Below are 72,089 nucleotides of genomic sequence, written 5' to 3'. Positions count from 1 at the left end.
TTGCTCACCAGGTGACAGGGGAATCGCAGGAGCGTGCTGGTTGTAGTCCCTTTCTTGTTTTTGCCTAGCCTGGGCGAGACTTCTTTCCACGCACTCCTGTACTTTGCGGTACCTTCGCTGCCTTTCTGCATCCCAATCTGCATCCGGCGAGGTATCTTCGGGGACTAGGACCCCCATGTCCAGATCAACGGGTAACTGGCTAGGCCTTCCCCTCATTAGGTACGCTGGAGTACAGTTGGTGGAATTTACTGGGATGTGATTGTAGATATCCACCAAGTCAGGCAACTTTGTCGGCCACAGGTTCCGTTCCTCTATGGGTAAGGTCTTCAATATGTCGATCACCACCTGGTTCATCTTTTCGCACATCCCATTGGTTTGAGGATGGTACGGCGTGGTTCAGATCTTCTTACACCCATACAGTTGGCAGAACTCTTGGAACACTTCTGCTTCGAATGCTGGTCCCTGATCAGTCAGTACCTTCTCCGGGTAGCCATGGGGCCTACAAAAGTACTGCTGGAAGGCCTTGGCGGCAGTCCTGGCCGTTAGATCCTTGACAGGTACAACCACCAGAAATCTGGAGTAGTGATCTACGATGGTAAGAGCGTAGATATAGCCGGACCGGCTAGGTGTCAACTTCACATGATCCAGCGCGACCAGTTCGAGCGGCCGTTTGGTGATGATAGGCTGCAGGGGAGCCCGTTGGCTGCCACGGTCCTTCCTGCGCAGGCTACATGGACCGCACTCCTGACACCACTTCTCAATGGCTCTCTTCATACCAATCCAATAGAACCTCCCTCGGAGTAGCCTCTCTAGCTTCCTCCATCCGAAGTGTCCGGCTCCATCGTGGTAGGCTCCCAGAACCATGGGCGCATCTCGCCTTGGCACCACTATCTGCCACACCAATTCATGAGTACGTGGGTCGATGCTCCTCCTGCACAGCTTGCCATCATGGATAAACAGTTTGCTTCTCCCCTTCCACAGCTGTTGGGTTTCCTGTGGATCATCTGGGCCGGGAAGCAACCCTGCCTGCGTCAAGAGCTCTTTCACCCGACGGACCGCGGGGTCACCATCCTGAGTTTCCGCCCATCCGTGATGGGGCAGGGGATTCAGCGTGGCATCCGGTTGGTTCCTGTGCCTGTTCTTCACATGATGAGAGTTCTGAGTGGCTTTGGGGCGATGGAATGCAGGCAGCTCCACCTCTTCAAGTGCCTCCGGGTCTTCTCCCGCTTCTGGCAAATTGGGCATTCGGGACAAGGCATCGGCATTGGCATTCTTGTGTCCTGCCCGGTACTTGATGGTGAAATCGTAGTTGGACAGCCGGGCCATCCACCGCTGTTCCAAGGCCCCGAGTTTGGCAGTATCCAGATGCGTTAGCGGATTGTTATCCGTGAAGACGGTGAATTTCGCGGAGGCCAGGTAGTGTTTGAACCACTCTGTCACTGCCCAGACGATGGCAAGGAATTCCAGCTTAAAGGAACTGTAGTTATCAGGGTTTCTTTCCGTGGGACGGAGTTTCCTGCTGGCGTAAGCGATCACCCTTTCTTTGCCTTTCTGGACCTGGGACAGCACGGCTCCTAATCCCACATTGCTGGCATCTGTGTACAGCACAAACGGTTGGTCGTATTCGGGGTAAGCCAGTACCTCTTCTCCCGTCAGTGCCGACTTCAAACAAGTGAAGGATCCCTCCAGCTCCTCGTTCCAATCAAAGGGGGTGCTCCTCCCCTTGGTCCTCTTTGGTTGGCCCACCAACAGGTTTTGCAAGGGTGCGGCCTTCTTGGTAAAGTCCTTAATGAACCTCCGGTAATAGCCTACCAGCCCGAGGAACTGCCGGACTTCATGAAGGTCACTGGGCTTTGGCCAGTCCTTGATCACCGTGACCTTGTCGGGGTCTGGGGCCACTCCTTCAGCGCTCACCACATGGCCCAGGTACTGCACTTTAGGTTTCAGCAGATGACACTTGGACGGTTTCACCTTTAAGCCAAAGTTGGACAGGGCTTCAAACACCTCGGCCAGATGCTTCAGATGGTCTTCGTAGGTCTTAGAGAAGACAATGACATCATCCAAATACAGCAGCATGGTTTCGAAGTTCATGTGTCCCAGGCAGCACTCCATCATCCTCTGGAACGTCCCGGGAGCATTGCACAATCCGAAGGGCATGTAATTGAATTCGCAGAGACCCATTGGTGTCGTGAAGGCCGTCTTCTCTTTGTCCGCCTCCGCTACAGGAACCTGCCAGTACCCACTGGTGAGATCTAAGGTAGAGAAGTAGTTAGCAGATTTTAAGGCAGCCAGAGACTCCTCTATCCTGGGCAGTGGGTATGCGTCCTTATGTGTAATGCGATTCAACTGCCTGTAATCAACACACATTCTCATTGTACCATCTTTCTTTTTAACAAGGACTAATGGAGCTGCCCAGGGGCCACAGCTGTCTCTCACCACCCCAGCCTCCTTCATTTCCCGCAACATGTCCTTGGCACACTGGTAATGAGCTGGGGTACAGGGCGATATCTCTCTTTTATGGGTCGGTGATCTCCCGTGGGGATATGGTGTTGGATCCCTTTCACCTGCCCAAAATCTAAGGGGTGTTTGCTGAATACCTGCTCATACTCGTGTACCACCCTGTAGGCCCCCTGCTTTTGATGGGATGGGGTAGAGTCAGTGCCCACATGCAATTCCCGACACCAGTCTTTCGAGTGCTCTGCAGAACCGTTGTCCTCCGCCACGTTTGACGGGACCAAGGGTTCAGGTGTCTGTATCACACTATTATTAACGGTGAACAATTTGGCAAGCGTGGCATACTTGGTGAGGTGAACCTCTTCCTCCCCACAATTGAGGACACGTACGGGCACTCTCTCCTGGCAAACGTCGACCACCCCCCCGGGCTGTCAGAATAGTAGGCCTATTGTCTGAATATACGGGTTCTACCAAGGCCTGGTAGTCCTTTCCCCTGAGGCCTATGGCTGCCCGACACCATATTAACATTTCACTCCTGGGGGGTATCGCGATGGGGTTTGAATCACTCACAGTGACACGACCAATCTCACCACCAGTCAGCTCTACCTGCTGTCTCTGCATCAGAGCTCTGATTTCCTTCTGCAAGGCACGTTGCTCACTGTGGCCAGAGGTTTCTGCCACCTGTTGCAATAAAACAATAACTTCTGCAAGACAATTTTCTATAACATTAGTACCAAGAGTCATCATGGGATTACATTCTCGACGGTCAATATCAACAATCACAATCCCTTGGGCTTTCAATTCCACCCACCCCACCTTGATGGTGACCTCCTTATACCCCACTTGTGGCAACGGCTGACCATTACTGGCTATTATGGTGAAATCATCGTCAGGGCCACGAGTAATATCGGTGTCCTCCCAATACCGTCTATAAAGCACGTAAGGTATAGTCGTCACCTGAGAACCGGTGTCCAGCAAAGCGTTCAAGGGGATTCCATCAACCACTACAGGGAGAACTGGTCGTCCTCCAATGTACTTGGTTCTCCAATGCTGTGGGCCTGACCGTCCTACTCCTGGGGGTTGGCCCTTTGCCCCAGGGGTTGCTCGTTTAAAGGACAGTACCTTGCAAGGTGGCCCACCTGGTGACAGCGGCGGCAGATGGGTCATCCGTCCTGGTGGAAGCGATCGTCGTTCCGGCCTCTGGTCGGCGGAGTCCTCCTCTGTCGCATCCAAGGGACATCCTCTGGTCTGGAGGCCAACTGGATCTTCTCCTTGGGGGCCTCCTGTAGGGTCTGCACCGTCCGGGCCAGGGCAGCAACGCTCTTGGTTAGCTCCTGCATCTGGAGGCGAAGTCCTGCAGGGGAGTCGTCCTCTAGGCTCTGGGCATCGGTCTCGGCGCGACTGGGGCATCCGACACCACCCCCTGGTGGTATGTGAGAGCGGGGCGTCGGGGAGGTGCTGCATGGCTGGGTTGTCGCTCCTGAAATGCCTGGATAGCTTTATCTTTGAATTGCGCAAAAGTCAAGTCTGGATTTTGCATGGCCAGGAAGTGCAATTGGCCCCGCTGGTGACTGCACAGGAGCCCCTCAATGAACCGCTCCTTCAGGAGTTTATCCTCATCCTGCATGCTGCCGGGGTCACTCTGCTTAATGGCCCGCATCGCCTCCTGGAGATTAAGGGCATAGTCCCGTAAGCTATCCTGCGGTCCCTGTTTGCATCCATAGAAAGTCAGTTTGATTTCTGTAGCAGTGCGAGTATCGAAGGTGGCTTTAAGCTTTGCAAAAATCTGCTGTGCAGTTCCCTTATCCTCGGCGGGCCAGGACTTCAATTCTCTCAGAGCCGCCCCAAAGAGTTGGCCGGTTATCATATGAACCTTCTGAGGCTCTGTCAGGGGATAGAACTCGAGCAGGCTGCAGAGCCCTTCCTTAAAGTCAGTGAATGTATGCGACTCCCCGGAGTATCGCGGGAGCCAGGCCGCTCCGGGCAGGTACGGCATAGAGAAGGGCATTATGGCTTTTGTGGTAGCGGCAGTGCCCGACTGACTGCTGGGGGCAGCGGGTTCTGCGGCAACCGGTGGTGGTATTAGGGCCGCGACTTCGCCCGCTGCGGGGCCCGGAGGTGCCCCTGCGTCCCCGGTTGCGGCCTCCTCCTCCGCTCCTCCCGGCTCGGACATGGCTGGCCCTTCCTCCACTAACCTGCTGGAGATCGGGGTTCCTCTTCCGGGATCGGCACGTTACCGCGCTTTCTCGTTCTGCGCTTCTTTTGGCCGGTTCCGCCCACGAAGCTGTGGCTCCTCCCTCCGCACACTGCGATGGCGAATCGTGGCGGCAATTGTCGACGCACAGTCTTTGCAATAAGTTACAGTCCAAGCACAATAAATCACAGTTCCAAGGCACACATGACCTCAGGCTTAAGTAGATCCTGTTTGTGACGCCAAGTTGTAGCGCCCCCACTGCCGCAGGGCCGAGGGGTACCCGGTACCGGGCCTTCTGAGTCTTTGCTCTGGGGTTGTCACGGTGGCTAGGCCCGGTCCGTGACCCTGCTGAGGGGCGTACAATAATAGATGTGGATGGTGGTGGAGGTGCGGTGCAGTAAATAACGAGGACACCAGGTTGCAGTCTCTTTACCTCTTTACTGAAGGTTTTAGAGTCTTCAGTCCAGAGCGCTGTCAACAGGGCTGTCAGAGACCGGCCGGTCCAAAGGCACATCAGGAGTTCCCTTTACAGGTGGGAATCAGTGTCTACCTTCTAGCGCTGGGTGTTGTAGTTCTTCCCTGCTGAGCACCCTGGGATAGTCCTCACAACTGCTGTGTCTGTCTCTGATGTTCGTTCTCTCCATCCCCCAGGTGATATGGTAGGACGCACCCGTATGTCGGGGTAGGCCTGGAGTTCTTCCGGGACCCTAGAGTCCCCCCTCTCCCACAGCTGCCTCCGTTGTCTGCTTAGGTGATTTGTGTGAGACAGCCAACCTATAATTGGCTGTCCTGCCGTGGTTTGCAGTAGTACTTAAAGTCTCTTACTTGCTCGGCGTTCCGGCCACCGACTGTTTGCGCCTCAGAAGGATGTTGCCTCGGTCTAACAGCACGACTCCTTCTGGTCCTAATTCCTCTTTACTGTATTCCCGTTGTTCACTGGTTAGTTCTGCTCTTAGGAGTCTGCCAGGATCCCATCCCTGACAGGTCCTCTCACTAGCTCTTCCCAGTTACTTCTCTCTCTTCCTGTCCAACCCCCAGTTTTACCAGAGTGTGAGGAGTGGCCTACTAGATAGAACCACCCCCCCTGGTGGCCGGAGTGTGAAGTGTAGTGTGAGTGTTACCTGGTCAGAGAAACTCCTTTAGTGTAATCAGACGTAACATCACTCCCCTTAGTGGCAGAGCGACATTACTGCAAGGACCAGGACTCTGGGGCGCTGCACAAGCACCCGAGCATTTTAGTGCTCGCTCATCACTATTTACGATCTATTACTTAATAGAGATGGGTGAACCCATAAAGTGAGCACATTGCTACTTACCTCTGCATACAAATTCATGACTATAGCACACATCCCTGCTGCTGGCAGTCTCTGAGCTCTACCTCAGCAGTGTCCCTATGCTCAGTGACTGGTTGGAGCAGTGATGTGAGCAGTAGTCATTCCTTACATCTGCAGTCAATATAGAGTGACGGAAGTAGCAGTGGGGAGTCGTCCCTGGACTTGGTAATTGTGAGCACTATCTGATTTTATTAATTTAACAAAAAGCTGTACGAGACAAGAAACTGAAAAGTGAAAAGCTCCTTTAAGAATATAATGTCTCTGATGGTCATATGCAAAATATTAATAAGGGGTTCAACTAAAATAGGCAAGAATGGTCAATAATCTGCTGGTACATATCTCATGTGTTTGGCCAGTTTAACAGTGCCATCATTTCAGTAGTGCTATTGCCATCTCCTTGTTATCTATGCTGAGTTGCAAATGTAATTAACATTATTGTCCTTGCTTTTTGCAGTTATCAGGACTTGATTAAAAGGATGTGAAACCTGATGACAATAACACCATTCTGGAAGATGTAGATAACCAGTCCTATTTCTCAGCCACTTTTGCTATCTGTGCTTAGTGTTTTTTCCCTCCTTAATCTAAACCGAGATCGGCACATTTCCCATTTCTTTGCCTTTAGCGTCCACAGCACACGGCTTCTCACTTTCCTATCATAGTGACAGCATACTGTGAGAACCTCTCAGTTATTTTCTGAGTACACACAGCTGTTATGACATTTATAAAATATAGTATGCTTGCCCTTCTGTAAAACATATCAAAATATCAACATTTTCCAGAAATGTTTTAAAGAACTTTAAGCTTACTCTTGGTTATAACTAAAATACAATATTAGATGTATTCAGAAACAAGACAGCGGGCCAACCTTCTACCCTCGCTTTACCGTCACGGAAATCTCTCATGCAAATATTATCTGCTATTTTCTGGGCTAGTAAAGAGGGCATATTAAAATTTTATTGAAATGTATTTTCCTGGAAATCTACTTGCGAGTACATAATATCCATGTAAATCCATTCAATTGCTGGCACTTTGGCACTCAATGTATAAAGTGCGAGCAGATTTGCCATCATCCTCTGGTCCACTGCTTTTTGCTTTTATCCTTTGGTGCCCCCATCCAATTTTTATAAGTCAAGTTTATATTTTTTTTAGCTAACACTGAAACTCTTGTGAAACCCAAATCCATGTGCCGATATCTATTAAAATTGGGACAAGACCTATCTGAGATGGGTTCCCGCTCTCTATGGGCCCCAGGAAGGATGCATAGCTTGTCTCTCTTGCTGTCAGATGACACATGACATTAAGTCTCTGGTGTACTGTGAAATTATTTAACTAGTTCTCCTATATGCCAGACTGCCTTATTACCCCTCGCTACTTATCCTTAGCTTTCTTCCTATGTCCCACACCAATTAATAAACTGAATTCGCCAGTAGGATCAAAGCTCATAAGCATTCTATATGGGCATGAAGGTCATTGAAAGCTAAATAAAATGATACCTTGATATCTGTGATCCAATGTCTTATTCCAGAGAAATTAACATGTTTCTTTATATGTAAATGAGCAGTTAAGATCTATGGGCCGGACACAGATCTCCTTGAGAATCTGCCTCCAGAGCTTATTGTAAATGAAAGCAGGCATTACCAGTGGGACATATGTAAATCTGGAGAGCAGACTATCAGTCATTACATAGATAGATCTTAATACGTCTTTAATATGGTGCCATTTGGTGATATCATACAGTGATATATGGAATATCTTTGACCTCTAATACTGAACTTAAAGTGGTATTCCATCTCCAATATGTAGTAAGTGTAATAATAATAATATTAGCAAATACTTCCAATTAGAAATTTACAGTAGTATAGTTTTTCTGATTCTCTATGTTTCTTTCCTCGTGTGCATGCATTGCAGGACCTAAGGTATCCATGGTTATGACGACTGATATCGTAACAGTTAGTTAATAAGTTGCTAGTGGTCATAACCATGGATACCTTAGGTCCAGAAATGCCTGCACATGAGGAAAGAGATGTAGTGAAACAGAAAATCTTTGTTACACTTCTAATTGGAGGTTTTTGTTAATATTATTATTACACTTACTACATATTTGGATAGGATCTTAGAGATGAGACTCTCGCTTTGGGCAACTCCATTGGCCATAATTAAGGCTAAAAAGACAATACATTAGAATAGTTTATTCCAACTGCTGGCAATTAAAAATAATCAATGAAGAACATGGGATAAGAAACTAATTTTGCTCCTAACGGAGAATAATTCTTTGAGGAATTGGTCCAGCACCTAACAAGTATTTTCTAACTATCTATCCTTACACCCTAATCCCTTCTGTAATTTGTTCTATTGCATAGTGTCCTACACTTTTCTTATCTATGAAGCTAATCCCTACATTTGTTTTTTTTAACCTACATACTATAACATTTCAATGGAGAGGAATATCTCAAACAAAATGTGAGTGAAGTGTCAGCTTTCTGATTCTGCCATTGCTTTTGTGAAACAATTTGTTGTCAGAGGCAGTGATATAATAATAATCTTTATTTTTATATAGCGCTAACATATTCCGCAGCGCTTTACAGTTTGCACAAATTATCATCGCTGTCCCTGATGGGACTCACAATCTAAATTCCCTACATTTTTGGAATGTGGGAGGAAACCGGAGAACCCAGAGGAAACCCACGCAAAGACGGGGAGAACATACAAACTCCTTACAGATGTTGTCCTTGGTGGCATTTGATCCCAGGACTCCAGCATTGCAATGCTAACCACTGAGCCACGGTGCTAGCACCTCCATCCCACAGCTTCTAGCACCACCCTCAAATGAGTTAACATCAGGAAGCAGCGCTGGTGTCCCTCACTGCTTCTATGTTTGCCCTTGACGCCTTTCACAGTTAGATTATGCAGCAGTGGCAGAGATAGAAGCAGAGAGATATACTCACATCTTCCATAACATCCATCCTGCTTGCAGCCAGGATATTTTCAGAGGAGGCGGCAATGCAAGAAACTAGTAAGTGACTGCAATGCTGCCCCTGGTGATTTATTTCTCCAGCAGGGGCCATGGTCGCTGCGGGAAGTGAGTGCAACCCCAGCCTCCTGTGACGTCACTCTAAGGCGGCCAGGATTGTAGTCATGGCAACAAGCTGTAGTGTTCCGATACCCTGGCGCCCTACAGATGAAATACAAAGTTCTTTGTGCTGTGTGTGTGATGTGTGCAACCGAGTACTCACTTCCTCTTCTGGAATTCCTTCCATCTCTTTCACTCCAGCTTCTGACTTCCAGGTTTCAGGAAATAACACAGAATCACAGTTCTTTTCCAACAGTTGAACTTTACTAAACAATAAGGCATCCATCACACCAGCAGCACATTTTAACATAGGGTAATGTTTCCTGTATTTCACCTGCCATCCGGGCAAACTCCATTGTATCTATAATTTCTCTTTCTTTGCTCCTGGGAATCCCTGCTGTCTCTCCAGACAATCCGAGTCTAATCCATGTCTCACTTGTACCTGCCATCCGGGTAGCCTCTTTGGACAATACATGTCCCATCTGTTCGTTACACGTCACCAGCTTTCTGTCAGTCCCTCATCTGGTTCCATTAGGTAAAGGTGCTGGGAGCACCATCTCAGCTGCTCCCACCCTGGTCTTAGACCCTTCATCCTTCCTGTGGATGATCCTGTTGAGCTGGTGCCCGTTTACACTGTTCTCCAGCTTGGGGCAGCTTACTGCAATCCGCAGACTTATCTCCACAGCTTTAGTCCTTTGCTCTCTCTACTCACACGTCCTGCCCTTGGGCAGGCTGCCCGGGCATATGACAGAACCAGGAAGGATCTTTCCTATACCCCTTGCTGTGTTCTGCTCTGTTCTAACTCCTCCCCATTGAATAACCCCTTGCTGCCTGTGCCTAACCTACCACTCTTATCTATCCTAATCTTTATATCTAATGTGCCACCTCTATTCTAATCCTCTTAAGGTTCTGCACTACTTCCTAATATATCCCTAAGGGTACTGTCACACAGTGGCACTTTGGTCGCTACGACGGCACGATCCGTGACGTTCCAGCGATATCCATACGATATCGCAGTGTCTGACACGCTACTGCGATCAGGGACCCTGCTGAGAATCGTACGTCGTACCAGATCGTTTTAAAACTTTATTTCGTCGCTGGATCTCCCGCTGTGTGTGACAGCGATCCAGCGATGCGTTCGCTTGTAACCAGGGTAAACATCGGGTTAGTAAGCGCAGGGCCGCGCTTAGTAACCCGATGTTTACCGTGGTTACCAGCGTAAAAGTAAAAAAAACCAAACCGTACATACTCACACTCTGGTGTCCTTCAGGTCCCTTGCAGTCTGCTTCTCACTCTGACTGACTGCCGGCCGGAAAGTAAGAGCAGATCACAGCGGTGACGTCACCACTGTGATCTGCTTTCACTTTACGGCGGCACTCAGTCAGAGCGGGAAGCAGACTGCAAGGGACCTGACGTACACCGGAATGTGAGTATGTACTGTTTGTTTTTTTTTACTTTTACGCTGGTAACCATGGTAAACATCGGGTTACTAAGCGCGGCCCTGCGCTTAGTAACCCGATGTTTACCCTGGTTACCCGGGACCTCGGCATCGTTGGTCGCTGGAGAGCGTTCTGTGTGACAGCTCCCCAGCGACCACACAACGACTTTCCAACGATCACGGCCAGGTCATATCGCTGGTCGTGATCGTTGGAAAGTTGCAGAGTGTGACAGTACCCTAAGACTATGACCAACACATGACAAATACATTTTCATTACAGTGCATCCAATAGTAAAACATTAATAAAACATCAGGGTGCCGCATGTGACACAGGTGAACAGTGTTAAAGAGAGAAAACGTGCCACCTCCTTACATCACATATGAGACTCCTCCTAAACAAAGAGAAACAAAGCACAGTAAAAATATACAACACATTTAGGGATTAGATAGATAAGGAAAAGAGTAGGGCATTGTGCAATAAAGCAAATTACAAAAGTAGTTACGGTGTAAGGATAAATATTTAGAAAATACATTTTAGCTGACGGACCACCCCTTTATTTTGCTGTCATGTAGTGGTTCCATAATGTGATATAACGGACATCAGTGGCTTCACAGTACTGAACTGAAGAGACTCTGTTGGCCACCATAAAGGCTAAAAAGACAACTCTACTGGAAAATGATCTTGAATTGTTGCTGGCAATGAACAAATGAAGAACATAGTTTAGAACCTAATTGTATCATTCATATAATTAGTCTACTTTCTGTGTTTTGGGGTGGAGATCTTGTTTAGGTTTTTTTTTTAAGACATCAGTGGTAAAAGTTATAGGGATAGTACAGCACAAAAAATATGGAGGGAGCATCTGGAGGATTAGACCATGCTCAGAGAAGTTACAGTGCCTACAAGTAGTATTCAACCCCCTGCAGATTTAGCAGGTTTAATAAGATGCAAATAAGTTAGAGCCTTCAAACTTCAAACAAGAGCAGGATTTATTAACAGATGCATAAATCTTACAAACCAAAAAGTTTTGTTGCTCAGTTAAATTTTTATAAATTTTAAACATAAAAGTGTGGGTCAATTATTATTCAACCCCTAGGTTTAATATTTTGTGGAATAACCTTTGTTTGCAATTACAGCTAATAATCGTCTTTACTAAGACCTGATCAGGCAGGCACAGGTCTCTGGAGTTATCTTGGCCCACTCCTCCATGCAGATCTTCTCCAAGTTATCTAGGTTCTTTGGGTGTCTCATGTGGACTTTAATCTTGAGCTCCTTCCACAAGTTTTCAATTGGGTTAAGGTCAGGAGACTGACTAGGCCATTGCAACACCTTGATTTTTTGCCTCTTGAACCAGGCCTTGGTTTTCTTGGCTGTGTGCTTTGGGTCGTTGTCTTGTTGGAAGATGAAATGATGACCCATCTTAAGATCCTTGATGGAGGAGCGGAGGTTCTTGGCCAAAATCTCCAGGTAGGCCGTGCTATCCATTTTCCCATGGATGCGGACCAGATGGCCAGGCCCCTTGGCTGAGAAACAGCCCCACAGCATGATGCTGCCACCACCATGCTTGACTGTAGGGATGGTATTCTTGGGGTCGTATGCAGTGCCATCCAGTCTCCAAACGTCACGTGTGGTTGGCACCAAAGATCTCGATCTTGGTCCCATCAGACCAGAGAACCTTGAACCAGTCAGTCTCAGAGTCCTCCAAGTGATCATGAGCAAACTGTAGACGAGCCTTGACATGACGCTTTGAAAGTAAAGGTACCTTACGGGCTCGTCTGGAACGGAGACCATTGCGGTGGAGTACGTTACTTATGGTATTGACTGAAACCAATGTCCCCACTGCCATGAGATCTTCCCGGAGCTCCTTCCTTGTTGTCCTTGGGTTAGCCTTGACTCTTCGGACAAGCCTGGCCTCGGCACGGGAGGAAACTTTCAAAGGCTGTCCAGGCCGTGGAAGGCTAACAGTAGTTCCATAAGCCTTCCACTTCCGGATGATGCTCCCAACAGTGGAGACAGGTAGGCCCAACTCCTTGGAAAGGGTTTTGTACCCCTTGCCAGCCTTGTGACCCTCCACGATCTTGTCTCTGATGGCCTTGGAATGCTCCTTTGTCTTTCCCATGTTGACCATGTTTGAGTGCTGTTCACAAGTTTGGGGAGGGTCTTAAATAGTCAGAAAAGGCTCTAAAAAGAGATAATTAATCCAAACATGTGAAGCTCATTGTTCTTTGTGCCTGAACTACTTCTTAATACTTTAGGGGAACCAAACAGAATTCTGGTGGGTTGAGGGGTTGAATAATAAATGACCCTCTGAAAAGACTTTTCACAATTTAAAAAAAAAATAAACAAAGAAATAACATTCTTTTTTGCTGCAGTGCATTTCACACTTCCAGGCTGATCTACAGTCCAAATGTCACAATGCCAAGTTAATTCCAAATGTGTAAACCTGCTAAATCTGCAGGGGGTTGAATACTACTTGTAGGCACTGTATAATAGTTGCTTTGCTATAAAGGAAAATGTGGCATTGTCTGCATGACAAGAGGATGAAACACTTAAATAAATCAGTCTTTCTTCTGGCTCTGAGTTGTTGCAAAGTTCAGTTTAACTTTCATGTTGTTTCAAAAAAGAAAGGATATCTGAATCAATAAAACATCTTAGGACCAAAAAAAAAGAAATTTCTCCGATATACACAGATCAATAGAATAAGTAGAAGCTGCTAATAGCTGCCCCAGGCTCCCATACTGCTGCTCTGAGAATCAGGCAAAGGAAGCTAATTAATGAACCTCATTATTCTCTTTTGATTAATATTTTTTTTCCCCTAGAAGTCTCTGAACTGTTTCAAGTCATGTTTCACCAGATTCAGGACTTTTCAGAACGAGCATGTAAATCATTTTAACCCCTTCTACCCTCTAGCCATCAAGAAAAGATGTAGGAGATAAAACTGTGGCTTAGTAGCAATAGAAGATTGATAACTGGAGCATAGATCACTACTATTACCCCTTTACATGTAGCTTCCAGTTATTTTTGTAATAAAATTTCCTGGCGTACAGTATTCACAAGTGATACATAACTATGAAAATAGTAATATTCCCATGCAAAACAATATATATTATCACCTGGAGGGCTAGTAAAATTTACAGTCTCGAGCAAGGCTAGCAAATGTGTTAAGAATTTAGACTGTCTCGGTGTAAAGATTGGTGGAAGTAGAAAGATGAGAAGGAAGAATAAGTAAGGCTAAGAAAGACTAAGCGCAAATAAGAGCACACAGATGTCAAAGTTGGGGCATATATATTGGAGGTGCAGAAGTAACAGTGGCACAGGGGCAGTTGAGTAGGTTCAAAGACCCTTCTGCCATATAATAAGACATTATCGATGTCAATGGCACATGTTAGATGAGGAAAGGAAGTTACAGATTTTGCGATAGAGCGCAGGAGCTACATAGATTGCAGATAATTGCCACACTACCATGCAACACTTCTTGGAGGAACCTGGGTCACTTTCCATCAATGACAGTAGCTGCATGGCACATGACAACTTCTGGTTTATGAACCACCTTAAAATAAAACTGCAGCCTGTGACTTAAATAAAAAGATGGGTGAAACCATAATCTATTTCTATTTTCCATGTACTTTCTTTTAATGGTAAAACTAAACAATAAGTAGATTAGTTAGACTTTTTTTTTTCAAGTGGAATTTAATTCTAGTCAAATTTTAATTTAATTTTGTAATTCGCTGCTTGAGAACTTAGCAAAATTGGGCCAGCCAGCCACCATTTTGCTGAACTGTAGAGGGCCGCAATAAGCTTTTAAAAATGTTAACACTACTGACATCTACAATCACCTTCACTGCTCGCTGTCTCTTGCACCTTCCTAAGCACATTTTCTTACTTCTTTCGAGTGTTATCTTCACTCTAGGCAGCAATTAGGTTCTGGGGGTTTTCATTGTGGCCAGAAGACTTGGGCCTACAATGCGCATCATAATGTTGTAGTGCATATCATGATGTCACGATGTTGCTGCGACCTTACAATGTGCGTGTGCTGAGATGTCTTGGGCTTTGTTGCGTGCTGTATGGCATGACTTCTGCCTGCAACAATGTCTGAGACCTCTCTGTGCATACACATTGTGAGGCCGTGGCAGCATAGTGAAGCGATTATGTGATCCGCAACCAGACATGAACTTTAAACCTGGAATTCTGGCCTCAACTAGTCCCGGACCAAACCCTCCACATGCACAGTGTCATTCTGGGCCTACTCATGGCCTGAAGTCCCAGACTAGCATGAAGGTATAGCACATGGCGGTGGTGAGAAGATGCTCTGAAGACTATACAGGGGAGAATTAGCACTTTTAGAAAACCTAAGATAAAAACAAAGTGAACAAATATCCTGTCATCCCCCATTTCAAGGGCACCAGCAGTTGCAGATAGGCCACATTTATAGTATGTGTATTCTTATATTGAAATTAATGCAATTTATTTTGAAATTTAATTGGCAGAAATGAATTTGTTTATGTGAACATAAGACATAAATCACTCCTTGGCACAGACAGTGAGTAGATGTAGATGCTCCTCCTTGATGGATACCACACTTGCATGGAGAGACATATTTAAGATAAGGATAAAATGGTAGGCACCTTCAGTCACCCTCTCTGACCTTTTGTATAATGTAATTGATATGCTATGAATGATTTTATATTTCCTTTTATTTGTTTTGTATTTATATTTCATTTTTCTGTCTTTTTACTTGTAGCTTTCCACCTTTTTCAACTACATAACCAGTCATTTTTAACCACAGGATCCTTATTTTCAGAAACCTTTATTTCCCATTTTACAATTATTAAAAAAATGAATTAATTCTGATTATCTTTTTACCAGTTCTATCATTTATTTCCTCACAATAGTTGTTATTACAAAGCACATCAACTTTAACCCCTTATAGACATGACCTATATTAGCCTTTATTATTCATTTCTATTTTTTTTGCAGAATGTGTTGACAATTTAATGATACTATTTGACTAGATAAGGCTTTAGACTTCATTTTTGAGTCTCTATGAAGCACAAAGGGTGCCATAGTACTAGTGCAAGCTCGTAGATTTTCTTTCATTTTCCTTATTCCCAAAATGCAAAACCCCAAAATGCTGTTAAATGTAGTCATTTGGGGGTAGTCTACCTCAAGATAGATGTCTACTATGTATAAATAAAAATCTGTAACTTTAACCCCTTTGCCTCCAAACATGGTTTGTACATTTATGACCAGGCCAATTTTTACAATTCTGACCACTGTCACTTTGTGAGGTAATGACCCTGGATCGCTTCAACAGATACCGGTGATTCTGAGACTGTTTTTTGTGACATATTGTACTTCATTATAGTGTTAAAATTTCTTCGGGATGACTTGCCTTTATTTGTGAAAAAAAAAGGAAATTTGGCAAAAATTTAGCAATTTTCAAACTTTGAGTTTTCTTTGACCTTAAATCACAGAGATATGTCACACAAAATAGTTAATAAATAACATTTCCCACATGTCTAATTTACATCAGTATAATTTTGGAAACATTTTTTTTAATATAGGAAATTATAAGGGTTAAAAGTTGATCAGCAGTTTTTTATTTTTCCAACAAAATTTACAAAACCATTTCTTTTAGGGACCACATCACATTTGAAGTTACTTTGAAGGACCTATATGGCAGAAAACAGCCAAAAGTGACACCATTCTAATAACTTCACCCCTCAAGATGCTTAAAAACACATTCAAAAAGTTTATTAACCCTTCAGGTGCTTCACAGTACTTTTTGGAATGTGGAAAAAAAAATGAACATTTAACTTTTTTTCACAAAAAGTTTAATTCAGACCCAATTTTTCTTATTTTGTCAAGGTGACAAGGGTAACAGGAAAAAATGGACCCCAAAATTGTTTGTGTAATTTCTCCTGAGCAAGCCGATACCCCACATAAGGCTGTGTGCACACGTGTCAGATTTTTCGCATTTTTTCGCTATAAAAATGCGATAAAACCACGAAAAAAACGCTCACATTAAGCATCCTATTAATAGAATGCAATCATACAATCCACATTTTGTATGCACATGCTGCATTTTTTTCCTGAGCAGAAACGCATTCCGGAAAAAAAGCAGCATGTTCATTAATTTGCGGAATCGCGGGGATTCCGCACACATAGGAATGCATTGATCCGCTTACTTCCCACATGGGGCTATGCACCATATCACTGTTAAAAAAGAATTAAAATAAAAAATAGTGATATACTCAACTTCTGATGGCCCCCGGAGTCCTCCCGCCTCTCAGCGGTGCATGCGACGGCTTCCATTCCCAGGGATGCTGTGTGCGAAGGACCTGGGATGACGTGACCATGACATCATCCCAGGTCCTTCGCACACAGCATCCCTGGGAACGGAAGCCGCCGCATGCACCACTGAGGAGATCAGGGGCTGTCGGAAGGTGAGAATACCTATTTTTTTGTTTTTTTATTATTTTTAACATTAGATTAATTTTTTACTATTTTTAACAATAGATCTTTTTACTATTGATGCTGCATAGGCAGCATCAATAGTAAAAAGTTGGTCATGCTTGTCAAACATTGTTTGACGAGTGTGACCAACCTGTCAATCAGTTTTCCAAGCGATGCTACAGATCGCTTGGAATACGCTAGCATTCTGCAAGCTAATTACGCTTGCAAAATGCTAGTGTTTAGCAGGAATATGCATGCCAATTCCGCATGCAATATACCCACGGCAGGAGAATTTCCTGCCGATATACCCGTGGCAGGAAATTTCCGTGGTAATTCCGCAACATGTGCATATAGCCTTAGGGAGAAAACCACTGTTTGAGCGCACGGCAGAGCTCGGAAGGGAAGGAGTGCCATTTGATTTTTTGAATGTAAAACTCTCTGGAATAATTGGTGGACGCCATGTCGCATTTGGAGAGCCCCTGATGTGCCTAAACAGTAAAAATCCCCCACAAGTGACACCATTTTGGAAACTGATCTAGATGTGTGGTGAGCACATTGAACCCTCAGGTGCTTCACAGAAGTTATAGCGTTGAGCAGTGAAAAAAAATCATGATTTCCCTACAAAAATGTTTTTAGCCCCAAATTTAGCATTTTCATAAGAGTAACAATTTATTGTGCAATTTCTCTTGAGTACGCCGATATTGCATAAGTCGGGGAATTCTACATTTGAGGCACAGTGCAAAGCAGAAAGAAAGAGGCGCCATATTGGAATTCAGATTTGTTGGAATGGTTTGAGGGTGCCATGTCACATTGACAGAGCCCTTTAGGTGACAGAAGAACATAAAAATCTATATGTGGACTCATTTTACAAGCTACACTACCCAATGAATTCATCTAGGGTGCAGTGATCATATTGACACGAAATGTGACTCACAGAATTTTATACCACTGACCGGTGAATAAAGAATTAACCCCTTCCCGACATGTGACGGTATAGTACGTCACATGTCGGGACCCCCGCTTTGATGTGCGCTCCGGCGGTGAGCGCACATCAAAGTCGCGACATGTCAGCTGTTTTTTACAGCTGACATGTGCGCGCAATAGCGGCGGGTGAAATCGCGATCACCCGCCGCTATTAACTAGTTAAATGCCGCTGTCAAGCGCAGACAGCGGCATTTAACTACCGCATCCGGCCGTGCGGCCGGATATGAGCGCATCGCCGACCCCCGTCACATGATCGGGGGTCGGCGATGTGTCAGGAAGGTAACCATAGAGGTCCTTGAGACCTCTATGGTTACTGATTGCCGGTGGCTGTGAGCGCCACCCTGTGGTCGGCGCTCACAGCACACCTGCAAATCTGCTGTGTAGCAGCGATCTTATGATCACTGCTGCATAGCAGAGCCGATCGGGCTGTGCCTGCTTCTAGCCTCCCATGGAGGCTATTGAAGCATGGCAAAAGTAAAAAAAAAAAGTTTTTAAAAATGTGAAAAAAATAAAAAAAATATAAAAGTTTAAATCACCCCCCTTTCGCCCCAATCAAAATAAATCAATAAAAAAACCCCCCAACCTACACATATTTGGTATCGCCGCGTTCAGAATCGCCCGATCTATCAATAAAAAAAAAGCATTAACCTGATCGCTAAATGGCGTAATGAGAAAAAAATTCGAAACGCCAGATTTACGTTTTTTTGGTCGCCACGACATTGCATTAAAATGCAATAACGGGCGATCAAAAGAACGTATCTACACCAAAATGCTATCATTAAAAACGCCAGCTCGGCACGCAAAAAATAAGCCCTCACCTGACCCCAGATCACGAAAAATGGAGACGCTACGAGTATCGGAAAATGGCGCAATTTTGTTTTGTTTTGTTTTTTGCAAAGTTTGGAATTTTTTTTCACCACTTAGGTGAAAAATAACCTAGTCATGTTAGGTGTCTATAAACTCGTAGTGACCTGGAGAATCATAATGGCAGGTCAGTTTTAGCATTTAGTGAACCTAGCAAAATAGGCAAGCAAAAAACAAGTGTGGGATTGCACTTTTTTTGCAATTTCACTGCACTTGGAATTTTTTTCCCGTTTTCTAGTACACGAGATGCTAAAACCAATGATGTCGTTCAAAAGTACAACTCGTCCCGCAAAAAATAAGCCCTCACATGGCCAAATTGACGGAAAAATAAAAAAGTTATGGCTCTGGGAAGGAGGGTAGCGAAAAACGAAAATGGAAAAACGGAAAAAGCTCCGGGGGTGAAGGGGTTAAATACATTTTGTTTTATCCCCAAGTTTTTAATTTTTCTAAGGGATAACAGAGGTTTTTTTACAACAAACTTAGTTCCATTTTTTCCTGAATGCACCAATACCTTACATGTAATGAGGAAATATTTTTAAAGCACAGTGCAAAGCTCAGATGGCAAAGAGTGCCAGATTTTACTGTTATGGTTTGAAAGTGCCATGACACACTGGGAGAGCCCATGAGGTGTTAGAACAGTAGAACTTCCCATAAGTGACCTCATTTTACATACTACATCTCTCATTGAATTCAGCTAGGGGTGCAGTGATCATATTCACACCACAGGTGTGTCACAGAATTTTATACTATTGGGCAGTGAAAAAAAAAATTGATCACCAAAATCTAGTTTTAGCCCCAGACTTTACATTTTCACACAAGAATTGGGTAAAAATGGCACTATAATTTGTCCCACAATTTCTATCGAATGAGTCAATGCCCTATATGTGGCTGTACAGTACTACTTAGTGACACGGAGAGACTTGGGAGGAATGGAGCTCAGATTTTCCTAGAACAGTTTGTGACCTCCATATACAGAAACCCTAATTGCAAGAAGAGCAGAATCCCCCTCAAGTGAACCCATTTTGGAAATTATACCCCTTGGGGAATTTATCTACAGGTGTAGTGACGATTTTGACTGCATGGGTATTTTCCAGAAACAATCAGCAATGAATGTTGCTGAGTGAAAATTGCAAACTGATGTTGTAGTGACCAGTACGCTGTAGTGACCAGTATGTTGCAGTCACCAGTACGTAGCAGTCATCAGCACATTATGCCCAGCCCGTGCTTCTGGAGACATGCACCTGTAAGATAGGCAGGCTCTCATCGCTTCAGAAATGCCAAACATGTGGATAATATATGTGGTTTAGGTACACTGTGGGCCTCTGAAGGGAGGGGAGCATTTGGATTTGGGAGCACAGAATTTGATGAATTTCTATTGGCGGTCGAGGAGCCATTTCATTTTTCTAGAGCCTTTGTATTACCAGTAAGGTGGAAGCCTCCTATATTTTCGTTAACAGATGACAGACCTGAGTGAGGACTTGCTTTTTTAGTGGATTAAGTTGAAGCTTTCATTGGGAACATTTTACATAACATTTGGGATCACATTTATCCGGAGCTCTATGCTGAGCACTTACTTTGGGGTTTCCACCTAAATCTCTGAGTGACATGATTCAGATACAACCCCTGAGGGATCCATTCAATATAATGAAGCAGCAGAGTTTCTCTGGACTCTGTCTGGCCTCTGTTCAGCGGTGTCTGACTTTTTAGGATTGCACAAAACTTTGGCCGACTGCACTTTTATGCAATTCTAAAAAGATGGACATCAATGGATCACAGGTCAGACGGCATCCACAGTGCCTCCATCTGACTCATTATAGGGAATCTTCTGCCAGAGGTTCCAACTGAATCACATATTTCAGAGATTTAAACGGTAATTCCAGTGCAAGCGATCAGCACAGAAGGAAGGATAAATGCGTGCCAAGCCTTAATGCGATCTTTGGGAGGCAGAATTAAAAAATCAACAGCAGGTGAAGAATTGGTTTTATTTATTTTCTGTGCCAGTCCTCGTGCTGTATAAGTGATTAGATGTTTCTTCAGGTCGTTGCGAATACGGTGACACCATATTTATATTGGGTTTTTATGTTTGGCTGCTGTCACATGCTAAAAGACGCTTTTCATTGCAAAAAATAGTTTTTGCATCACCATGTTTCGAGAGCTATAACTTTTCATTATTTTGGCCCACATAGTCATGTGAAGGCTTGTTACTTGCGGGATGAGTTGACTATTTTATTGGTACTATTTTCAGACACATTACTTTTATTTATCGCTTTGTATTCTGATTTTTGGGAGGCAGAATGAACAAAAAACAGCAATTCAGGATTTTTTGGGAGGGGGTTATGTTGTTCCGCGTGTGTTAAAATTGATAAGGCAGTTTTATTATTTGGGTCAGTACGATTACAGCAATACCACGTTTATATCTTTTTTTGTGTTTTGGCACTTTTACACAATAAAAACTATTTTATAGAAAAAATAATTATTTTTGATTCGCTTTTTTCTGAGAGCTATAACATTTTTATTTTTCTGCTGATTGTGCTGTATGGGAGCTTGTTTTTTGCCGGACATTTTCAGTGGCACAATGTTTACTTATATCCATCATTTTAATCCACTTTTTGTTCTGTGGTGTTATGATAAAGCATTGTTTTTGCTGTGTTTTTTAAATTTTTTATGGTGTTCAGTCTGCAGGGGTTAACTAGTGGGACTATTTCATAGGTCGGGTCGTTGCAGATGCGGCGATACCAAATATGTGTACTTTTATTGGGTTTTTTCATACAAATATTTATTTATGGGTACTATATCTTTTGATTTTTTTATTATTACTTTTTGAATTTTTTTTTAAAGTATTTTTACAGTTTTTTTTTTTTTATTTTCCTTTATTTTACTTTTTACTTTGTCCCACTATGGGATTATCATTTTTTGCAGCTCTGCACTGACAAAGAAAGTTGCTGATCATTCACTGAACATGATGAAGCAACTTTCCTAGCTCTGGTGACGCGGATGTCATCATGACGACACTGGGTCACCATGGCAAAGATTGGGCCCCACATCATGCCTTGTGGTCTCCGATCCAAGGGCAGATCATCCTTCTGCCGGCTCCCAGAATGCTGCGATCACGTTCGATCACAGCATTTAATGAGTTAAATTGTCGGGAGCAGTACAGGACCGCTCCTGGCGCTTAGTGTTGGGTGTCAGCTGTGAGAATCAGCTGACACCTGTCAACTCAACGGTCACAGCCTGTGTGCATGCATGATCGCAATGACGTAATAATCCATCCCTGGTCAATAAGGCCCAGGGCACAGGGATGTATTATTATGCCCTATGTCAGAAAGGGGTTAAATAGTCTTGAAAAATGAATATTCTTATCAAAGAGATGGACTTTTGAAGAGGTTTAGTTAGCACTGCAGCTTTGCAGCGCTGGAGTCCTGGGTTCGAATCCCACCAAGGACAACATCTGCAAGGAGTTTGTATGTTTTGCGTGGGTTTCCTCCGGGTACTCCAGTTTCCTCCCACATTCCAAAGATATACTGATAGGGAATTTAGATTGTGAGCCTCATCAGGGACAGCGATGATAATGTGTGCAAACTGTAAAGCGCTGCGGAATATGTTAGCGCTATATAAAAATAAAGATTATTTATTATTTCTTTGTGATGTGTATTAAAGTTGATGAACTATAAAATCTGCAATAACCTAAGAACTGGATTAGATAATATCTTCAGTATATTATTATCAGTTCTATCTATTCTGCTGTTGTGCCCAAATAGAATCTATCTCATAATTTCATTTCTTGACTGCTGTGGTGTGACAGCCCCCTAGGACTTCATTAAGAAACACCTTATATAGCCTGGACATTATTCCTTTTCACCTCATATTCTTGTTTATTATTTCTCCTAAGGGATATTTCCTTTTGTGTTCTATTTTACCTTGTTTTCATCCTTAATAGTATGTCTAAGCTGATAACAACAAAATAGCCCCTCTGGATCTATTCTATACTTTCTTTTCAATTCTGAAAAGGTTTTAAATGCACACTCTTTATATAACCGACCAAACTGGTATATTCCTTTATTTTTCCTGAATGCATATTCTTTAAAAAATGGAATACATAAATATTATGTATCACTAAATTATAGTAATTTCTAAAATATTGGTCACACTGTGCTTTGACTATAATTTTCACCCTACCTTGTATATAATTTAAAAAATACATTTTTATCAGAAAGCAACATACTGTATGTTATATTATTTTGATGTATATACAGGTGCTTCTCACAAAATTAGAATATCATCAAAAAGTTAACGTATTTCAGTTCTTCAATACAAAAAGTGAAACTCATATATTATATAGAGTCATTACAAACAGAGTGGTCTAATTCAAGTATTTATTTCTGTTAATGTTGATGATTATGGCTTACAGCCAATGAAAACCCAAAAGTCTGTATTTCAGTTGATTAGAATACTTTATAACACCAGCTTGAAAAATTGTTTTAAAATCAGAAATGTTGGCCTACTGAAATGTATGTTCAGCAAATGCACTCAATACTTGGTCGAGGCTCCATTTGCATCAATTACTGCACCAATGCGACATGGTACGGAGGCAATCAGCCTGTGACACTGCTGAGGTGTTATGGAAGCCCAGGTTGCGTTGATGGCAGCCTTCAGCTAATCTGCATTGTTGGGTCTTGCTTCTCTCAACTTCCTCTTGACAATACCCCATAGATTCTCTGTGGGGGTAAGGTCAGACGAGTTTGCTGGCCAGTCAAGCACAGTGATACTGTTGTTTTTAAACCAGGTATTGGTAGTTTTGGCAGTGTGGACAGGTGCTAAGTCCTGATGGAGAATTAAATTTCCATCTCAAAATAGCTTGTCGGCAGAGGGAAGCATGAAGTGCTCAAAAATTTCCTGGCAGACGGCTGCACTGACTTTGGTCTTGATAAAACACAGTAGACCTACACCAGCAGATGACATGGCTCCCCAAACCATCAGTGATTGTGGAAACTTCACACTAGACCTAAAGCAGCTTGGATTGTGTGCATCTCCACTCTTCCTCCAGACTCTGGGACCTTGATTTCCAAATGAAATGCAAAATTTTCTTTCATCTGAAAACAACACCTTGGACAACTGAGCAACAGTCCAGTTTGTTTTCTCCTTGGCCCAGGTAAGACGCATCTGCAGTGTCTATTGTCTGAAACAACTGATACTGGAAGCCTGTGCTAGCATTTCTTCTGTGGTGTTGCTATCAGTGTGTCAAGAGTGGAAGAAGAGGGTTGCATTGACAATCCAACACAATGGGCAGCACTTTGAACACATTCTATAAGTGGTCATAAACTTGTAAATAACTCATGAAAGAATTAAGTTACGTTAAAACCAAGCACACCATTGTTTTTCTTGTGAAATTCTCAATAAGTTTCATGTGTCACATGACCCTCTTCGCATTAAAAAAAATAAAGTTGGATCCAAAATGGCCAAATTCAAAATGGCCACCATGGTCACCACCCATCTTGAGAAGTTTCCCCCTCTCATATACTAATGTGCCACAAACAGGAAGTTGATATCACCAACCATTCCAATTTTATTTAGGTGTATCAATATAAATGGCCCACCCTGTAGATCACTCTGTTTGTAACGACTCTATTACGTAACATGTTAGGACATGTTAGGTTAGGCTATGGGTTGAACTAGATGGACTTAAAGTCTTCCTTCAACCTTAATAACTATGTTACTATGTTACTATGTATATAATATATGATTTTCACTTTTTGTTTTGAAGAACTGAAATAAATTAGCTTTTTGATGATATTCTAATTTTGTGAGAAGCACCTGTATATATACAGTATATATTTATTTAACGGCCTTCGGCTCAATCTCGAGACATGGCTACTTGATGGATGAAGACCCATGTAGGAAGATCATTCTTGTGCAAGCCTAGATAGGACCACCAGGATCTTCTATGTCATTATCTTGATTGTATCAAGCCATTAGGTTGCTGGTCTTCCTCTTCACCTTGTTCCTTCTTTTCTTCTGACCATGATATCCTTCTCCAGTGATTCCTGTCTTTGTATGATGTATCCAAAGTAGGGAGGTTTTAGCTCTGTGATCCTTGTTTCAAGTGACATGTCTGGCTTGATTTGTTCCAAAATTGATTTGTTTGTTCTTCTTGCTAACCATGGCATTGCTAACTTGCTAATTTACAACGTCTAATTTATCGTCGTCCATCTCAAATGTGTTCCGGTCATACCTGGCAGTAGTCTATATCTTTCTCTTCTTTGTATTGAGTGGCAGTCCCATGTTCAAGCTTTCCATCTCGACACTCTGTAGTAAGTCCTTCATTACAGGTATTCTTGTTGCTATCAATGTTTTATCATCTGCGCATGTAAGATTGTTGATTATTCATCCAGTAATTTGGATTTCTTGTTCTTTTTCAGCAAATCCAGACTTCATGAAAATACCTTCTGCAAATAAATTGAAGAGAAATGGTGACAAGATTCACACTTGTTTGAGTCCTCGCTTTACTTTGGACCATTTCTTTTTGAAGTTCTGTTCAGATTGTTGCTTGTTCGTCTATGTAAAGGTTCCTAAAAAGACTGATCAGATAGTTCAGCACACATGGTTTGAAGGTTTTGCTATAGTCATTGAAGCAAAAATAGATCTCAATGTTGTATCCTTTGGACTTTTCTTTTATCCATCTAATGTTAGTAATTACATCTCTTGTTCCTCTACCTTTTATGAATCCCGCTTGGTTCGTAGGCAGCTCTATGTCAAAGTAAGGCTGTAACCATCTTTGTAGGTTCTTTAGTAGTATTTTGCTGACATGAGGTATGAGCACAATAGTCTTCAAGTTTCCACAGTCGATAGCATCTCCCTTCTTCGGAATAGTAAAAAAGAGTGATATTGTCCATCCTTGGGCAATTTACCAGTTGTCCATATGTGTTGACACAGGCATGTGATGACATCAATTGCTGCCTCAGAAGTCTTCATTAGCTCTATTGGAATATTGTCACATCAAGGCACTTCGTTGTTTGACAGAAGCTTTATCACAGCAACGACTTTGTCTTTCAGGATGCTCAGCTCTCTATCATTTCCAGTCTCATTTTCTTCCCGCATCACTGAGTCATTCTTGAAGAGGTGTTTTGTGTACTCTTTCCATATTTCCTTAATCTGTTCTGGCTCAGTTAATTTCTTCACGCTGTTGACTTTCTATATGTCCACTTTTGGTTGAAACTTTCATTGTATCCATTTGATCTTTTGGTATGTCTTCCTGGTCTTGCCCCTCAGATGTTCGCTTTCTATCACTTTACATATCTATTAGGAATAACACTCTTGTCTGCTCAATGGCTCTCTTTAGTCTTTTACAGATGTTGTCTGCATCTGTTACCTTTTGCTTTTGCTGTTCTGCTTTTTCGTTGATCTTTATGGCCTCTCCTTTTAAACATAGCTGCAAGAGTTAATTATGCCTCTTGATTATGGTCTTATTTGTTTTATCAGTAATAATAGTCTTTATATGTTTCTACAATTCATCAGTAGTGTTGAGCGATACCGTCCGATACTTGAAAGTATCGGTATCGGAAAGTATCGTCCGATACCGGCAAAGTATCGGATCCAATCCGATACCGATACCCGATACCAATACAAGTCAATGGGACTCAAGTATCGGACGGTATTCCTGATGGTTCCCAGGGTCTGAAGGAGAGGAAACTCTCCTTCAGGCCCTGGGATCCATATTAATGTGTAAAATAAAGAATTAAAATAAAAAATATTGCTATACTCACCTCTCCGAGGGAACCGGCAGCGTTGTTTGCTTAAAATTCGCGCTTTTCTTTCCTTACGTGAAGTCCCGGCTTTGTGATTGGTTGCGTCGCAGTCACATGGGCGACGCAACCAATCACAGCAAGCCGTGACGTAATTTCAGGTCCTTAAGGATTTTAAAATTACGTCCCGGCTTTGTGATTGGTTGCGTCGCAGTCACATGGGCGACGCAACCAATCACAGCAAGCCGTGACGTAATTTCAGGCCCTGAAGGATTTTAAAATTACGTCCCGGCTTTGTGATTGGTTGCGTCGCAGTCACATGGGCGACGCAACCAATCACAAGCCGTGACGTCACGGGAGGCTGGACACGCGCGCATTTTAAAATGCGCGCTTGTCCAGCCTCCCGTGACGTCCCGGCTTGTGATTGGTTGCGTCGCGGTCAACCAATCACAAGCCGGGAGGCTGGACACGCGCGCATTTTAAAATGCGCGCTTGTCCAGCCTCCCGTGACGTCCCGGCTTGTGATTGGTTGCGTCGCGGTCAACCAATCACAAGCCGGGAGGCTGGACACGCGCGCATGCTCAACACTATTCATCAGGTTTTCTTTCATCCAAGTCCAATGATGTAAATTGGTTATGCAGACCTTTCCAAAAAACATGAGGTATGTTGGTCGAATGAAACCTAGAAATAGCCTGTAGTCTATTTCGTTTGAGCAGCTTGAATCTTTTATGTCAAAAGTTCATGATCAGTTCCACAATCAGCTTCTGGCCTTGTTTTCACAGTAATGATCAATGACCTCCATCTCTGGGGAACACATATGTAGTCAATCTGATTCTTATAGGACTCTTTCAGTCATGTCCATGTGACAAATCTCTGTTGGTTATTTTTGAATAAGGTGTTTATGATGGACAGTTGATTTGTCATACAAAAGTCATTGAATCTTCTGTTATTGAAATTTGGTTTGGATAAATCTATCCCTGTGTTTGCTGCGGCCATTCCCATTAAGACTGAGTATTTTGAGCGCTCAAGGAATGAGACTGCACACCATTGTGTCAATAACATTCCATCAATACTGATGATTTATTGTACATACATAGTTTTATAATTGCATATAGAAAGGAGTGGTTAGGGGTGGTTAGTTAATTACCATATTGTCTAGCTCCTCTGTTATTGGTTATCTAAATATATATGGAATATTGTGATTAATGCACATATGAATGCTGATTAAGCAACTAAAATGTAGCTCTCTGCATCTAGGACAAAGTTGAGACATCTGATCATCACTTAATACATCTGGTACTGTTCCGCTTTTTTTTGGGTGTCTGGAAAGTACCGAGGAACCATCTGGCCTAGCTCATGTGGTCAAGTAGAGCAATTGATTATAAACTAGCTGAGTATATATTAGCTGTGGATATACGAGTATATATGATTATAGAGGAGTATACATGCAAGTGAGATCTACATGATATATATATATTTCTATCACATTGCCTCCAGCCTTGTTTTATTCACCAAGTCCAAGATGTCCAACTATGGTTAAATGTTTGTTGTGGCCCAATTTGGCATTCAAGTATCCCATGATAATAAGTAAGTCTTGTTTTGGCGTCTTGTCAATTTAATCTTTAATGTGAATAGTTCAACTTACTCCTCTTCAACATCTGTGGTTGCTGAGTAGACTTGTATAACTGTGACATGGACTGACACTACTTGCAGTCATATGAAGATTATTATTATTATTTATTGTTATAGTGCCATTTATTCCATGGCGCTTTACATGTAAGGAGGGGTATACATAATAAAAACAAGTGCAATAATCTTTAACAATACAAGTCATAACTGGTACAGGAGGAGAGAGGACCCTGCCCACGAGGGCTCACAATCTACAAGGGATGGGTGAGAATACCGTAGGCGAGGACAGAGCTGGTCATGTAGCGGTTTGGTCGATCGGTGGTTACTGCAGGTTGTAGGCTTGTCGGAAGAGGTGGGTCTTCAGGCTCTTTTTGAAGGTTTTGATGGTAGGCGAGAGTCTGATGTGTTGTGGTAGAGGGTTCCAGAGTAGGGGGTGATACGCGAGAGAAATCTTGTATACGATTGTGGGAAGAGGAGATAAGAGGGGAGTAGAGAAGGAGATCTTGCGAGGATCGGAAGTTGCGTGCAGGAAAGTGCCGGGAGACGAGGTCACAGATATATGGAGGAGACAGGTTGTGGATGGCTTTGTATGTCATGGTTAGGGTTTTGTACTGGAGTCTCTGGGCAATAGGGAGCCAGTAAAGGGATTGACAGAGGGGAGAGGTCGGGGAATATCGGGGGGACAGGTGGATTAGTCGGGCAGCAGAGTTTAGAATAGATTGGAGGGGTGCGAGAGTGTTAGAGGGGAGGCCACGGAGCAGGAGGTTGCAGTAGTCAAGGCGAGAGATGATGAGGGCATGGACTAGGGTTTTTGCAGATTCTTGGTTGAGGAATGTACGGATTCGTGAAATATTTTTGAGTTGAATTCTGCATGAAGTGGAAAGGGCTTGGATATGTGGTTTGAAGGAGAGATCAGCATCAAGGATTACCCTGAGGCAGCGAGCTTGTGGGACTGGGGAGAGTGGGCAGCCATTTACTGTAATGGATAGGTTTGTTCGGGGGGGGTGGTTGCGTGAGATGGGGAAAGATGATGAATTCTGTTTTGTCCATGTTAAGTTTCAGTTTTCTAGCAGAGAAGAAGGATGAAATAGCGGATAGACATTGAGGGATTCTGGTTATGTTGTGATCCGCTTTTTGGGCTCCCCTAGTGGTGGCTGGTGGTACTGGAGACTTGTGTGTTCTTTTCTGCCTCAGCTCACCTGCTTCCATCAGTTTTGGGAGTTCCCTATTTAGCCTTGCTCTCCAGTCACTTCCTTGCCGGTCATCATTGTAACCTGAGTCTTTTAGTTGCATGTTCCTGCTACCAGTCTGCTGATCAGCTAAGTGGACTCTTGTCCTTTTTGTTTTGTATTTTTTGTCCAGTTTACAGTTTGTCATTTCCTGTTACTGGAAGCTCTTGTGGACTGAAATTGCCACTCCTGTGTCATGAGTTGACACAGGAGTCTTAAAGTAATTTCAGGATGAGTTTTTGAAAGGGTTTTTCAGCTGACCGTGAAGTCCTCTTTTGTATCCTTCCTCTATCTAGTAAGTGGACCTCGCTTTGCTAAATCTACCTTCATACTGTGTATGTCTTTTCCTCTGAACTCACCGTTAATATATGTGGGGGCTACTATCATCTTTGGGGAATTTCACTAGAGGTAAGCCAGGTCTGTTCCTTCCTCTTCCAGGTGTAGTTAGTTCTCCGGCTGGCGCATGGCATCTAGGCAGCCGTAGGAATGCTTCCTGGCTACTGTTAGTTGTGTGGTAGATTTAGGTCACGGTCAGCTTGAGTTTCCATCACCCGAGGGCTAGTCTGTTATTTTGTGTTTCTGATGTTCCCATGCCATTGGGGAATCATGACAGTATGACCGGCCGCTGTTAAAGTAATTGGCAGAAGAAAGGAGAGTAAAAGAAGTCTGTAGATTTTTTTTTTTTTCCTCACATGTTTGCTACTTAGTTGGCTCAGTTGTATTTCTATTTACAGCCTTGCCTTTCTCTCCTTCTAATCCTTGAATGGCTCTGATCTCTCCGGTTTAAGGATGGACTCTCAGAGTTTGGCTGCAGGTTTAAATAATCTTGCTACGAAGGTTCAGAATTTACAAGATTATGTTATACGTACTCCTATTTCTGAACCTAAGATTCCTACACCAGAGGTATTTTCCGGAGATAGATCTCGGTTTCAGAATTTCAAATGTAATTGTAAATTATTCCTTTCTCTCAGACCTCACTCCTCTGGAGATCCTGTTCAGCAGGTTAAGATTGTGATTTCTTTGCTGCGAGGTGACCCTCAAAATTGGGCATTTTCATTGACACCAGGGGATCCTGCGTTGCTCAGTGTGGATGCGTTTTTTCTGGCTTTAGGGTTGCTGTATGAGGAACCTAATTTGGAGATTCAAGCTGAAAAAGCTTTAATAGCCCTGTCTCAAGGGCAAGATGAAGCTGAGATATACTGCCAAAAATTTCGTAAATGGTCTGTGCTTACTCAGTGGAATGAGTGTGCCCTAGCGGCAATTTTCAGAGAAGGCCTTTCTGATGCCGTTAAGGATGTCATGGTGGGGTTTCCTACGCCCACAGGTCTGAATGAGTCCATCACAATGGCGATTCAGATTGATCGGCGTTTGCGGGAGCGCAAACCCGTGCACCATTTGGCGGTATCTTCTGAAGGGACGCCAGAGAAAATGCAATGTGACAGAATTCTGTCAAGAAGCGAGCGGCAGAATTATAGGCGCAAAAATGGCTTGTGCTTCTACTGTGGTGATTCCGCGCATGTTATATCAGCATGCTCTAAACGTACTAGGAAGGTTGACAAGTCTGTTTCTATTGGCACTTTACAGTCTAAATTTCTTCTGTCTGTAACTCTGATTTGTTCATTATCAGTTATTACCGTGGATGCCTATGTGGACTCTGGCGCCGCTCTGAGTCTCATGGATTGGTCCTTCGCCAGGCGCTGTGGGTTTGATTTGGAGACTCTGGAAGTTCCTATACCTCTGAAGGGTATTGATTCTACACCTCTGGCTTGTAATAGACCACAGTTCTGGACGCAAGTGACTATGCGTATGACTCCAGACCATCAGGAGATGATTCGCTTCCTCGTGTTGCATAATTTACATGATGTGTTAGTGCTTGGATTACCATGGTTGCAATCTCATAACCCAGTACTGGACTGGAAAACTATGTCTGTGTTAAGCTGGGGATGTCGGGGGGCTCATGGGGACATACCTTTGGTTTCTATCTCGTCATCTATTCCCTCTGAGGTTCCGGCATTTTTGTCGGATTTTGGGGATATTTTTGAAGAGCCTAAAATTGGTTCTCTCCCTCCCCACAGAGAGTGTGATTGCGCCATAGATCTGATTCCAGGCAGTAAATTTCCAAAGGGTCGTTTGTTTAACCTATCTGTACCTGAGCATGCTGCCATGCGAGAGTATGTTAAGGAGTCCCTGGAAAAGGGACATATTCGTCCTTCTTCATCACCTTTAGGAGCTGGGTTTTTCTTTGTCTCTAAAAAGGATGGCTCGCTGAGGCCTTGTATTGATTATCGACTCCTGAATAAAATTACTGTCAAATATCAGTATCCGTTGCCGCTGCTTACTGATTTGTTTGCTCGCATAAGGGAGGCTAAGTGGTTCTCTAAGATTGATCTCCGTGGGGCGTATAATTTGGTGCGAATTAAGCAAGGGGATGAGTGGAAAACCGCATTTAATACGTCTGAGGGCCACTTTGAGTATTTAGTAATGCCTTTCGGCCTTTCTAATGCACCTTCAGTTTTTCAGTCCTTTATGCATGATATTTTCCGTGAATATCTGGATAAATTTATGATTGTGTATTTGGACGATATTTTGATTTTTTCTGAGGACTGGGAGTCTCATGTTCAGCAGGTCAGGAGGGTTTTTCAGGTCTTGCGGGAGAATTCTCTGTGTGTAAAGGGTTCTAAGTGTGTTTTTGGGGTTCAAAAGATTTCCTTTTTGGGGTACATTTTTTCCCCTTCTTCTGTTGAGATGGACCCTGTCAAGGTTCGGGCTTATTTGTGACTGGACGCAGCCTACTTCTCTAAAGGGTCTTCAGAAGTTCTTGGGCTTTGCTAATTTTTATCGTCGATTTATAACTGGTTTTTCTGGTGTTGCTAAGCCTCTTACGGATTTGACTAAGAAGGGTGCTGATGTTGCCAATTGGTCCTCTGCCGCTGTGGAGGCCTTTCGGGAACTTAACCGCCGCTTTTCGTCTGCCCCTGTGTTGCGCCAGCCTGATGTCTCTCTCCCCTTTCAGGTTGAGGTCGATGCTTCCGAGATCGGAGCGGGGGCGGTTTTGTCGCAGAAAAGTTCCGATTGCTCAGTGATGAGACCTTGTGCGTTCTTTTCTCGAAAATTTTCTGCCGCCGAAAGAAATTATGATGTCGGTAATCGGGAGCTTTTGGCCATGAAGTGGGCATTTGAGGAGTGGCATCATTGGCTTGAGGGTGCTAGACATCAGGTGGTGGTTTTGACTGATCACAAGAATCTGATTTATCTTGAGTCTGCCAGGCGCCTGAATCCTAGACAGGCGCGCTGGTCGTTGTTTTTCTCTCGGTTTAATTTTGTGGTCTCATATCTACCAGGTTCTAAGAATGTGAAGGCAGATGCCCTTTCTAGGAGTTTTGAGCCTGATTCCCCTGGTGATTCGGAACCTACAGGTATCCTTAAGGATGGGGTGATATTATCCGCTATTTCCCCAGATCTGCGATGTGCTTTGCAAGAGTTTCAGGCGGATAGACCTGATCGCTGTCCACCTGGTAGACTGTTTGTTCCTGATGATTGGACCAGTAGAGTCATCTCGGAGGTTCATTCTTCTACGCTGGCGGGTCATCCTGGAATTTTTGGTACCAGGGATTTGGTGGCTAGATCCTTCTGGTGGCCATCTCTGTCTCGAGATGTGCGTGTTTTTGTGCAGTCTTGTGATGTGTGTGCTCGGGCCAAGCCTTGTTGTTCTAGGGCTAGCGGGTTGTTGTTGCCCTTGCCTATTCCGAAGAGGCCTTGGACGCACATCTCGATGGACTTTATTTCTGATCTTCCTGTCTCTCAGAGGATGTCTGTCATCTGGGTGGTGTGTGACCGTTTTTCTAAGATGGTTCATTTGGTGCCATTGCCGAAGTTGCCTTCCTCGTCTGAGTTGGTTCCTTTGTTTTTTCAAAATGTGGTTCGCTTGCATGGTATTCCTGAAAATATCGTTTCTGATAGGGGTACCCAGTTCGTTTCTAGATTTTGGCGGGCATTCTGTGCCAGGTTGGGCATTGATTTGTCTTTTTCGTCTGCCTTCCATCCTCAGACTAATGGCCAGACGGAGCGAACTAATCAGACTTTGGAGACGTATTTGAGGTGTTTTGTGTCTGCGGATCAGGATGATTGGGTTGCCTTTTTGCCGTTGGCGGAGTTTGCTCTTAATAATCGGGCTAGTTCGGCCACTTTGGTTTCCCCTTTCTTTTGCAATTCGGGGTTTCATCCCCGTTTTTCTTCTGGTCAGGCGGAGTCTTCGGATTGTCCCGGAGTAGATGCTGTGGTGGATCGGTTGTATCGGATTTGGGAACAAGTGGTGGACAATTTGAATTTGTCCCAGGAGAGGACTCAGCGGTTTGCTAACCGCCAGCGTCGGGTTGGTCCTCGCCTTCGTGTTGGGGACTTGGTGTGGTTGTCTTCCCGTTTTGTCCCAATGAGGGTTTCTTCTCCTAAATTTAAGCCTCGGTTCATCGGTCCCTATAGGATTTTGGAGATTATTAACCCTGTTTCCTTTCGTTTGGACCTCCCGGCATCTTTCGCTATCCATAATGTGTTCCATCGGTCGTTGTTGCGGAGATACGAGGTGCCGGTGGTTCCTTCTGCTGAGCCTCCTGCTCCTGTGCTGGTTGAGGGTGAATTGGAGTACGTTACAGAGAAGATCTTGGACTCCCGTATTTCCAGGCGGAGACTCCAGTATCTGGTTAAATGGAAGGGCTATGGTCAGGAAGATAATTCTTGGGTAACTGCCTCTGATGTTCATGCCTCGGATTTGGTTCGTGCCTTTCATAGGGCTCATCCAGGTCGCCCTGGCGGTTCTTATGAGGGTTCGGTGCCCCCTCCTTAAGGGGGGGGTACTGTTGTGATCCGCTTTTTGGGCTCCCCTAGTGGTGGCTGGTGGTACTGGAGACTTGTGTGTTCTTTTCTGCCTCAGCTCACCTGCTTCCATCAGTTTTGGGAGTTCCCTATTTAGCCTTGCTCTCCAGTCACTTCCTTGCCGGTCATCATTGTAACCTGAGTCTTTCAGTTGCATGTTCCTGCTACCAGTCTGCTGATCAGCTAAGTGGACTCTTGTCCTTTTTGTTTTGTATTTTTTGTCCAGTTTACAGTTTGTCATTTCCTGTTACTGGAAGCTCTTGTGGACTGAAATTGCCACTCCTGTGTCATGAGTTGACACAGGAGTCTTAAAGTAATTTCAGGATGAGTTTTTGAAAGGGTTTTTCAGCTGACCGCGAAGTCCTCTTTTGTATCCTTCCTCTATCTAGTAAGTGGACCTCGCTTTGCTAAATCTACCTTCATGCTGTGTATGTCTTTTCCTCTGAACTCACCGTTAATATATGTGGGGGCTACTATCATCTTTGGGGAATTTCACTAGAGGTAAGCCAGGTCTGTTCCTTCCTCTTCCAGGTGTAGTTAGTTCTCTGGCTGGCGCATGGCATCTAGGCAGCCGTAGGAATGCTTCCTGGCTACTGTTAGTTGTGTGGTAGATTTAGGTCACGGTCAGCTTGAGTTTCCATCACCCGAGGGCTAGTCTGTTATTTTGTGTTTCTGATGTTCCCATGCCATTGGGGAATCATGACAGGTTAGTAGGGAAGTGATATCTGGTCCAGAGATGTAGCTCTGTGTGTCATCAGCATAGAGGTGATACTGAAATCCATGAGATTCTATGAGCTGTCCCAGGCCAAAGGTGTAAATGGAGAAGAGCAGGGGCCCTAGGACTGAACCTTGTGGGACTCAGACAGATAGGGGGCGAGGTGAGGAGATGGTGTGTGAGTGGGAAACGCTGAATGTCCGGTCTGTTAGGTATGATGAGATCCAGGATAGGGTCAAATCTGTGATGCCAAGGGATGAGAGGGTCTGTAATAATAGGGAATGGTCCACTGTGTGAAAGGCAGCCAACAGGTCGGTTGGTGACCTTAGTTAGGGCAGTTTCAGTGGAATGGTGTGACCGGAAGCCAGTTTGTAAGCGGTCGAAGAGGGAGCAAGAAGAGAGATGGGAGGACAGTTCAAGGTAGATGTGTTGTTCCAGTAGTTTGGAGGCATAGGGGAGAAGTGATATTGGGCAATAGCTAGATACAGAGGATGGGTCAAGAGAAGGCTTTTTGAGGATAGCTGTGATGGAGGCATGTTTAAAGCTTGAGGGGAAAACACCAGCTGTTAGTGATAGGTTGAAGAGATGGGTTAGGGTTGGGATGAAGACTGTGGTGAGGTTTGGGAAGAAGTGGGATGGGAGCGGGTCAAGTGCACAGGTGGTGAGATGCGATCTTGAGAGTTGAGTGGAGAGTTGATCTTCTGTAATGGTGGAGAAGTTGGTTTTGGAGGTGGAGGGCTGGGAAGTCAGGAGGAAGGGCTCTAGGGGTTGTTGACCAAAACTGTTATGATCCTAGTGGTAGAGGATCTCAGAAGTTCCAGCTAAGTCCGCAAACACAAAAACCAGCTCATAGTGGTAACTTGGCTGACCGTATATCTAATCCTAGCACAACAACTAGAAGTAGCCGGGGAACGTACCTACGTTGATTCTAGACGTCTCGCACCAGCCGGAGAACTAACTAACCCTTTCAGAGAAAATAAGACCTCACTTGCCTCAAGAGAAAGGACCCCAAAGTTATAATACAAGCCCCCAACAAATAATAACGGTGAGGTAAGAAGAAAAGACAAACGTAAGAATGAACTAGATTTAGCAAAGAGAGGCCCACTAATTAATAGCAGAAAATAGGAAGGAGACTTATACGGTCAGCAAAAACCCTACAAAAATATCCACGCTGAATATCCAAGAACCCCCGCACCGACTAACGGTGTGGGGGGAGAATATCAGCCCCCTAGAGCTTCCAGCAAAAATCAGGAATCACATTATGAACAAGCTGGAACAAAATAGAAGCAAAGCGAATAAACAAAAATAAGAAAGCAGGACTTAGCTTATCATGCAAAGAACAGGAGACCAGGAGTCAGGAGCAAACAGACATAGACTGACTACATCGATTCCAGGCACTAGACTGAGTTTCCAGGAAGTCTAAATAGGAACACCCAAGGCCTAACGAACCAGGTGGGTACAAACCTGGAGAAAGATGATCCAAGTGAAATACCGCTAGTGACCACAAGAGGGAGCCAAGAAATATAGTTCACAACACAAAACAGTGTCTGATGTTCTCAATCTTCTGCTTGAAAAATGAGGCAAATTCTTCAGCTGAGATAAGTGGGGAGGGAGGAGGTGCTGGGGACGGAGGAGAGAATTGAAGGTGTTGAATATCTGTTTAGGGTTGTGAGACAAGGAGGATATGAGAGATGAGAAGTAGGTTTGTTTAGCTGTGGCCAGTGAGGTCTTGAAAGTAGTGAGTGACTGTTTGAATGCGATGAAGTGTTCGTTGGAGTGGGATCTTTTCCATCTGCGCTCAGCAGCCCTGGAAGCTCTCCTCAGTTCTTTGGTCAGGCTGGTGTGCCAGGGCTGTCTGTTGATTTTGCGAGCTTTGGTATGTGTAAGTGGGGCAGCAGATTCCAAAGCTACAGCTATTGTGGTGTTATATAGAGCGGCAGCATCATCCACATTGTGTAAGGAACTTATATCTGTAAGAGGGAGGAGGGATTCAGAGAGTGAATGTAGATCAAGATGTTTAAGTTTAATGCGAGGGTGTGCAAGTTTGTGGGGTGGGGATTGTAGACATGTACTGGAGAGGGAAGAGAATGTGAGAAGGTTGTGGTCAGAGAGAGGAATAGGTGAGTTAGAGAGGTTAGAAAGGGAGCAGAGGCGGGTGAAGATGAGTGTTATGATCCTTAGTGGCTGAGGATCACGAATTACTCCAGCTAAGTAACAAACATAGGAGAAGCTCTAGGGAGGTGGCAAACTGGACTAACCGCAAATCTGAACCTATCCAAACACACTAGAAGTAGCCAGTGAACGTGCCTAAAAAATCCTAGACGTCTCGAGCCAGCCTGAGGAACTAACTACCCCTAGAGAGAAAGAAAGACCTCTCTTGCCTCCAGAGAAATAATCCCCAAAGATATAGAAGCCCCCAACAAATAATAACGGTGAGGTAAGAGGAAGGCACATACACAGGGGTGAAAACAGATTCAGCAAATGAGGCCCACTAATACTAGATAGCAGAAAATAGTAAGGGGTCTGTGCGGTCAGTAAAAAACCCTAACAAAATATCCACACTGAGATTTCAAGAACCCCTGCACCAACTAACGGTGTGGGGGGAGAAACTCAGTCCCCTAGAGCAACCAGCAAGCGAGGAGATCACATCTTAGCAAGCTGGACAAGAAACATGATGAATGCTGATAATCAAAAAATGAACGGACAAAAACTTAGCTTGTCTTGGAGAGGCTGGGAGCAAGGTGATCACAAGGAATCTGAAGAGCACTGAATACATTGATAGCAGGCAAGGAACTGAGTATCCAGGTGAGTTAAATAGGAAACGAACCAAGGATAACGAACCAGCTGATGCAGCCAACCTGCAGAAGACAACACTACACAGTACCGCTTGTGACCACTAGAGGGAGCCTAAAAATAGAGTTCACAACAGATGAGGTCCAGTGTGTGACCATCTTTGTGAGTGGCTGTAGAAGACCATTGAGTGAGGCCGAAGAAGGAAGTGAGAGATAGAAGTTTAGTGAGAGGGAAGTGTCAATGGGGATGTTGAAGTCACCCATGATGATAGTGGGGATGTCCGTGGAAAAATAATGAAGTAGCCAGGTGGTGAACTGGTCAAAGAAGGTGGTGGCTGGCCCTGGGGGGCGGTAAATGACAGCCAGTTGGAGGTTGGAGGGGGAGTAGATGAGCACAGAGTGCACCTCGAAGGAAGAGAGGGTGACAGAGGGTGGCAGTGGGATTGGGGTGAAGGAGCAATTATCTGACAGGAGAAAACCAACTCCTCCGCCATGTTTGCTGCTGGGGCGGGGTGTGTGAGAAAGGTGGAAGCCACCGTAAGAGAGTGCAGCCAAGGAGGCTGTGTCAGAAGGGGTGAGCCAGGTTTCGGTGATGGCGAGGAAGGAAAGTTTGGTAGTAACAAAAAGATCATGGATGTAGGAAAGCTTGTTGTAGACAGAGCGAGAGTTCCACAGAGCTCCTGTTAGTGGAGATGATCACTGACTGCATGGTACTTCAGGACAGTGACATCCAATCTTCAGTTGAGAATAAAAATGACACTGTTTTTTCTTTGGTTATCGTTGCCAGAATAGTATTGAGTCCATCTTAGGTCCCTAAATTTAAGTAAGTCAAGTCCTATTCTTATTATTTTTGTCTAAGCAGTGGAAACCCCCACAAGTGATCCTATTTTGGAAACTAGACCACACAAGGAATTAATTTAGATGTGTGATAACCACCTTGAGCCCCATGTGCTTCACAGAATTTTGCAAAGTTGAGGTTTCAAAATAAAAAAACACATTTTTCCCACAAAAATGTTGTTTAACCCCTTTCTGACATCCAACATACTATCCCGTTGAGGTGGCCTGGGCCTGTCTGACCATCGACGGGATAGTATGTCATACGCGATCAGTCGCGTTCACGGGGGCAGCACAGCCGGTTGGCGGCCGAGTGTCAGCTGATTATGACAGCTGACACCCGGCACTATGTGCCAGGAGTGGTCACAGACTGCTCCTGGCATTTAACCCTCGGAACACTGCAAAAGCCCTGCATGCTTCCCTGAGACCCTCAGAACAACGTGATGTGATTGCGTTGTTCCGAGGGTATCCTCCCTGCAGGCCCCTGTATCTAAGATGGCCACAGGGTCCTTCCGGGTCCTGCAGAGAGGTGGCTTGTCAGTGCCTGCTGATCTGACACAGCGCTCTGACAAGTGTGAGACCAGCGATCTGACTTTATACAGTGATGTACCACACTGGGACAATGTGAAAAAGTAAAAATAAAAAAATTACATGTGTTAAAATATTTTTTTTTAAATTCCTAAATAAAGAAAAAATTAAAATAAATATTTTTCTCTGAGTAATAATAAAGTCCTTCTGTATCTGTCAAAGAATTAAAATAAATAAGTATTAAGTAGTGATGATCGAATATACTCGTTACTCGAGATTTCCCGAGCATGCTCGGGTGTCCTCCGAGTATTTTTTAGTGCTCGGAAATTTAGTTTTCATCACCTCAGCTGAATGATTTACATCTGTTAGCTAGCTTGATTACATGTGGGGATTCACTAGCAACCAGGCAACCCTCACATGTACTTATGCTGGCTAACAGATGTAAATCATTCAGCTGCGGCAAGAAAAACTAAATCTCCGAGCACTAAAAATACTCGGGAAATCTCAAGTAATGAGTATATTCGCTCATCATCATCAGTAGTATTAAGCAATAAAAAGTAATACTCATCTCACAACAGTCTGGTGATACCATTAAAAGTGTTGTGGGCACTGCAGTCTATACCAGACTGGCTCATCTAGCCTTTACAAGACTTGCCAAATGCCCAGTCCTGCCCTTCTTTTGACAATTCCTTTCCTCTACCATGCTTACATTGATTTTTATTTGAAGGGATTGTCCACTTCTTGGGCAGGCCCATCTGAATCACTCCCCCCCCCTCCAGTAAAATAGTAATACCTATTATCGGTGTTGGAACTGTTCCAGCGGTGTAAGCACAGGCTGTCCAGGGGATTGTGTGACATTGTTATGTCATGCAATCCCTGTGGTTAATAGTCACTGGTTTCATGCTCAACTCCTACAGACATATCAAGACATCTGGAGGAAGTCATAGAGCAACCTGTAAGAGAGGCGAGTGAAGCCGGGGCTGAGTGGCCGCACCAATCTCCTGACATAACAATGTCACATGATTCCCGGGAGAGCCCATGCTAAAACTACTGCAATGGTGAAGGCACTGGAGGTGAGTATAAGTGTTAATATTTAACTGGGGAGAAAATACAGGAATTCAGAAGGGGTTATCTGAGTATTGGACAACTCCATTAAATGAATAGTCGTAGCAATTGGGTTAACCCTAGCACCACCATCATACAGCTTTCTTTTCTGTATCTTTTGCCCCCATTTTTTTTCTAACATATTGTATTGTTAATTGCTGACATTGAGTTTGTTAGTTAATGATTAAACTCATAAAACCTGAAGTTAACATTTTCTTATAGTATTAAAAATATGAACTGATAAAAACTGAGATTGTGAAAATGATGCTGATTTTCTTTGTCATTTTTTTTTCCAAAGATCCAAAGAAGTGAAGTAAGGAATTGAACCATTAACATTTTATTTATTTCTTTGTGACCTTCATGAATTACATTGTTGAAAATATTTAATAGTACAAAAGATATAGATTGCATTCACAGTTGATGTGTAAGTTCTTTTATTCCATATTATTATGTGTGGAAAATGAAACAAAAAGGTAAGTTTAGGAAAACATTTTCTGGGTTTAAATCATAACTTTAAGGGCAAAATGTTTTATTTTAATAGACCTAGACATTATATAAAGCATTGAATGCATTCTTAAAATGCACATAGTGCATGGTATTAATGAAGTTTGTATGTAACTTTTTTATGTCATAAGACTAATTTTTAAACAGATGTCATATATTCAGCACACACGAGTAGTAGCCAGCTAGAGTGCAAGTGAGTGGTCTCGGCCAATTAGGAGGTCTGGATGACATGCCAGTCACTAAATTCAGGGCCGCCTCCAGGTTTTGTGAGAGTCCCAGTGGTCCCCATTAGCACATACCATGATTCGTGATGCATAGATACGACAGAGAAATATAGGTATAGTTCAATGCCAAAGATTTCACTTATTTCTTACATTACATGAGTGATATCTATTGTAAATTCTACAATAGATCTCAAACTGGCAAATCCTCGCAGTGCACATTGAGTGCGCTGAGGAGATTTAAAAGTCTACAGTCACACAGAGTGACTTTTTAAGCCTATGTCCCATCCCTTGATTAGGCCGCTAGTGCTGTGAAACATGTTGGGGGGACGCTGGTGCTAAAAATTGTTGTCCTATTCTGCCAATATGTATTAGCATGCTGGGTGCTTTACACTTTTTAAATTAAATTAGTAGGATTACTGCATAAAATAACTGCAGACTTCTGAGACAGATAAGGGACAAACATTTTAACCCTTTGTTAAATTTTATGGTCTTCTAGTGAGGGTTTATTTGGCGTTCTCCCAAATTTGGAAATTAAAATGATGGCAGACATATCATATTAGACTAGACAGTATAGACCTTCATACAGTATTTTGGGCACCACATAGTCCTCCATACAGTATTATGGGCACCACAAAGTGTTCCATACAGATTATGGGCACCACATAGTGCTAGAAACAGTATAATAAGGCTTACATATTGCTCCATTCAGTAGTATTGGTACCACATAGTGCTCCATATAGTATAATGGCCCCACATAGAGCTCCATACAGTATTATGGGCACCACATAGTGCTTCATACAGTATAATGTCCCAACATAGTGCTCCATACAGTATAATGGCCCCATATAGTGCCCCATACAGTATAATGTCCCCACATAGTTCTCTATATAGTATAGTGGCCCCAAACAGTGTTCCATACAGCATAATGGCCCTATATAGTGCTCCATATAGTATAATGGGCCCCATATATTAGTATATACAGTGTCATGGGCCCTTTATAATGCTCCAAAGAGTATAATAGTCCTCATTAGTGTTGAGCATTCCGATACCGCAAGTATCGGGTATCGGCCGATACTTGCGGTATCGGAATTCCGATACCGGGATTCCGATACTTGCCGCGTATCGGATACCGGAATCGGAAGTTCAAAGATTCAAAATGCAGAAATTCAGCCAATGAGAATGATTCCAAGTGTGGGCACATCCTGTTTAGCATGGAGGGCATGAAACTACTGGCAAGGCTGTGATTGGCTGCTGAAATGATGTCATGCTGCAGTTTAAAAGTCGCTGGCGCCATTTTGCGATCACTCTGCTGTGAATTCAGTTAGTGACAGGACGCTGTTTGCTGACTGAGGGACAGTTTAGAGATAGCGATTTGCTTCTTTGTGCTTTCCAAAGGCTAATTTAGCAACCGCTGTGTTCACCTACTATTCACCTTGCTTTTGCCTTGTAGCGCTGTTTTCACAGCGATCTGCAAGGTCTGTGTGTGTGTGTGTGTGTGAGTGCAGCCCACTCTCTAGTCTGAGTGCAGCCACATAGGCCATCCATAGCTGGTTGTATTCAGTTCAGGGAGGGTGGTTCATTGCCTCATACTGTTCTTTTTTTTTTTTTTTTTTTTTTCAAGTAGTGTAGTCTGCTGCTAATTTATTCAAAAAAATCCTATTAGTGTCTTTCCACCCGTCTCCAGCTAATTTGTGGAAAAACACTACATAGGATAAAGTAGAGGAGGGTTTTTGGGCCTTGCAGCACCGTTTACGGCTGTCTGCACGGTCTCCGTGTGATTGCAGCTCGCCCTGTAGTCTGTGAGCAGCCATAGCCTGGTTGTCTCCAGCTCAGGGTTGTTCACTGCGTCATACCGCCAAATCAATTTTAATTTTTTTTCAAGTAGTGTAGTCTGCTGCTAATTTATTTAAAAAAATCCTATTAGTGTCTTTCCACCCGTCTCCAGCTAATTTGTGGAAAAACACTACATAGGATAAAGTAGAGGAGGGTTTTTGGGCCTTGCAGCGCCGTTTACGGCTGTCTGCACGGTCTCCGTGTGATTGCAGCTCGCCCTGTAGTCTGTGAGCAGCCATAGCCTGGTTGTCTCCAGCTCAGGGTTGTTCACTGCGTCATACCGCCAAATCAATTTTCTTTTTTTTTCAAGTAGTGTAGGTTGCTGCTAATTTATTTAAAAAAATCCTATTAGTGTCTTTCCACCCGTCTCCAGCTAACTTGTGGAAAAACACTACATAGGATAAAGTAGAGGAGGGTTTTTGGGCCTTGCAGCGCCGTTTACGTCTGTCTGCACGGTCTCCGTGTGACTGCAGCTCTATCTGTTGTCAGTTCAGCCCCCAAAAAAGAAATAAATAATAAAGTTCACCAAACACACCAGTTACACCACTTTACATTTGTGTAGGCCACATTAGCTCATATTAAAGTCTAGTCCACACTTTAGAAAATTAGTGTTTCTTATACCTGTTAGGAGGAGTTGCTCAGGAATAAGCACACAAATCCGTTAGTACTTTTCTGCTTATCTTTATCAGTCAACCAAGATGAAGAAGGCAGTGAGTAAGGCACGTGGGCGTGGGCGTGGGCGCGGAGCAGGGAGGGGACGTGGGGATTCTGTGCCTGCTGCGGGCACCGGTGACTCATCAGCACCCACTTTCACCAGGCAACAGTCGTTCATGCGCAGCTTTGTGTCAGAGCGCCGTACACCGCTGCTGCGTCAAGAACAAATTGAAGCTGTTGTCGGATGGATGGCAGCTAATGCATCAACTTCCATTAGTGCCACATCCTCTCAGACACAGAGCACTGGAGAGCAGCCATCTGTCTCTTCACCACCTGCCAAATTGCCCAGGCAGACAGAGAGCCCAGGACAGGAGCCGTCTCTACTTCTGTTCTCTGAATCTCTTGGCTTGGAAACAGGGGGCCAGCCAAGCAGCATTGGAGAAATGGAAGAAGAGGCAGGGTGCAGTGATGCCCAACAGCTTTTTCTCTCTTCCTCTGAAGAGGCGGGTGGGCCAGTGGCTCCGGTCACCACATCGCAGGCCGCATCAGCTGATGATGACACTCAGGTGCCACTTACTGGTGCGTGCTCTGCTGCTGAGACTACCCAGGAGGAGCAGTTGGGGGCAGAGGGTAGTGTAGATGATGAGGTCCTAGACCCATCTTGGCGTGAGGGACAGGAAGGTGGTGGGAGCAGCTCTGAGGAAGAGATTCCCCGTATGGCCCAAAGAGGGAGAGGGAGGGGGAAGACTGCGGATCCTGCAGCCTCCGCTTTGGCACCCGTTAGGAGCATGTCTCTTCCAAAAGCCAAAAAGGGCGCTCCCAAGACTTGCAGTGCCTGGTCCTTTTTTGACACAGTTGCAGATGACATTTGCTATGTCAGATGCAACGTGTGTCATCAAAAAGTCAAAAGAGGTCGAAATGTCAGCAACCTCAATACCTCCAACATGTGGAAACATGTGTGCAACAGGCACCCGGCGGAGTTAGAAAAACACACTGAAGAGGTAGGCCAACCAACAGCGGCAGCTACCACCTCTTCAGCTCGTGTTGCCTCTTCCTCTAGCTTACACGCAGCTGGTTCGGCTTCCTCCCAGGATCGCCGTGGAAGAACCTCTGGCCCTGTTGTCCAGAGACCCGCTGTAATTCCACCCGCAGCACCACTTTCCCAGTCATCCACACACTCCCAGCCCAGTCTACAGCCATCGGTAGTACAGGCATGGGAGAAAAGGCGGCCTTTCTCGTCAAACCACCCACGAGCACAGGCTCTGACTGCAGGCATTGCCAAACTTCTGTCACTGGAAATGCTGTCATTCAGGCTGGTGGAGACTGACAGCTTCCGTGACTTGATGTCATTGGCAGTCCCACAGTACAATGTGCCCAGCCGCTTTTACTTCAGCAGGCAAGCCGTCCCTGCCCTGCACAAGCATGTGGAGGGACACATAAAACACGCGCTACTGAACGCCGTCAGTAGCAAGGTCCACCTCACCACCGATGCGTGGACCAGTCAACATGGACAGGGGCGATACCTTTCCCTCACTGCCCATTGGGTTAATGTCGTTGAGCCGGGTACAGACCGTGCGAGTGGCGCAGGACGTGTCCTGCCCACTCCAAGGATTGCAGGAATCCATTCTGTACGCATTGACTCCTCCTCTTACACCAGTTCCTCAGAATCATCGCTGCAGGAGCCGTCACTGTCCACCTCCACATGGACCCGTGATGAACGTGTACCTGTTACGACCGACATGAGCACAGCCGTGGCCAAACGTCAACAGGCCGTGTTGAAATTAATTTTTTGGGGGAATCGTAGCCACACAGCGCAGGAGCTCTGGAATGCCATCAAGCAGGAGAGCGATGTGTGGTTTGTGCCAGCGAATCTCCAGCCAGGCATGGTAGTGTGTGATAATGGCCGAAATCTGGTGGCAGCTCTGGGCCTCGGCAACCTCACTCACATCCCATGTCTGGCACATGTGCTCAATTTGGTCGTGCAGAGCTTTTTGAGGGACTATCCGGATCTTGATGCACTGCTGCACAAGGTCCGCCTAGAGTGTGCTCACTTGCGGCGTTCCAGCATGGCAAAAGCGCGCATTGCGGCTCTGCAGCGCCGACACCGCCTGCCGGAACATCGCATCATATGTGACCTACCTACCAGGTGGAATTCCACGTTACATATGTTGGAGCGGTTGTGTGAGCAGCAGCAAGCTGTAATGGAGTACCAGCTGCTTCAGGCGCAAAAAAGTCGCAGTCAGCGCCGTACAGACTTCACAACCACAGAGTGGGCCACTATGAATGACGTCTGCCAGGTTTTGCGTCCCTTTGATTATTCCACGCGGATGGCGAGTGCAGATGATGCACTAGTCAGCATGACTGTCCCCCTTATCTGCCTGCTTGAAAAATCACTGCAAGCGCTAAGGGATGATGTTGTGGAAGAGGTGGAGGATGAGGATTCACCATTTCCATCATCTTCTGGACAGTCAGCGCCACGTGGTTCCTCACAAACGCGTAGGCAGGGGACAGTTTGTGAGGAGGATGAGGAGGAGTCAATGGAGGAGGAAGACGTCCGTCCAGAGGAGGGAGTTACCGAATTGTCCAGTACTCAGTGTGTACAGCGAGGGTGGGGTGATGACGAGCAGGCAGAGATCACGCCTCCAGCAGGGGACAGCGTTTCTTGGGCAGTTGGCAGTCTGCAGCACATGGTGGATTACATGCTGCAGTGCCTGAGAAACGACCGCCGCATCGCCCACATTCTCAACATGTCTGATTATTGGGTGTTCACCCTCCTCGATCCTCGCTACCGGGACAACGTAGAAAGCCTCATCACACCATTGAACCGGGAGCGAAAAATGCGGGAGTACCAAGACACACTGGTCAATTCCATCATCTTCTCCATTCCAACTGAGAGAAGTGCTGCTAGTGCATTCCAAAGCAGCTCAGTGCGTCCAGGCAGTGGTGGAGGCTCTGCACAAAGAGGGAGCAGAAGCAGTGCCTCTGCCCAAGGCAAGACCAGTATGGCCCAACTGTGGCACAGTTTTCTGTGCCCCCCACAAAAGTCTACACCATCACAGACGGCTCCAGTCAGCAGGAGGCAACGGTTCCGTCAGATGGTGACAGACTACATGTCTTGCCCTCTTGCTGTACTCCCAGACGGCTCTTCCCCTTTCAAGTTTTGGGTCTCAAAGCTGGATACATGGCCAGAGCTAAGCCAGTATGCATTGGAGGTGCTGTCTTGCCCTGCGGCCAGTGTATTATCGGAACGTGTCTTTAATGCTGCAGGTGGTGTACTAACTGACCATCGCATGCGACTATCCTCCGATAACGTTGACCGGCTTACTTTCCTGAAAATGAACAAGGCCTGGATCTCGCAGGAATTTGCCACTCCTCCTCCTGATTAAATAATTAGGTCACTGTATACGTTATCCAGGTCTCCTGTTGTGTTCATCTTTCTACCACCTGAACTTAAATTCCTGGGCTCCAACACCGCCAGTTGAGGCTCAGAAGTGCCGTCTGCACAGTCAAAACATACGACCCAGTGTTATTGGGTTTCAGTAACGTCAGCTGATCCCCAGCTGTGTAGCCGGCAATGTGTCATGCGACCGCCACGCTGACACAACAACTGAAATGTAAGGGAATCTGTCCCCCCCCCCCCAAGGCGTTTGTTACTGAAAGAGCCACCTTGTGCAGCAGTAATGCTGCACAAGGAAAAGGTAGCTATTTTTGTTTAGCACCTTGCACACGCAGAACTTAACACTTATAAAATGTGTCCACTGATACCGTAACACCGTCCCGGAGGTGGGACTTTCCTTCGTAATGTGACGCAGCACAGCCGTCATTCCTACCCCCCCGGCGCCGCGCACCCGCTCCTCAGCGTTGTTTGATTCCGTCCCGGAGCCTGCGCTGTTATGTTATCCCGTGGCCAGGCACACTTAGCGCTGCCCGTCTTCTGGCATCATTTGGTGTCAGGATGGCTGCGCCTGTGCGGCCGCGCTGGCAGAGAGCCCGCCTCGCAGTGTCTTCTGATTTAATCCCACTGGGGGCCTGGGATCCATGGACATGCGCAGTGCATATCTGAACCTCCACCTCTCACTTATCTCCCTATGGCTTCTTCAGACTGTTCGGTGTCAGCTGGTCCCTAATAGCATGCCACGGCCGTGACACCGCACAGTCTTAAGAAGCCGTAGGGAGGGGAGTGAGAGGCGAGGATATGCACTGCGCATGTCCATGGATCCCAGGCCCGCGGTGGGATTAAATCAGAAGACACTGCGAGGCGGGCTCTCTGCCAGCGCGGCCGCACAGGCGCAGCCATCCTGACACCAAATGATGCCAGAAGACGGGAAGCGCTAAGTGTGCCTGGCCACGGGATAACATAACAGCGCAGGCTCCGGGACAGAATCAAACATCGCTGAGGAGCCAGTGCGCGTCGCCGGGGGGGGTAGGAATGACGGCTGTGCTGCGTCACATTACGAAGGAAAGTCCCACCTCCAGGACGGTTTTACGGTTGCAGGGGACACATTTTATAAGTGTTTAGTTCTGTGTTTGCAAGGAGCATGATGAAAAGAGCCACCTTTTCCTTTTGCATCTTTTGTGCTGCACAAGCTGGCTCTCTCAGCTACAAACGCCTTGGGGGGGGGTTAAAGGTTCCCTTTCGACTTTCTCAGGCTTCGGCCTACATTGTGTTCCTCTGCTTTTCCACCTGTCCCTGGGCTCCAACACCGCCAGTTGCCGTCCAGAAGTGCTGTACGCACAGTCAACAGTCCCTCCTCTGTTATTGGGGTTCAGTAACGTCAGCTGTTCCCCTGCTGTGTGTGTGGCAATCCCTCCTCCAACCTCCTCCAACCTCCTCCTCCTCCACCTGTCCCTGGGCTCCAACACCGCCAGTTGCCGTCCAGAAGTGCTGTACGCACAGTCAACAGTCCCTCCTCTGTTATTGGGGTTCAGTAACGTCAGCTGTTCCCCTGCTGTGTGTGTGGCAATCCCTCCTACCGCCTCCAACCTCCTCCAACCTCCTCCTCCTCCACCTGTCCCTGGGCTCCAACACCGCCAGTTGCCGTCCAGAAGTGCTGTACGCACAGTCAACAGTCCCTCCTCTGTTATTGGGGTTCAGTAACGTCAGCTGTTCCCCTGCTGTGTGTGTGGCAATCCCTCCTACCTCCTCCAACCTCCTCCAACCTCCTCCTCCTCCACCTGTCCCTGGGCTCCAACACCGCCAGTTGCCGTCCAGAAGTGCTGTACGCACAGTCAACAGTCCCTCCTCTGTTATTGGGGTTCAGTAACGTCAGCTGTTCCCCTGCTGTGTGTGTGGCAATCCCTCCTACCTCCTCCAACCTCCTCCAACCTCCTCCTCCTCCACCTGTCCCTGGGCTCCAACACCGCCAGTTGCCGTCCAGAAGTGCTGTACGCACAGTCAACAGTCCCTCCTCTGTTATTGGGGTTCAGTAACATCAGCTGTTCCCCTGCTGTGTGTGTGGCAATCCCTCCTACCTCCTCCAACCTCCTCCAACCTCCTCCTCCTCCACCTGTCCCTGGGCTCCAACACCGCCAGTTGCCGTCCAGAAGTGCTGTACGCACAGTCAACAGTCCCTCCTCTGTTATTGGGGTTCAGTAACGTCAGCTGTTCCCCTGCTGTGTGTGTGGCAATCCCTCCAACCTCCTCCAACCTCCTCCTCCTCCACCTGTCCCTGGGCTCCAACACCGCCAGTTGCCGTCCAGAAGTGCTGTACGCACAGTCAACAGTCCCTCCTCTGTTATTGGGGTTCAGTAACGTCAGCTGTTCCCCTGCTGTGTGTGTGGCAATCCCTCCTCCAACCTCCTCCAACCTCCTCCTCCTCCACCTGTCCCTGGGCTCCAACACCGCCAGTTGCCGTCCAGAAGTGCTGTACGCACAGTCAACAGTCCCTCCTCTGTTATTGGGGTTCAGTAACGTCAGCTGTTCCCCTGCTGTGTGTGTGGCAATCCCTCCTACCTCCTCCAACCTCCTCCAACCTCCTCCTCCTCCACCTGTCCCTGGGCTCCAACACCGCCAGTTGCCGTCCAGAAGTGCTGTACGCACAGTCAACAGTCCCTCCTCTGTTATTGGGGTTCAGTAACGTCAGCTGTTCCCCTGCTGTGTGTGTGGCAATCCCTCCTACCTCCTCCAACCTCCTCCAACCTCCTCCTCCTCCACCTGTCCCTGGGCTCCAACACCGCCAGTTGCCGTCCAGAAGTGCTGTACGCACAGTCAACAGTCCCTCCTCTGTTATTGGGGTTCAGTAACGTCAGCTGTTCCCCTGCTGTGTGTGTGGCAATCCCTCCTCCAACCTCCTCCAAACTCCTCCTCCTCCACCTGTCCCTGGGCTCCAACACCGCCAGTTGCCGTCCAGAAGTGCTGTACGCACAGTCAACAGTCCCTCCTCTGTTATTGGGGTTCAGTAACGTCAGCTGTTCCCCTGCTGTGTGTGTGGCAATCCCTCCTACCTCCTCCAACCTCTTCCAACCTCCTCCTCCTCCACCTGTCCCTGGGCTCCAACACCGCCAGTTGCCGTCCAGAAGTGCTGTACGCACAGTCAACAGTCCCTCCTCTTTTATTGGGGTTCAGTAACGTCAGCTGTTCCCCTGCTGTGTGTGTGGCAATCCCTCCTACCTCCTCCAACCTCCTCCAACCTCCTCCTCCTCCACCTGTCCCTGGGCTCCAACACCGCCAGTTGCCGTCCAGAAGTGCTGTACGCACAGTCAACAGTCCCTCCTCTGTTATTGGGGTTCAGTAACGTCAGCTGTTCCCCTGCTGTGTGTGTGGCAATCCCTCCAACCTCCTCCAACCTCCTCCTCCTCCACCTGTCCCTGGGCTCCAACACCGCCAGTTGCCGTCCAGAAGTGCTGTACGCACAGTCAACAGTCCCTCCTCTGTTATTGGGGTTCAGTAACGTCAGCTGTTCCCCTGCTGTGTGTGTGGCAATCCCTCCAACCTCCTCCAACCTCCTCCTCCTCCACCTGTCCCTGGGCTCCAACACCGCCAGTTGCCGTCCAGAAGTGCTGTACGCACAGTCAACAGTCCCTCCTCTGTTATTGGGGTTCAGTAACGTCAGCTGTTCCCCTGCTGTGTGTGTGGCAATCCCTCCTACCTCCTCCAACCTCCTCCAACCTCCTCCTCCTCCACCTGTCCCTGGGCTCCAACACCGCCAGTTGCCGTCCAGAAGTGCTGTACGCACAGTCAACAGTCCCTCCTCTGTTATTGGGGTTCAGTAACGTCAGCTGTTCCCCTGCTGTGTGTGTGGCAATCCCTCCTACCTCCTCCAACCTCCTCCAACCTCCTCCTCCTCCACCTGTCCCTGGGCTCCAACACCGCCAGTTGCCGTCCAGAAGTGCTGTACGCACAGTCAACAGTCCCTCCTCTGTTATTGGGGTTCAGTAACGTCAGCTGTTCCCCTGCTGTGTGTGTGGCAATCCCTCCTACCTCCTCCAACCTCCTCCAACCTCCTCCTCCTCCACCTGTCCCTGGGCTCCAACACCGCCAGTTGCCGTCCAGAAGTGCTGTACGCACAGTCAACAGTCCCTCCTCTGTTATTGGGGTTCAGTAACGTCAGCTGTTCCCCTGCTGTGTGTGTGGCAATCCCTCCTCCAACCTCCTCCAACCTCCTCCTCCTCCACCTGTCCCTGGGCTCCAACACCGCCAGTTGCCGTCCAGAAGTGCTGTACGCACAGTCAACAGTCCCTCCTCTGTTATTGGGGTTCAGTAACGTCAGCTGTTCCCCTGCTGTGTGTGTGGCAATCCCTCCTACCTCCTCCAACCTCCTCCAACCTCCTCCTCCTCCACCTGTCCCTGGGCTCCAACACCGCCAGTTGCCGTCCAGAAGTGCTGTACGCACAGTCAACAGTCCCTCCTCTGTTATTGGGGTTCAGTAACGTCAGCTGTTCCCCTGCTGTGTGTGTGGCAATCCCTCCTACCTCCTCCAACCTCCTCCAACCTCCTCCTCCTCCACCTGTCCCTGGGCTCCAACACCGCCAGTTGCCGTCCAGAAGTGCTGTACGCACAGTCAACAGTCCCTCCTCTGTTATTGGGGTTCAGTAACGTCAGCTGTTCCCCTGCTGTGTGTGTGGCAATCCCTCCAACCTCCTCCTCCACCTGTCCCTGGGCTCCAACACCGCCAGTTGCCGTCCAGAAGTGCTGTACGCACAGTCAACAGTCCCTCCTCTGTTATTGGGGTTCAGTAACGTCAGCTGTTCCCCTGCTGTGTGTGTGGCAATCCCTCCAACCTCCTCCAACCTCCTCCTCCTCCACCTGTCCCTGGGCTCCAACACCGCCAGTTGCCGTCCAGAAGTGCTGTACGCACAGTCAACAGTCCCTCCTCTGTTATTGGGGTTCAGTAACGTCAGCTGTTCCCCTGCTGTGTGTGTGGCAATCCCTCCTCCAACCTCCTCCAACCTCCTCCTCCTCCACCTGTCCCTGGGCTCCAACACCGCCAGTTGCCGTCCAGAAGTGCTGTACGCACAGAGCCAAACACCTCGCAAATGTGTTAGTGGGGTTCAGCACCGCCAGCTGTTCCCCTGCTGTGTATACGGCAACGTGTACTGCGACCGCCACGCAGGCACAACAAGTTAAATTTAAGGGAACCTGTCCCCCCCCCCCCAGGCGTTTGTTACTGAAGGAGCCACCTTGTGCAGCAGTAATGATGCAAAGGGAAAAAGTGCCTCTTTTCATGGTGCTCCTTGCAGATGCTGAACCTAACACTTATGAAATGTGTCCCCTCACAGCGTTCAACCGTCCGGTAGGTGGAACTTTCCTTTGTCATGTGACGCAGCACAGCCGTCGTTTTTACCCCCTTGGCGCCGTGCGCCGTCTCCTCAGCGTTGTTTGAATCTGTCCCGGAGCCTGCGCTGTTAGGTTACCCCTTGGCCATGCACACATTTTGCGCTGCCTGTCTTCTGACATCATTTGCTGTCAGGCTGGCTGCGCCTTTGTGTGTGCGCTGTCCGAGATTCAGCCTCGCAGTGTCGTGTAATGTAATCCCACCGCGGGCCTGGGATCCGTGGCCATGCGCAGTGCATATCCTCGCCTCTCACTCCCCTCCCTACGGCTTCTAAAGACTGTTCGGTGTCAGCTGATCCCTAATAGCATGCCACGGCCGTGACACCGCACAGTCTGAAGAAGCCGTAGGGAGGGGAGTGAGAGGTGAGGATATGCACTGCGCATGGCCACGGATCCCAGGCCCGCGGTGGGATTACATTACACGACACCGCGAGGCTGAATCTCGGACAGCGCACCCACACAGGCGCAGCCAGCCTGACAGCAAATGATGTCAGAAGACGGGCAGCGCGAAATGTGTGCATGGCCAAGGGGTAACCAAACAGCGCAGGCTCCGGGACAGTTCAAACAACGCTGAGGAGGCGGCGCACGGCGCCAAGGGGGTAAACATGACGGCTGTGCTGCGTCACATGACAAAGGAAAGTTCCACCTACCGGACGGTTGAACGCTGTGAGGGGACACATTTCATAAGTGTTAGGTTCAGCATCTGCAAGGACCATAATTAAAAGAGCTAAGTTTACCTTTTCCAGCATTAGTGGTGTACACGATGGCTCTTCCAGCTACAAACGCCTGGGGGGGGGGGGGGTTAAAGGTTTCCTTTCAACTTGCTCCAGTGCAGGCTTCGGCCTACACTCCGCTCCCCCTGCTCCTCCTGCTGACCCTGGGCTCTAACACCGCCAGTTGGGGCACAGATGTGCTAGCTGCACAGAGAAAAACACCAGCCAATGTGTCAGTGGGGTTCAGCACCGCCAGCTGTTCCCCTGCTGTGCAGCCGGCAACGTGTCCTGCAACTGCCACGCAGGCACAACAGACCCAAAAGCTGCCGCCAGTGCAGGCTTCGGCCTACACTCTGCTCCATCTCCTCCTCCTGCTGACCCCGGGCTCCAACACCGCCAGTTGGGGCCCGGTACTGCTAGCTGCACAGAGAAAAACACCAGCCAATGTGTCAGTGGGGTTCAGCACCGCCAGCTGTTCCCCTGCTGTGCAGCCGGCATCGTGTCCTGCAAAAGCCACGCAGACACAAGAACTGAAATTGAAGGGAACCTGTCCCCCCTCCCCCAGGCGTTTGTATGTTTTAAAGGCCACCTTGTACAGCGGTAATGCTGCATGTGTGCAAGGTGGCTCATAAACGTATTCTCCTCGCACAGGTGGAACTGAAAACACGTCTAAAATGTGTCCTCTGTGTGACCATTTAACCGTCCCGGTGGTGTGACTTTCCTTTGTAATGACACGCTGCAACCCCCTTGGTAGCGCTGCCCGTCTTCTGGCATCATTGTTTGGCTGCCTGCGCCTCTGCGGCCGCCCTGACCCACACAACGCCCCTCGTTGTCTTATTTATTGGGACTGCGAGGGTGTGATTGACGGGCATGATCAGTGCATCAGTTCGCCTGTCCCTCATCTCCTTCCGCCTTCTGCGGACTGTGCGGCTTCATGGCCGTGGCATGCGATAAGGGATCAGATGACGCCACACAGTCTGAAGCGGGTGTAAGGACCCGAGTGTCAGAGGCGAACATATGTGCTGCGCCAGGCCCTGAATCCCAGCCCCGCAGTGTTTTAACAATGTTAAGACACTGCGGGGCTGGGATTCATGGTCATCGCGAACCGCACCGGCCGACATTAAATGATGCCAGAACATGGGCAGCGCTAACAGCGCTAGGCCAGGGGATCACACGACAGCGCAGACTCCTGTACAGCAAATAACAACGCTCAGGAGGCTGCACCCAGCACCAAGGTGGGATTCTTGACATCTGTGCTGCGTCTCATTACAAAGGGAACTCGCGCCTCCAACACAGTTTGACTGTTTAAAGGGCTAAATGTTATACGTGTTTCATTCAGCGTGTGCAAGGAGCGAAATTAAAAGAGCAACCTTTGACTTGTGCAGCACTACTGCTGCATAAGCTGTGGCTCTTCTACTTTGTAACCCCTGAGGGGGGGTTAAAGGTTACCTTTGAAATTGGTTCAATTAGGCTTCGGCCTACACTCTGCTCCCCCTGCAGAGCCCTGGGCTCCAACACCGCCAGTTGGGGCCCGGTACTGCTAGCTGCACAGAGAAAAACACCAGCCAATGTGTCAGTGGGGTTCAGCACCGCCAGCTGTTCCCCTGCTGTGCAGCCGGCAACGTGTCCTGTAACTGCCACGCAGGCACAACAGACCCAAAAGCTGCCGCCAGTGCAGGCTTCGGCCTACACTCTGCTCCATCTCCTCCTCCTGCTGACCCCGGGCTCCAACACCGCCAGTTGGGGCCCGGTACTGCTAGCTGCACAGAGAAAAACACCAGCCAATGTGTCAGTGGGGTTCAGCACCGCCAGCTGTTCCCCTGCTGTGCAGCCGGCATCGTGTCCTGCAAAAGCCACGCAGACACAAGAACTGAAATTGAAGGGAACCTGTCCCCCCTCCCCCAGGCGTTTGTACGTTTTAAAGGCCACCTTGTACAGCGGTAATGCTGCATGTGTGCAAGGTGGCTCATAAACGTATTCTCCTCGCACAGGTGGAACTGAAAACACGTCTAAAATGTGTCCTCTGTGTGACCATTTAACCATCCCGGTGGTGTGACTTTCCTTTGTAATGACACGCTGCAACCCCCTTGGTAGCGCTGCCCGTCTTCTGGCATCATTGTTTGGCTGCCTGCGCCTCTGCGGCCGCCCTGACCCACACAACGCCCCTCGTTGTCTTATTTATTGGGACTGCGAGGGTGTGATTGACGGGCATGATCAGTGCATCAGTTCGCCTGTCCCTCATCTCCTTCCGCCTTCTGCGGACTGTGCGGCTTCATGGCCGTGGCATGCGATAAGGGATCAGATGACGCCGCACAGTCTGAAGCGGGTGTAAGGACCCGAGTGTCAGAGGCGAACATATGTGCTGCGCCAGGCCCTGAATCCCAGCCCCGCAGTGTTTTAACAATGTTAAGACACTGCGGGGCTGGGATTCATGGTCATCGCGAACCGCACCGGCCGACATTAAATGATGCCAGAACATGGGCAGCGCTAACAGCGCTAGGCCAGGGGATCACACGACAGCGCAGACTCCTGTACAGCAAATAACAACGCTCAGGAGGCTGCACCCAGCACCAAGGTGGGATTCTTGACATCTGTGCTGCGTCTCATTACAAAGGGAACTCGCGCCTCCAACACAGTTTGACTGTTTAAAGGGCTAAATGTTATACGTGTTTCATTCAGCGTGTGCAAGGAGCGAAATTAAAAGAGCAACCTTTGACTTGTGCAGCACTACTGCTGCATAAGCTGTGGCTCTTCTACTTTGTAACCCCTGAGGGGGGGTTAAAGGTTACCTTTGAAATTGGTTCAATTAGGCTTCGGCCTACACTCTGCTCCCCCTGCAGAGCCCTGGGCTCCAACACCGCCAGTTGGGGCCCGGTACTGCTAGCTGCACAGAGAAAAACACCAGCCAATGTGTCAGTGGGGTTCAGCACCGCCAGCTGTTCCCCTGCTGTGCAGCCGGCAACGTGTCCTGCAACTGCCACGCAGGCACAACAGACCCAAAAGCTGCCGCCAGTGCAGGCTTCGGCCTACACTCTGCTCCATCTCCTCCTCCTGCTGACCCCGGGCTCCAACACCGCCAGTTGGGGCCCGGTACTGCTAGCTGCACAGAGAAAAACACCAGCCAATGTGTCAGTGGGGTTCAGCACCGCCAGCTGTTCCCCTGCTGTGCAGCCGGCATCGTGTCCTGCAAAAGCCACGCAGACACAAGAACTGAAATTGAAGGGAACCTGTCCCCCCTCCCCCAGGCGTTTGTACGTTTTAAAGGCCACCTTGTACAGCGGTAATGCTGCATGTGTGCAAGGTGGCTCATAAACGTATTCTCCTCGCACAGGTGGAACTGAAAACACGTCTAAAATGTGTCCTCTGTGTGACCATTTAACCGTCCCGGTGGTGTGACTTTCCTTTGTAATGACACGCTGCAACCCCCTTGGTAGCGCTGCCCGTCTTCTGGCATCATTGTTTGGCTGCCTGCGCCTCTGCGGCCGCCCTGACCCACACAACGCCCCTCGTTGTCTTATTTATTGGGACTGCGAGGGTGTGATTGACGGGCATGATCAGTGCATCAGTTCGCCTGTCCCTCATCTCCTTCCGCCTTCTGCGGACTGTGCGGCTTCATGGCCGTGGCATGCGATAAGGGATCAGATGACGCCGCACAGTCTGAAGCGGGTGTAAGGACCCGAGTGTCAGAGGCGAACATATGTGCTGCGCCAGGCCCTGAATCCCAGCCCCGCAGTGTTTTAACAATGTTAAGACACTGCGGGGCTGGGATTCATGGTCATCGCGAACCGCACCGGCCGACATTAAATGATGCCAGAACATGGGCAGCGCTAACAGCGCTAGGCCAGGGGATCACACGACAGCGCAGACTCCTGTACAGCAAATAACAACGCTCAGGAGGCTGCACCCAGCACCAAGGTGGGATTCTTGACATCTGTGCTGCGTCTCATTACAAAGGGAACTCGCGCCTCCAACACAGTTTGACTGTTTAAAGGGCTAAATGTTATACGTGTTTCATTCAGCGTGTGCAAGGAGCGAAATTAAAAGAGCAACCTTTGACTTGTGCAGCACTACTGCTGCATAAGCTGTGGCTCTTCTACTTTGTAACCCCTGAGGGGGGGTTAAAGGTTACCTTTGAAATTGGTTCAATTAGGCTTCGGCCTACACTCTGCTCCCCCTGCAGAGCCCTGGGCTCCAACACCGCCAGTTGGGGCCCGGTACTGCTAGCTGCACAGAGAAAAACACCAGCCAATGTGTCAGTGGGGTTCAGCACCGCCAGCTGTTCCCCTGCTGTGCAGCCGGCAACGTGTCCTGCAACTGCCACGCAGGCACAACAGACCCAAAAGCTGCCGCCAGTGCAGGCTTCGGCCTACACTCTGCTCCATCTCCTCCTCCTGCTGACCCCGGGCTCCAACACCGCCAGTTGGGGCCCGGTAATGCTAGCTGCACAGAGAAAAACACCAGCCAATGTGTCAGTGGGGTTCAGCACCGCCAGCTGTTCCCCTGCTGTGCAGCCGGCATCGTGTCCTGCAAAAGCCACGCAGACACTTGCTCTTGTACCTTCTGCTCCCCATCCTGGTTCCAGTACCGTCAGCTGGTTCCGGGCAGAGCCTTTGGCTTAGGTGCCTCCCTCTGGGTATCCGAGTTCCACCAACGTCAGGTGGTCCTTGGTAGTGCTTTCAGGCACGGGTACCTCCTGCTTAGTAACCGGGTTCCAGTAACGTCAGCTGGTCCTCGGTAGTTCCATTGGCTCTTGGACCTTCGGCTACCCATCCGGGTTCCAGCACCGTCAGCTGGTTCTCGGCAGTGTCTTTTGCTCTTGTACCTTCTGCTCCCCATCCTGGTTCCAGTACCGTCAGCTGGTTCCGGGCAGAGCCTTTGGCTTAGGTGCCTCCCTCTGGGTATCCGAGTTCCACCAACGTCAGGTGGTCCTTGGTAGTGCTTTCAGGCACGGGTACCTCCTGCTTAGTAACCGGGTTCCAGTAACGTCAGCTGGTCCTCGGTAGTTCCATTGGCTCTTGGACCTTCGGGTAGCCATCCGAGTTCCAGTTCCATCAGCTGGTTCTCGGCATTTTCTCAGCCTTCTTGTACCTTCTGCTACATTTCCAAGTTCAAGAGACTAAACACGATGACCCGGAAGACCACCCCTAAGATGACGACGACACCAGAGACGACAACCACTGTGATGACGACGACCCTGGAGACGATGACCCCGAAGACCACCCCGATGACGACGACCCCGGAGACGACGACCCTGAAGACCACCCCGATGACGACGACCCCGGAGACGACGACCCTGGAGACGACGACGACCTGGAAGACCGAGAAGCAGAAGAACAAGAGGCTGCAGAACAAAGAGCAGAAGAACATTAAGCATAACACTAAATATCAGAGCAAAAAATATTATCTAAATTATAAGCAGAAGAAGACTAAGCAGTGTATGGGGGTGAGTCCGTTCCTCCTCGTGGTGCCCCTGGATAAAGCCTGATGCTGCAGGCCAAACTGAACGCGGACAAATGTAACTGTTTTGTGACAGGCAGAACGGAAGGTGTAATCTTCAAACTTTTATAGATAACAACTACGGGAATGCCTGTCACAAATAAGAATATGATGAAGAAGTAGAATATGATGAAGATAATAGTAAAATAAAAAGAATATGAACAATGTAACCAAAAAAATAATAGGTAGAAGATGAAGAAGATGAATAAGGTGAAGAAGTTGATGTCAAAGAAGCTGATGATGAGGATAATGAAGAAGAAAGTGTGGGAGAAGTAAAAAAGAAGGTGAAGGGCGTGGAAGTAGTGAAACATCAATATCTGACAAAATAAAAAAAAAAATTAACATAGTCAAAATCTTTCTACCGCCGAACGTCATAAAAAAACCCCAAAATCCTGCTATTCTATTACATTGGGCTAAACCTCTGTGCCTTTAATGTCTCCGCCACGTCCCCCAATACATCCTACATTATTCTTAGTTGTTTTCCTTCATGTAGAATGAACCTACAAGTTTATAAAGGGTTTATTTTAATTCCGATATTTTCGTCCCATTGACTTGCATTGGGATCGGGTATCGGTATCGGATTGGATCCGATATTTTGACGGTATCGGCCGATACTTTCCGATACCGATACTTTCCGATATCGGAAAGTATCGCTCAACACTAGTCCTCATATAATGCTCCATATAGTATAGTGGGCCTCATATATTACTACATACAGTATAATGGGCCCCATATATTACTACATACAGAATAATGGGCCCCATATATTACTACATACAGTGTAATGGGCCCCATATAATGCTCTATACAAAAAAAATCAAATACTCACCCATTGCTCCCCCAGTCCTCTGGTCTCCTCAGCAAATTCTGACCCTCTGCACTGTTCAGGACAGAGGACACACAGGATATCAGACACAGAGGGGAATGATGAGAGAGTTTTAAAGAATGTTGAAGTAATATTTAATTTTTTTCAAAGAAATGTACAAAACTTATTTTTTTAGGGACCTATTTAGTTTTGAAGTGACTTTGGGTGTCCTATATATTGGAAAAACTCCAAAAGTGATACCATATTAAAAATAGCTCCCTCAACATTTTCGAAACTGCTGTCGGGTAGTTTATTAATTCTTCAGCTGCTTTTCAGGAATTAATGCAATGTAAAATGACAGGAAAGAAAAAAGTTATTTTTACCACCTAAATATTGCTTACCATATATACTCGAGTGTAAGTCGACCTGAGTATAAGCCGAGGCACCTAATTTTGCCACAAAAAACTGGGAAAATGTATTGACTCAAGTATAAGCCGGGTATGCATTGTCTCATCATCCTTATCCTGTATGCATGGCTCCCCATCCCTGTCCTTGTATGCATGGCTCCCCATCCCCATCCATGTATGCATGGCTCCTCGCCCCCATCCTTGTATGCATAGCTCCCCGTCCCTGTCCTTGTATACAGTATGCATGGCTGCCCATCCCTGTCCTTGTATGCATGGATCCCCATCCCTGTCATTGTATGCATGGCTCCCCATCCCCATCCTTGTATGCATGGGTCGCCATCCCCATCCTTGAATGCATGGCTCCCCGTCCCTGTCCTTGTATGCAGTATGCATGGCTGCCCATCCCTGTCCTTGTATGCATGGCTCACCATTCCTGTATGCATGGCTCCTAATCCCCTATCCTTGTATGCATGGTTCCTATAAAAGAACACATCCTACTTAACTTACCTGCGCACCATTGCTGCATCTCGTTCTGGTGCCAGCAGCTCTTCCAGCCGAGCAATCACATGTCCCTGCTCATTAAAGTAAAGAATATTCACTCAACACTTATGGGAGTGGAGAGGGGTGAATATTCATTACCTTAATGAGCGGCGGACACGTGATCACTCGGTCAGAAGACTGGCACCCGAAGGAGATGCAGTGAGGGCGCGCAGGGAAGGTAAGTCGGATGTGAGCTGGAAGCTGGCGGAAGCAGCTGTAACTGTGCGCGCTATAAACACAGTGAATATTCATGTCTTTTTAGCAGTGGGCATAGTTACAGCCACAGCCGCTGGGTGCTGCCTCCGTGACCCGCTGCTCTACTGCTCCCATTCCCCCGCCGTCTTTGTGGGACAATGACTCATTTATAAGCCGAGGGGGGTGTTTTCAGCATAAAAAAAGTCCTGAAATCTTGGCTTATACACGAGTATATACTGTACTTCTAAACAGGTCACCATAGCCAACTCTAACTCTTATTTGGCCTTAAATTGGCATTGCAAACATCAGGCAGGACAACAAGATCATGATCTCAGGATGCTGATGGGGTTTAAGAGGGAGCCCCCACATTCTGTTAACCACCTAGATGCTGTAGTCACTATTGACTATTGGCTATTGCTGTAGTCACATTTTCATTCACCGGGGAATGCTCGCCTACTGTATCCTCACCCATCCCTTGTAGATTGTGAGCCCTTGCGAGCAGGGTCCTCTCTCCTCCTGTACCTGTCGTCACCTGTATTGTTTAAGATTATTGTACTTGTTTTTATTATGTATACCCCTCCTCACATGTAAAGCGCCATGGAATAAATGGCGCTATAATAATAATAAATAATAATAATAATAATGCTATGTTCTTACATCTAAGGTCAGTTTTAGGTCATATTGATGGTCACTTAGACTTTTAAGAGAACCTGTCTCCTCGAGAAATCCTACTTGTAATTTATATCTAAATTTCGTTAAAACCTTGTGTAGAAGGTTTTCTAGCGAAGCGGCTACAAGGAGACAATGAAGTTATATTCTCTCTGTAGCCGCTTGCCTTCAGTCATTGGGGCAATGAAGACAGTATTTACAACAAGTGATCAATATACAGTTAGAGCATCTGTAATCACTCCCTGGCACTTTAATTGACTGCTGGCTCTGAACACACACTACACACACTGCAGAGCCCGCTGTCAATCAAAGTGCAGATGAGTGAATTCAGCCACAATCACTGTACAGTGAGCAGTGATTGTGACCATTGTCTACATCATGGCTGCAGAGAGAAAAAAAAACAATTTTTTTCTTAGGTTTAAATAATGTTTACCTGCAGATTACCCAAATATCTGCAGGTAAAAAGCATTTCTTGAGGTGACAGGTTCACTTGAAATAAAATTTAAATTTATCCATCTTTTTAATGTCTAGATAGATTTGCGGAAAAAAAGTTCCACACATAGTATTAGCGATTAAAAAAGTGGATGTGAGCTCTGATTAATTTGAGGCATTAGCATTAGTGACGGAAACACACTTATATGTAGATCACAGGGACAAATCAAAGGAACAAAGGAAAACTTAATCTCTCATAATTTATTGAATTACCACTTATCAGGCAGAAGGTGACAAAGGTTAATGAATCTTTTTGTTGAATATAATTTGTTCTAAAATTAACATAATAAAAAGTTGGTATTCTTGATATAGTGAAAAATCAATGTCTTGATTTGGTGAATTACTGTTTTACAGTTTAAATATTCATTCAAGGAGAAATAAATAGCAGTGTTGATATGAAGATTTGCATGTTTTCAACCGTTATATTCCAACTCTGATGACAATATTGATACTAAATCAGTGGGGGTAGTCTCCGCATCCATCTTCAATCACATCACTTCTATTCTAAAATTCATTATTTGCTAGATAAATGGTTTTTACCAGTAAAACAAAAATAGGGGAGATTTATTAAAACTGTCTAGAAGAAAAACTAAAAACTGTCTCCATTGTTGATAGCAGCCAATCACAATGCAATTAAAGATGATCTCTGATTGGTTGCAATAAACACAAAGGTTATCTTTTAAAAAGTTCTCGCAAAAGAGACCTAATATTCAATATGTGGTGACAATGATCAAGTGGGCATTTATTAGTGACATTAACCCAGGGATGGACACTGACAGCTTGGGACCCTTGTGCAAGAAAAGTGTCTGCCCCCCTTCCCTTTTGTGGCAACAAAGCTACAGACGTTTACACACACACACATATACAGGTGAAACCAGAAGTTTACATACACTATGTAGGGAGACACATAGGCATGGTTTTTCTCAATATCTGACATGAAATCAGAATAAACTTTTCCCTTCTTAGGTCAACTAGGATTACTATAATTATTAATATTTGCCAAATGCCAGAACAATGAGAGATAATATTTTAAGGCATTTTTATTACTTACTGCAAAGTCAAAAGATTACATACATTTCATTAGTATTTGGTACCATTTACCTTAACCTGAAAGACTTGGTTCAAACATTTGGAATATCCCTCCATAAGCTTCTCACAATAGTTGGTCGAAATTTGGGCCCATTCCTGTTAAAACTGGTGTAACTGATCCAGGTTTGTAGGTCGCCTTGCTCACACCTGCCTTTTCAGCTTTGCCCACAAATTTTCAATAGGATTGAGATCAGGGCTTTGTGATGGCCACGCCAAACCATTGACTTTGTTATCCTTCAGCCACTTTGTTACCATTTTGGCTGTATATTTCGGGGCATTGTCCATTTGGAAAACCCATTTCCACCCAAGCTTTAACTTCCTGGCTAAAGTCTTGAGATGCTGCTTCAGTTTTGCCACATAATTTTATTTTCTCATGATTCCATCTATTTTGTGAAGTGCACCAGTCCCTCCTGCAGCAAAACAACCCCACCACATGATACTGCTACCCCCGTGTTTCACAGTTGGGATGGTGTTCTTAGGCTTTCAATCTTCTCCCTTTTCCCTCCAAACTTAACGATGGTCATTATGCCCAAAAAGTTCAGTTTTAGTTTCATCAGATCACAGGACATGTCTCCAAAGCATTAATCTGTTTTTTATGTTTCTTTTGGAGCAATGGCTCCTTCCTGGCAGAGAAGCCTTTCAGCCGATGTCGACACAATACTCGTTTCACTGAGGATATTGACACAATCTTACCAACTTCCGCCAACATCTTCACAAGGTCTTTTGCTTTTGTCCATGGGTAGATATGCAGATGTTGGACCAAAGCACGTTGATTTCTGGGACAGAACCCATCTCCTTCCTGAGCAATATGATGGCTGCACATTCCCGTCTTGTTTGGGAATATTGCATATAATTGTTTGTACAGATGAACGAGGCACCTTCAGGTGCTTTGAAATTGTTCAATGAAAAAAAAAGTTGTTCCAGCTTCTGGTACAATAGCTCTTTCTTTATTTTAAGTCCATTAAAAATGTACAAAAATTACAAAGGTTGCATAGAGAGGCAAGGAAGCAAGACGCATTTCAAATGCTCACTTGCGTTCTTTATCACAGTTCTGCTGTGATAAAGATGGAAGTGAGCATTTCAAACACGTCTTGCTCCCTTGCCCTGTCTATTCAACCTTTGTAATTTTTGTATATTTTTAATGGACTTAAAATAAAGAAAGAACTATTTTACCAGACGCTGGAACGACAACGTTTTTTTCCTTGAGCATATTATCTGGCGTGGGAACGAGACATTTTCCAATGTGAACCGGTATCTCAGTCCAACCAAATTCATGGTTGGATGAGATACACAGATGACATTTGGTTTATTTGGGAGGGATCCGTAGATGACTTTCAACATCTGATGGGGGAATAAAATAGCAATTTGCTAAACATTAAGCTCACATTTAATAAGGCAGAACAGTTGATTTTCTGGATTTGGAGATTCACACTCTTGCTAATTGCCTCTTGCCTCTTATCCACCAACATCTTTAGGAAACCAACAGCCACAAACTTTTTTCTCCATGCCAATTCATCATATCTGCTGACAACTATACGTGGAATTCCCACAGGACAATTTCTTAGGGCAAAATTGAAATCCTAAAGATTTCAAACTACAATCAATTGATTTGAAAAATCCATGAAAAAGGGAAGCTCAAGCTCAATCAAATTATTCAAAACATTCTATTTTAGTACAGAAAAAGACATAACATAAAAAAATTAAAAAATAGGGTAAAAAATATGCAAAGACTGCTACAAAAACTCCGGATAGTAAACAAAACAGCCCTTCCAACAGGTCTAACCCAGAACAGGGACGTGCCTGAGGACATCAAATATGGTAAGTATACTGTTCAGTAAGAAGGACCAAGTCCTAAAAAGGTCTGTATACACATGCACTGGCTCATTGAATAAACAACTATAGTAACAAATATAACCATATTATATAAATATTTCAAACAATAATGGTTGTACTGGCAAATTGGTAAAGCAAATCCTAAATGGAAAACAAGCCATGTAAGATGAGGTGCAGACTATATAAGAAGACAGTCATTATTTCAAAGTAACTTCACGGGTCATTTATAAAGTGTCATAGTGCAAATCAATCATAAAGTTGGGTTTTGTCATACATTTCTGTTGTGAATTTGCTTTTTGCTCCCTCTAGTGGTTACTAGTTTTTTGACTCTGGTTTTTCTGTCATTCCTTTTATCCGCACCTGGGTCGTTAGTTAGGGGTGTTGCTATATAAGCTCCCTGGACCTTCAGTTCAATGCCTGGCAACGTAGTTATCAGAGCTAGTCTGCTGTGCTCTTGTCTACTGATCCTGGTTCCAGTTATATCAGCTAAGTCTGCCTTTTGCTTTTTGCTATTTGTTTTGGTTTTGTATTTTTGTCCAGCTTGTTCCAAATCTATATCCTGACCTTTGCTGGAAGCTCTAGGGGGGCTGGTGTTCTCCCCCCGGACCGTTAGACGGTTCGGGGATTCTTGAATTTCCAGTGTGGATTTTGATAGGGTTTTTGTTGACCATATAAGTTACCTTTCTTTATTCTGCTATCAGTAAGCGGGCCTCTCTGTGCTAAACCTGGTTCATTTCTGTGTTTGTCATTTCCTCTTACCTAACCGTCATTATTTGTGGGGGGCTTCTATCCAGCTTTGGGGTCCCCTTCTCTGGAGGCAAGAAAGGTCTTTGTTTTCCTCTACTAGGGGTAGCTAGATTCTCCGGCTGGCGCGTGTCATCTAGAATCAACGTAGGAATGATCCCCGGCTACTTCTAGTGTTGGCGTTAGGAGTAGATATATGGTCAACCCAGTTACCACTGCCCTATGAGCTGGATTTTTGTACTCTGCAGACTTCCACGTTCCTCTGAGACCCTCGCCATTGGGGTCATAACAGTTTGCCAGGCCAGTATTAAATGTTTAATGCATTGCAGAAGAGGGATTATAAGAAAGAAGATTCTGAGTTTTTTTTTTTTTTCTTCTTCCCCTTTACCTCAGAGTGGCTATGCTTGCTGCAGACATGAATGTCCAGACCTTGATTACAAGTGTGGACCAGCTGGCTACTCGTGTGCAGGGCATACAAGACTATGTTATCAGAAATCCTAGGTCAGAACCTAAAATACCGATTCCTGAACTGTTTTCCGGAGACAGGTTTAAGTTTAGGAATTTCGTGAATAATTGTAAATTGTTTTTGTCCCTGAGACCCTGTTCATCTGGAGATTCTGCTCAGCAAGTAAAAATTGTTATTTCGTTCTTACGGGGCGACCCTCAGGATTGGGCTTTTTCGCTGGCGCCAGGAGATCCGGCATTGGCTGATCTTGATGCGTTTTTTCTGGCGCTCGGTTTACTTTATGAGGAACCCAATCTTGAGATTCAGGCAGAAAAGGCCTTGCTGGCTATGTCTCAGGGGCAGGACGAGGCTGAAGTGTATTGCCAAAAATTTCGGAAATGGTCCGTGCTGACACATTGGAACGAGTGTGCACTGGCCGCTAATTTTAGAAATGGCCTTTCTGAAGCCATTAAGAATGTTATGGTGGGTTTTCCCATTCCCACAGGTCTGAATGATACTATGGCACTGGCTATTCAAATTGACCGGCGGTTGCGGGAGCGCAAAACCGCAAATTCCCTCATGGTGTTGTCTGAACAGACACCTAATTCGGTGCAATGTGATAGAAAAACTGCAAATTCCCTCATGGTGTTGTCTGAACAGACACCTGATTTAATGCAATGTGATAGAATCCTGACTAGAAATGAGCGGAAAATTCATAGACGCCGGAATGGCTTGTGCTACTACTGTGGTGATTCTACACATGTTATCTCAGCATGCTCTAAACGTATAGCTAAGGTTGTTAGTCCTGTCACCGTTGGTAATTTGCAACCTAAATTTATTCTGTCTGTAACTTTGATTTGCTCACTGTCATCTTATCCTGTCATGGCGTTTGTAGATTCAGGTGCTGCCCTGAGTCTCATGGATCTCTCATTTGCTAAGCGCTGTGGTTTTACTCTTGAACCATTAGAAAATCCTATTCCTCTTAGGGGTATTGATGCTACACCATTGGCAGCAAATAAACCGCAGTATTGGACACAGGTTACCATGTGCATGACTCCTGAACACCGCGAGGTGATACGTTTCCTGGTTTTACATAAAATGCATGATTTGGTTGTTTTAGGGCTGCCATGGTTACAGACTCATAATCCAGTCCTGGACTGGAAGGCTATGTCAGTCTCAAGTTGGGGCTGTCGTGGTATTCATGGGGATTCCCTGCCTGTGTCTATTGCTTCTTCTACACCTTCGGAAGTTCCGGAGTATTTGTCTGATTATCAGGATGTCTTCAGTGAGTCTGAGTCCAGTGCACTGCCTCCTCATAGGGACTGTGACTGTGCTATAGATTTGATCCCAGGCAGTAAATTTCCTAAGGGAAGACTGTTTAATCTGTCGGTACCTGAACATACCGCTATGCGTTCATATATCAAGGAGTCTCTCGAGAAAGGACATATTCGTCCGTCTTCTTCTCCTCTTGGTGCGGGATTCTTTTTTGTGGCAAAAAAGGACGGATCTTTGAGACCTTGTATTGATTATCGGCTTTTAAATAAGATCACTGTCAAATTTCAGTATCCTTTGCCGCTGTTGTCTGACTTGTTTGCCCGGATTAAGGGTGCCAAGTGGTTCACCAAGATAGACCTTCGTGGTGCGTACAACCTTGTGCGCATTAAGCAAGGTGATGAATGGAAAACCGCATTCAATACACCCGAAGGTCATTTTGAGTACTTGGTGATGCCTTTTGGGCTCTCCAATGCGCCTTCAGTTTTTCAGTCCTTTATGCATGACATTTTCCGGAAGTATCTGGATAAATTTTTGATTGTTTATCTGGATGATATTTTGGTTTTTTCTGATAATTGGGATTCGCATGTGGAGCAGGTCAGGTTGGTCTTTAAAATTTTGCGTGAAAATTCTTTGTTTGTCAAGGGATCTAAGTGTCTCTTTGGTGTACAGAAGGTTCCCTTTTTGGGGTTCATTTTTTCCCCTTCTGCTGTGGAGATGGACCCAGTCAAGGTCCGAGCTATTCTTGATTGGACTCAGCCCTCGTCAGTTAAGAGTCTTCAGAAGTTCTTGGGCTTCGCTAACTTCTACCGTCGTTTTATCGCTAATTTTTCTAGCATTGTGAAACCTTTGACGGATATGACCAAGAAGGGCTCCGATGTAGCTAACTGGGCTCCTGCTGCCGTGGAGGCTTTCCAGGAGTTGAAACGCCGGTTTACTTCGGCGCCTGTTTTGTGCCAGCCTGACGTCTCACTTCCCTTTCAGGTTGAGGTGGATGCTTCGGAGATTGGGGCAGGGGCCGTTTTGTCGCAGAGAGGCCCTGGTTGCTCTGTTATGAAACCTTGTGCCTTTTTCTCTAGGAAGTTTTCGCCTGCCGAGCGAAATTATGATGTGGGCAATCGGGAGTTGTTGGCCATGAAATGGGCATTTGAGGAGTGGCGTCATTGGCTCGAGGGTGCTAAGCATCGTGTGGTGGTCTTGACTGATCACAAAAATCTGATGTATCTCGAGTCTGCTAAACGCCTTAATCCGAGACAGGCCCGCTGGTCATTGTTTTTCTCCCGCTTTGATTTTGTTGTCTCGTATTTACCAGGTTCTAAGAATGTGAAGGCCGATGCTCTTTCTAGGAGCTTTGTGCCTGATGCTCCTGGAGTCGCTGATCCTGTTGGTATTCTTAAAGATGGAGTTATCTTGTCAGCTATTTCTCCGGATCTGCGACGTGTGTTGCAGAGATTTCAGGCTGATAGGCCTGAGTCTTGTCCACCTGACAGACTGTTTGTCCCGGATAAGTGGACCAGCAGAGTCATTTCCGAGGTTCATTCCTCGGTGTTGGCAGGTCACCCGGGAATTTTTGGCACCAGAGATCTGGTGGCCAGGTCCTTTTGGTGGCCTTCCTTGTCAAGGGATGTGCGGTCATTTGTGCAGTCCTGTGGGACTTGTGCTCGAGCTAAGCTAAGCTAAGCCTTGCTGTTCTCGTATTTTCTCACCGAAACAAAGACACTATTTGAAAATGGAAGCAATACCAATAAAACTTAACATTTAATTCATTTAGATAAAACACTCAATAACATTCACGATCTAAAACTTATATGGCTACTGAAAGTTACAGGGTGCACAATCTCCCTACCAAAAACTCTATCTGTGCCCTACCTGGCAGCAGAGGTTGGCACCCTATTCAACCTGCGCAATGGCGCCCCTGCTCCACGTAGTCTGATCCCAACTGACCCTAATGGGCCCTATAGTGTAGAAGATAGATACTTAACCATCCAGCAGACCATACATAACAGACAGACATAAAAAACTGTCACTAAAAAAAGTGCTTAACAACAAATATTGCACTTTACCAGGCCTAAACAGAAGGGGAAAAAATGATGATGATAATATACAGGCTAGTGCGTTAGTGTGTTTAGTAGGTCAGACACACTAAAAAAATGCGAATGCACTATTACTCAAGACCTCTAATAGGTAAGCCTGTACCCCTATCTATAACCTATCTCTTCCCTACCTGTCTGCGGAGGTAGGCACCCTAGATTCCTGCGCAATTGGAGCCCCCGCTCTAGTCGACTGTCCCAAACTCTCCCTAGTAAAGGCAGGCGGTAGTGGAAGAAAAACAGCAATAAAGTGCAAAAATAGTGCAACAAAGTGAAAATCCACCAAAATAAAGTGACATAATTAAACTGATATTATTCTGTTCATATATACAAGTATGTTATATTGCTGTTCTCGTGCCAGCGGTTTGCTCTTGCCCTTGCCTGTCCCGAAGAGACCTTGGACACATATCTCCATGGATTTCATTTCTGATCTTCCGCTATCTCAGGGCATGTCCGTTATCTGGGTGATATGTGATCGCTTCTCCAAGATGGTCCATTTGGTTCCTTTGCCTAAGCTGCCTTCCTCTTCCGATCTGGTTCCTGTGTTTTTCCAGAACGTGGTTCGTTTGCACGGCATCCCTGAGAATATTGTGTCAGACAGAGGATCCCAGTTCGTTTCCAGGTTCTGGCGATCCTTTTGTAGTAGGATGGGCATTGATTTGTCGTTTTCGTCTGCTTTCCATCCTCAGACTAATGGACAGACGGAGCGAACCAATCAGATTTTGGAGGCTTATTTGAGGTGTTTTGTCTCTGCTGATCAGGACGATTGGGTGACATTCTTGCCGTTGGCTGAGTTTGCCCTTAATAATCGGGCTAGTTCCGCCACCTTGGTTTCGCCTTTTTTCTGCAACTCTGGTTTCCATCCTCGCTTTTCTTCGGGTCATGTGGAGCCTTCTGACTGTCCTGGGGTGGATTCTGTGGTGGATAGGTTGCAGCAGATCTGGAATCATGTGGTGGACAACTTGAAGTTGTCACAGGAGAAGGCTCAGCGCTTTGCCAACCGCCGCCGCGGTGTGGGTCCCCGACTACGCGTTGGGGATTTGGTATGGCTTTCTTCCCGCTTTGTTCCTATGAAGGTCTCCTCTCCCAAATTTAAACCTCGTTTTATTGGGCCTTACAAGATATTGGAAATCCTTAATCCTGTATCTTTTCGTCTGGATCTTCCTGTGTCGTTTGCTATTCACAATGTATTTCATAGGTCCTTGTTGCGGCGGTACATTGTGCCTGTAGTTCCTTCTGCTGAGCCTCCTGCTCCGGTGTTGGTTGAGGGCGAGTTGGAGTACGTGGTGGAGAAGATCTTGGATTCTCGCCTCTCCAGGCGGAGGCTTCAGTACCTGGTCAAGTGGAAGGGCTATGGTCAGGAGGATAATTCCTGGGTGGTCGCCTCTGATGTTCATGCGGCCGATTTAGTTCGTGCCTTTCATGCCGCTCATCCTGATCGCCCTGGTGGTCGTGGTGAGGGTTCGGTGACCCCTCACTAAGGGGGGGGTACTGTTGTGAATTTGCTTTTTGCTCCCTCTAGTGGTTACTAGTTTTTTGACTCTGGTTTTTCTGTCATTCCTTTTATCCGCACCTGGGTCGTTAGTTAGGGGTGTTGCTATATAAGCTCCCTGGACCTTCAGTTCAATGCCTGGCAACGTAGTTATCAGAGCTAGTCTGCTGTGCTCTTGTCTACTGATCCTGGTTCCAGTTATATCAGCTAAGTCTGCCTTTTGCTTTTTGCTATTTGTTTTGGTTTTGTATTTTTGTCCAGCTTGTTCCAAATCTATATCCTGACCTTTGCTGGAAGCTCTAGGGGGGCTGGTGTTCTCCCCCCGGACCGTTAGACGGTTCGGGGGTTCTTGAATTTCCAGTGTGGATTTTGATAGGGTTTTTGTTGACCATATAAGTTACCTTTCTTTATTCTGCTATCAGTAAGCGGGCCTCTCTGTGCTAAACCTGGTTCATTTCTGTGTTTGTCATTTCCTCTTACCTAACCGTCATTATTTGTGGGGGGCTTCTATCCAGCTTTGGGGTCCCCTTCTCTGGAGGCAAGAAAGGTCTTTGTTTTCCTCTACTAGGGGTAGCTAGATTCTCCGGCTGGCGCGTGTCATCTAGAATCAACGTAGGAATGATCCCCGGCTACTTCTAGTGTTGGCGTTAGGAGTAGATATATGGTCAACCCAGTTACCACTGCCCTATGAGCTGGATTTTTGTACTCTGCAGACTTCCACGTTCCTCTGAGACCCTCGCCATTGGGGTCATAACACATTTCTTCAGGTAACTAATGCGCCTAACTATTAATGTCAATATATACTGTCTGTGTGACTATTGAAGTAGCATCCTTGGCTGCACAGCACTTTATGATGGATTTGCAATGCATTATGGCACTTTATAAATGACCCGTGGCAAGCACTTTGAAATATTTGGTTTCTTCTTAGATTGTTTGAATCAGTGTTCTACACAAAACTGTCTGATCAGAAATGACTAGGTGGGATCATTTGAGACTGTTTCAATAATTTAAAAACCATGAAAAGTCTGTCAGTGTGCTTTTGGATGGGCTGTTGGTTACTACTGAGTTACCATCCATTTCTATGGTGAGGTCACATAGACATTACTAAGGCTGTGTTTGCCTTAAAAAAATGAAAGGGGTCAGACCTCAGAGAGTTAATTATGTATTTCCTGGGGAATTTAAGAGCTTGGGATTTGTATCAAATTTATTAGCAGCAAATTGAGGTTTATTTCAAATTTGGCCCAAACCATGCCAAATATTCTGTTCTTTGGGGGCATTGGTACTGCCAAGCTATTACTCTCTTTGGTCAACACTTTAGTTTAGCTCACTGAGTGAAATAAGTGTCCGAGAAAATTCCCAAAGACATTCTACCTCAATAGACAGTTTTTCACAGGACACTTAAGTAGGGCCAACGATACTTTCTGTAGCCAGTTCAACTGTAACGCTACACATTTACTGCTTGTACTCTGTACCACATTCGGTATGTGACTCACTGTTGCCAAAAAACACAACTCTATGCACAGCACCTTTGTGTGTTTTAAAGAATACATATTATTACAAAATGAGTTGCTATAATTCCTAAGACATC

This window comes from Ranitomeya variabilis, chromosome 2 (genome assembly GCF_051348905.1).
Source record: "Ranitomeya variabilis isolate aRanVar5 chromosome 2, aRanVar5.hap1, whole genome shotgun sequence".
Classification (NCBI taxonomy): Eukaryota; Metazoa; Chordata; class Amphibia; order Anura; family Dendrobatidae; genus Ranitomeya; species Ranitomeya variabilis.
The sequence above is the reverse complement of the archived record's forward strand: the minus strand, read 5'-3'. Positions refer to the sequence as shown.